Consider the following 72089-nt stretch of genomic DNA (forward strand, 5'->3'; position numbering starts at 1 on the left):
AAAAATTAAAATCATGATCGATGATAAAAACATTTTTAAATATAATGAGACACTTTTATAATTTTTCAATCGAAGGTTTTAAAGTTTAAAATTTTAAGATCTGAATATTTTGACGCTATCAATTGGAATATTGGGCCCTAAAAAGGACGTAAGGTGGAAACTATGTTTTTCTTATTGAAAATTTTGTTTCAAAGGCAGAAGATTATGTTTTCACAAAAAAAAATCAGATTTGAAAAAAGAAGACAAACTTAAGAAAAAAAATTCGTAAAATTAAAATAGTTTTACTAGGTTTTTTATTTTTCAAAATTTCAACAAAATATGAAGAAGAAAAACATTAGTTTTTTTAATTTTTTTCATTGAACTCATCCAATCATTTTAAAAAGACTAAAAAATAATTTAATTTCAATTGAACTGCAAAATGAACTGCATTTTGATGCCTATGATTGAATAATTGATTAGGTAGATTTAAGCGTCCTGAACTCGAATTTTTTGTCAATTTTTGTCTATTGACTTGCGATTTGGTGATATGGAGTTATAAAATATAAAATGTATCAGTGTTAAGCAAAATAAATCATTACCAACTGATGAAGTAATAAATCTACGGTTACAGATGAAAATTCTGAATTTGTTCACTATACCCATTTAATTCAATTAAGTAATAATATTCCAAAGATGATGATGCATGATCTAAGATGTCTCTTCTACAGTTTAAAAAGAATTTGGAATGACATTACAAGTATTTCTGATATTACTGGAAAAAGTTTAAAATAATTAATACATTTAACAAAATTTGTTCCAACCTGTCACAAACTCTGGCCTCTCTGGGCCTCTGACTTTGGCCATGTTGGCCTCTGACTGTGGCCGCTCGGGCCTCCGTAAATGATGCCGTGATCCATCTCCGTTGGTGGTTGGTTGGAAAAAGAGTCCGAGCCTTGGGCTGACTTTGGCTGGACCCTTCGGAAAACCCTCTTCGTGGCCGAGGAAAAGCCGATGATTTTGGCGCGCATCTCAGCCGTTAATGCGCTCAGCATCGCCATGTTGCTACTGGGTCATTTCGTCTTTTAGGGTGGTTCATGGTGAACCGTTCGTCCCAGAACATGCCGCCCGCCTTGAAAAGCGACGGGACGTACGTATTTCAAAATTTCTTGTTGTGCTGACCGCTGATGACGTATTTTGGTCCTCGTGTTGTGCTGAACCATCTGTCGCAGTCATTTGAACTGCCGCCCGCCGTTGACCCACCGTTACCGAATTTTGCAACCTCTCTGGTTGTCCGCCTTCGTCTGCAAGAAGTCTTGGTATGTAGGTGCCTGATAGTTTGGGAAGAGAAGTATCACTTTTCTTGTTTTTTGATGTCATTTTAAATACTTAGCTTTCCTGAGCGTGCGCTGGCCATCGCCACGACAAGCGCTGTGATGCCTCATGCTTTGCCTTGATTCGAATTGTTCTTCTTGCTTTAAAATTCTGAGCTCTCCAAGCTCTCTGACTTTCGATTACTGACATAAGCCGAAAATTCTAGTTCCCAAGCTCTTTCGACACATACCCAGACTTTGAAACACACATACACTCACACAAATCAATCGGAATGAAGCTATCGGAGTCTGAGTCATTAATGATACGGTTTGACTTTTGGTCAGAAGTCACTTGGACATATGTCTGTTTTTGGAGTCTGGTTTTGTCAGAGAATAAATTACAAAAATTACAAAAATTACAAAAATACAAAAATGACAAAAATAACAAAAATTACAAAAATTACAAAAATTACAAAAATTACAAAAATTACAAAAATTACAAAAATTACAAAAATTACAAAAATTACAAAAATTACAAAAATTACAAAAATTACAAAAATTACAAAAATTACAAAAATTACAAAAATTACAAAAATTACAAAAATTACAAAAATTACAAAAATTACAAAAATTACAAAAATTACAAAAATTACAAAAATTACAAAAATTACAAAAATTACAAAAATTACAAAAATTACAAAAATTACAAAAATTACAAAAATTACAAAAATTACAAAAATTACAAAAATTACAAAAATTACAAAAATTACAAAAATTACAAAAATTACAAAAATTACAAAAATTACAAAAATTACAAAAATTACAAAAATTACAAAAATTACAAAAATTACAAAAATTACAAAAATTACAAAAATTATAAAAATTATAAAAATTACAAAAATTACAAAAATTACAAAAATTACAAAAATTACAAAAATTACAAAAATTACAAAAATTACAAAAATTACAAAAATTACAAAAATTACAAAAATTACAAAAATTACAAAAATTACAAAAATTACAAAAATTACAAAAATTACAAAAATTACAAAAATTACAAAAATTACAAAAATTACAAAAATTACAAAAATTACAAAAATTACAAAAATTACAAAAATTACAAAAATTACAAAAATTACAAAAATTACAAAAATTACAAAAATTACAAAAATTACAAAAATTACAAAAATTACAAAAATTACAAAAATTACAAAAATTACAAAAATTACAAAAATTACAAAAATTACAAAAATTACAAAAATTACAAAAATTACAAAAATTACAAAAATTACAAAAATTACAAAAATTACAAAAATTACAAAAATTACAAAAATTACAAAAATTACAAAAATTACAAAAATTACAAAAATTACCAAAATTACAAAAATTACAAAAATTACAAAAATTACAAAAATTACAAAAATTACAAAAATTACAAAAATTACAAAAATTACAAAAATTACAAAAATTACAAAAATTACAAAAATTACAAAAATTACAAAAATTACAAAAATTACAAAAATTACAAAAATTACAAAAATTACAAAAATTACAAAAATTACAAAAATTACAAAAATTACAAAAATTACAAAAATTACAAAAATTACAAAAATTACAAAAATTACAAAAATTACAAAAATTACAAAAATTACAAAAATTACAAAAATTACAAAAATTACAAAAATTACAAAAATTACAAAAATTACAAAAATTACAAAAATTACAAAAATTACAAAAATTACAAAAATTACAAAAATTACAAAAATTACAAAAATTACAAAAATTACAAAAATTACAAAAATTACAAAAATTACAAAAATTACAAAAATTACAAAAATTACAAAAATTACAAAAATTACAAAAATTACAAAAATTACAAAAATTACAAAAATTACAAAAATTACAAAAATTACAAAAATTACAAAAATTACAAAAATTACAAAAATTACAAAAATTACAAAAATTACAAAAATTACAAAAATTACAAAAATTACAAAAATTACAAAAATTACAAAAATTACAAAAATTACAAACATTACAAAAATTACAAAAATTACAAAAATTACAAAAATTACAAAAATTACAAAAATTACAAAAATTACAAAAATTACAAAAATTACAAAAATTACAAAAATTACAAAAATTACAAAAATTACAAAAATTACAAAAATTACAAAAATTACAAAAATTACAAAAATTACAAAAATTACAAAAATTACAAAAATTACAAAAATTACAAAAATTACAAAAATTACAAAAATTACAAAAATTACAAAAATTACAAAAATTACAAAAATTACAAAAATTACAAAAATTACAAAAATTACAAAAATTACAAAAATTACAAAAATTACAAAAATTACAAAAATTACAAAAATTACAAAAATTACAAAAATTACAAAAATTACAAAAATTACAAAAATTACAAAAATTACAAAAATTACAAAAATTACAAAAATTACAAAAATTACAAAAATTACAAAAATTACAAAAATGACAGAAATGGTAAAAATGACTGAAGTGACAATAATGAGAAAAATGGCAAAAGTGACAAAAATGACAAAAATGGCAAATATGCAAAAAATGACTTTTCGACAAAAATGGTAAAATTGGTTTTTCAATAGTTTTCATTTTTCAATACTATTAAAATTTATATTTTTTTAAAATTTTGTATAGGTTTGATATTTGCAAATTCATTTTTTCATGCATTACATTTGGACGAGAACTGCTTTTCCGGGAAGCTGATCAGACTTATCAAGGCGACGATGGATGGAACGCAGTGCTGCGTGCAGATTTCGGGTGAACTGTCGAGTTCATTCGAATCGCACAAGGGGCTTCGACAAGGTGATGATCTATCCAGCATGATGTTCAACGTGACGCTAGAAGGTGTTATTCGACGAGCGGTGGGCGAAATGCGGGGCACGATTTTCAACAGATCCAGTCAACTTATCTGCTTTGCTGATGACATTGATATAGTCGGCAGATCATCTGCGGCGGTGGAGGAGATCTACCGCAAACTGAAACGCGAAGCAGGAAGGATTGGGTTGATGATTAATACGTCCAAGACGAAGTACATGCTGGCCTGCGGATTCGAGACCGACCGAACCCGCTTGTCCAGTAATAACAAGGTCACGATCGACGGCGACGAGCTGGAGATAGTCGAAGACTTTGTCTATCTCGGCTCACTGGTGGCCGCAAACAATGACACCAGCCGTGAGATCCGGAGGCGAATTATTAACGGAAGTCGTGCCTACTATGGACTCCACAAGCAACTGCGGTCGAGAAGACTTAGCCTTCGCACGAAGTGTAACCTGTATATTGCTCGAGGAGGACCTGCGTACACTCCGAGTATTCGAGCGACGAGTGTTAAGAACCATCTTTGGCGGCGTACAGGAGAACGGTTGCTGGACCGAGTGAATTTTAGGAATTATGCTCGTCAAGTTATGTCGTGAGACGGAATACTATGTAAATAAAAATAATGCATTACATGTTTTTAAATACCTGGTAGGTACTGAGTTATGCTAAAAATGTGAAAAAACGTCGAGGACATATGTATGTATTAGGCCCCTTATGCAGTAGATGTTAGAAAATATCGTTCAACTTTAGTAAAAGTTGGCGAAGTTGGAACGTGAATTGATCTTTTGAAACCGGTTCCACCATAAGTAAGTAATGTGGATAAAATTGTAAAGAAATTTATTTGTTTTGCCTATTGTTTCCTTATGCGGTTGTTCCGTAGAGTCTCCTAGTGGCCATCCCGGTCCATGATTGTGTTAAGAAGCTACATTTGAATCCAGGGCCTGGTGATTTATTTTTACCTATGATTTTATGTCTGAAAACAACCGAATAAAAAAAATCAAAACAAATTATGTTTGTAACTATATGATTATTCGTTTTTCAGTACTCATTAATAGTTTTCGTATGAAATTGTAACTTAAGAGAAGACATGAATGCCACAAGGATGGTAAAGTGTCATTAACAAAACCTAAAAAAAAGTAACTTTTGAAAAGTGGTTCTTAGCCTAAAGGGTGAGCTAATTTTTTTTTATGAAACCTCTAGAAATAAAATATGAAATTTCCTTTCATCGATGGTTAAATTTTTTGAATTTGTTTAAAAGTCTAGTAGATCAAAATTATTTGATTTGAGCATAAAAAAAGTTCTTTTTAGGGTAGCCTTCAATTTCTTTAAAAAAATACTTATTCTATACTCAAATCTAACAAGCCCAATCTTCTAAGCTCATTTGCAAGTTCCAAGATTCTAACCTTTGATGAAAATAAATAAAATTAAAAAGAGATAGAAAATTTTCGAATCAAATTAGCTTTATGCAAAATTGAACTAAATTAATGATTTTAGTTTGAAATTTGGCTTAAAAAAAGCTACAATATTAATAATGTTGAACAATACACTGAAAAAAAAAGTGCAGATTTTTAAGGTAAAGATCAGGTCCATGTTTCTTAAACATGCATTTTTTTCATAAAAAATCAATTCCATACTAAAAATCCAGTGGATGATTTTTTAAAAAATATAATTTGGGATATTTTGCATGAATTAAAACATAGAAATTTAACTCAAATTTGTGATTTTCTGCTGAATTGTGTGTACAAACTTATCATGATTAAAAACTTTTAAATCTGGAAATCGAATTGACTAGCAAATTTTGAAGTTTATGTTTTCTTGAATGTTTATGTTTTCTTGAATTTCTCAACAATTTTATGTTGATTGAAAAACTTATTCACAAGCTTTATCTTTTTCTAAATTCTAAATCTTAATTCAAAAATTGAAGTTTGAATCTGTTTCCGAATTTCTATACGATTTCCGAAATATACAAATGAATACGATTTCCGAATCCTGATTCCAGATCAGAATTTCATGAGCCAAATCTTAGAGCTCTCATTCATAAATCTATTATATTATTTAAATTTTGTAGTGCTGGTTAAATCTTAATTTATTATTTCAATTATTTACTTTTAACTAGCTGATCCCGTACGAACTTCGTTTCGCTTTAAATCATTGGTACGTCAAAATGAGTTTAGAAAATGAATTCGAAACATTCTTTCAACAATTTTTGGGAAAAATTCAACAGTGTTTAAAGTCGCTATTATTACTATTACTTGAAATTCAAATTAAACGGTTGATTGGATTTTTATTAAAATTTATGTGAGAGTGTTTTCTTCTCGATCGGTTGCAAAATCTAGACATTATGGCAGAAACATGTCCTATTTGTTTATGTGCACGACTCTTTTGCTTGATCTTCACACTTAAATTGGTATCAATTAACTGCCTCGAACAAAATTATTGCACAAAACACTGAACTTTCAATGAAACCCTCTTTTTCTGTCCCGTGGCTCGAAATTCGATAATTAAAACCAATTTTACGTTCCTCACAACTTCTGTGTGCCATTTTTTTTTTCAAATTATATGTAAAATAACGTCAGGAACTTGCAAACAGTGAACAGTGAATATAGACGCCCTTTGCGCCGACCCTTGACACGGAACATGCTACCTGGAGTCAATTGCTCATAGTTTATAAACCTCATCTGAACATTTTCATCTCAATCCGATGCATGATCACGACAATATCGCTAAAACAGTGAGCAACTAACATGGACGGCATTTTTTTACCACGATTCAAAACTTGACTCCTGAAATCAGTTATCTTTTCTGTTAAACTCCCATGTGTCAATTTTCATTACAATTCTATGCTCAATCAAGAGAATATCGTAAAAACAGTGAACAGACCCCTGAGTCAAGATTTGAAACCTGAAAGCAAAAGAGCGTCCCTCAAAATTCCTATGCGGATATTTTGATCTCAATCCAATGTAGAATAACGTCAAAATCGCAAAAACATTAAAGTTGGGTATGGACGACTCCTTCAGCCGACTTCTGATCCGCAATTCGAAACTTGAAATCGATTGCTCTTCCCTCAAAACACTCATGTGCTAATTTTCATCACAATACGATCTATAAAAACGCCAATATCGCAAAAACATTAATCAGTGGATATGGACGACCCCTTTTGCCGACCCCTGACCCTAAAATCGATTGCTCGTCTCTCAAAACACTCATGTGCAAATTTTCATCACAATCCAATGTAAAATAAAGCCAATATCGCAAAAACATTAATCAGTGGATATGGACGACCCCTTTTGCCGACCCCTAACCCTAAATTTGATAACTGTAATGGATTGCTCGTCTCCCAAAACACTCATGTGCAAATTTTCATCACAATCCGATGTATAATAACGTCAATATCGCAAACACATTAATCAGTGAATATGGACGACCCCTTTGGCCGACCCCTGACCCTAAATTTCATAACTGTAACCGGTTGCTCGTCTCTCAAAACACTCATGTGCAAATTTTCATCACAATCCGATGGAAAATAACGTCAATAACGTGAAAACAATATTTGTCTCGTATGGACGACCCCCTTCAGAAGGGGTCGTCCAAAAATCGAAAAACATTTTTCATCATTCCTGGTCCTAATGAGCATCCATGCCAAATTTCAGATCTCTAGCTCTTAAGGCGGCTGAGCCTATAGAGGACAAACAAACAAACAAACAAACAAACATACAGATAATTGCTTTTTATATATATGGACTTGTTTTGTGAATCTGATTTCAAATGTGAATTTTGAATGATGAATCAGAATCTGGTTTTCAATTTTGTGATCGCCACTTAGAAGCTTTAATGTTTAAATTTTGAGTTAGAATAAAGTTTAAGAACTTCAAATTTGTATATAAATTTCTTCTTTATCCATATTCGGAAAACTATTATTAAAATATTGAAAATGCGTTTGATTTTCGAAAAACATGATTCAAATTTGATATGAAATACAAAACCGAATTTGAACAAGGATTTCAAAGCAGCTTTTCATTCCTGAATTCTTATGATTATTTGAACAGAAAATGAAAAATCCTAAACTTGATACAAAATCAGAAATACGAAAATAGGTAGAAATACAATTTTGGTTATAGGAATATGGAACCAGAACCTCCAAAATTGGTTTGATTTAAAATTTTACATTCAGACCTGAATTTCTATTATAAGGTTACCAAATTGCCCGGTTTAAAACGGATTGGCCCGGATATTTAATATCAAATTTGGGAAAAGTCCGGTCCGACCCGGTTGCCCAGATTTCATTGGAAAAGCTTGGATTTTGCCCGGGTTTTTCTCATTCTCGTTCTTAAATCAAACTTAAAAATATACAAACTGTGTTGTGATTTTTTTTTTATTTATGCGTCCAAAATTTTTGCAGCAAGTTAAAAAAATTATCTTGAAAGGTTTTTCAAGTTTTTTTTTTTAATTTTTGATGCGCAATTCATAGGTTTTGATTAAAATTGACCGGTTTTGCCTGGATTTGGTCGACAATTTTGAAATCAAATACCCGGATTTTGTCAGGCTTTTATATAAAACAGCACAGATTTATCCGGCCCGGATACGTGCTGAAAAAAATGTGACAACCATATTCTATGTACAAGTGATAAAATTTTGAAAAACTGTAGCAGAATTTTGAACTTGAAATAGGTTTTTGAGGTTTTGGTATTAGTTTTTAGTTCGGATAGTTACTCTTGAACATCTTTGCTCTATTATCATAATTTGATTATGAATTTAAAATTTTAAGTGTAGAGTAGAATACCTCGATTGCTTTTTTGGACCCTCATGGGGGGGAGGGGTTTAACCCCCAAACCCCCCCCCCCCCCCCATTTCTACGGCCATGTTTGAATCAATTGAGTAGTCCTGTTGTCTTTTTTGTGATGGTCCCACAGTCCCATTTTATTTTGAGAAAATTCTTTTAAAACAATCGTTTAAAATTAAACCGCATGGAAAAGAACGTTTAAATAGATTTCAGTGAATACAGGGTATGGAAATTTTTATGGTAGTTCAAATTTTTTAGTAACGTTTCTATAAACCAACTTTTCTACTTTTAAAAGCTTAAAAATTTAAATCGGCCAAATTTGGTTTTGATGTACCGTAAACTGGGGCAACATGCAACACTTTTCAACTTCAACGGCTTCTCAAAATCAGATCAAAAGTTTTAAGGTCAATAGATCATCAAATTGACGTAGTCAGATATTTTTTTAGTTTCTTAGGTTATTTTCAACTTTCTAAAAACATGCGATTTTTACAATATTTAAAAAAAGGGGTAGGCAAAAAAAATTATGTTTAATGCAAAACCTAATGAAAACGTATGAAAATTTATATTTTTTAATAAATTTGGGATGTTTTAAAGGCCTGCAAACAACAATTGCATTTTGTTGTATCTTATTCCGGACAGGTAACTGAATTTTAATAATATTTATTTAAAAAAAATTGGTGAATGTCCGAATAATATGTTTACACCAATAGTTTTGGTATAGAATAACAAAAGCAATACAAAGCAATACAATCCGCCATACTGGGTAAAGTTTTTTATGCCATCGAGAAATGTTAAAATTTGTACATTTATTGCTCGATTTATAAAATTTTACATCAAAATCAAAAACTTTAAAAAACTTGCTTAAGATGTTAGGTATTATGTCGTCATCATTTTGTAGTCATTGAAAGAAAACTTGATAAGATTGTATTTAATTAAAAAATAAATCAATTCTGTGGTATGCAAATGTTGCATCTAACCCCGCTGTTGCATGATGCCCCGTTTGACGGTACAGTACCTATCACTTCTTCTTGATCTAGAACTTAAAATTTTAATCTTAGAAAAATTCTGCTAACAAACATATAGTTTTTTGTGATTTTTTTTTATGATGCAATAAATTTATGATTTGTTCCAAAAAAAAGGTAGAATGAACTTAACCCCTGAGCTTATGCATCATCTTCAAGCTTCTTTCGAATATAAGTAAAAGTGACGAAATTTGCGAAATTTGGCTTGCGAGAATAATCCTAACGGGTTAAACTCCTATCAAAAAAGAAAAAAAAGAATTTTGGCTTGGGAAAATCTAAAACTAACAACTGATATGTTATGAGTTTTATGAATTTAAATTTTGTTCTATAAGTTAGAAACTTAGTTATTGGCCCTAAAAGGTTACACGTAAACATCCCATTCACAAATATTTAAAATTGTATGAAAGAAGTGATCACCTACGTATATTGTAGATGGATTAAAAAAAAGCTTTTTTAAATTGAGAAAGTGGTTATATCCCCATTTTTTAATATAGGGAATTTTTAAGTTAGACTACTCTTACGTTTTCTCTTGATCTATATATATAAAAAAATTGAATCCGTTTAACTTTCTTACATTTTTTCAAGTGGTCGGTCTTTTGTTCATCGAAGCATTAATAAAATGATTTGTAGATTCAAGTTGATAATGGATCATCGATTTATTTGCTCACAAATCCCGATACTGGCTAGAATACAAATACAATAATACAAAGGTACAATCGTACGAATTATCGTTTTCCTCATTACACACAAATTGTCTTTCCAATTAGATATTTTTACAAGTCTTTGGCATTGAAATTGGAATTTCATTATCTGAATCAGCACGTTATCTATAGTTTATTGTTTTAACTCGCTTAGTACATCGGATGATCTGTTTTTCGATTTCTTTTGAGCGCCTTTTGAATTTTTCTTTCACTGCGACAGCAATTTTTTTCTTACTGTTCGGGTTATTTATTACAAGTATGATTTATCTTGTCATGCGAGATAATACAATATTAATGTTTTTTACTAATTCTATCATATGGATCAAATTTAAATTATTCATTGTTTTTCCTCACATCATTTAATAAATAAGCTAATGCAGACTTCAGGGTTCCCTAGCTGATCTTCAATAAGTAAAATTTCTCTTTCAATCTGACGTTGAAACTAAAATTAATTCTGTTCATTATTAACTAGCAAATTATGTTGTTCCTAGAAATAAATAGTTCTGCAAGTGTCTTGCAATGAGCAATATTCAATAAATAATTAAATAAATTAAGTTGATGATGTATAACTTAAATGGTACTGGATAAAAATATAATATGTTATGGCGAGGATCCTAAAAGTTCACTTTCGTTAAAAGTTACTATTCTTAGCTCAAATTTGACTATTGCTATGATGATGGCTCGAATAAAATTAGATTCCTTAACAACTAATATAAATACTGTCTCGTACAATTTGTATATTTGGTCTACACTTTAATTATCAGTAAAGTGTTTTTAAAAAACAAAAATCACAAAAAAGCTTTGAGCAATTTTAACAAAGAGAACCTAGTAGTGATCGAGAAAAGCTAAAGCAAAATGAAAGCGATATAAATTTATTTTCGGGCAGTGATTACTTCATACGCTCTTATAAACTGTAAGATATGATCAAGATTAACTAGAAGATCTCCGTAGATGAAACCATCTCGTAATAAACGATGCGACTCGTCCGAATAATCCGATTTAATTTCCAGCATTTCATTCTCTTCCAAAATTTGTTGAACAAAGTCGTGATCAATTTTGAGTATGCATTCATAAATTTCACATAGCACTTGTTTTACATGTCTACGAACTTCCTCGCGGACATTGTCCAATAACGATTGGTCATTATTAGGGTAAGATGCGCGTGTTTGCAACATGTCGAGCTTCATCTGATCGATTGCCTTGGCAATACGAACGTAACGACGGAACGATATCTTCATCAGATCGTAGAATTCCTTATGCACCTCGATCAGCTCCTTGGGATTTAGTTCCACATATATTTTCTCGTAGGTATCGTTCGCGTACTGTTTCGGATCTCCGAGCCCCAGATGCAGCCACTGGACATGTTTCATGCCCATCGTCCACCAATCATCCATAAACCTGCGCACCGATTTGGCTCCAAACAAATGTTCTGTCTGCAATATAAACTGCACAATTAATTTTTTTAAATAAATAAAACAAACATGCAGGAGAACTTTGTGAAATTATGTTTAAGTATTTTATGCTTTCAAAACAAATAACTTAAAACACAGGAAAAATATAAAACCAAAACAACCTAAAATTCATGCAAAATGAATAAAGGGCGAACTCGAAATAATTGCGACACATTCAACAGGGCATAACTTTTTTACCATTGGGTAAAAATCAATCAAATTTTTTCTCATTGGTGTGTATTGTTTACATGCTGTCATACTCGAGGTCGTGTTTTTCGCTTTAACGAAAATGGAGGTGAACCAAAGCAATAGTCGAGAGAACAAATTATTTCCAAACGCCTGAAATTTCTGAGGAATCAGAAGAAATATTGCTAAATTTCTTTATAAATTACGCAACAAAAACATTTAGGTTCATCCTCCGGATTCAAAATTCTGAAAAGTAGACTTGAATACTTCTACAATAGATCTGGGGGAACATTTAAATTTGCCTTTCAAACACAATGGTCATTTTTTCATTTTGTTCTGCTCGTTTCCGCACTGTTACGCAATCAAATATTCACGTATTGTTTCCGCTTGTTAGTCAATTACTCGTAATATATTTAGGCACTTTTTTAGAGAAAAGACGCATTCATTTAAGTTTTAAACAACATTTTTACTGAAATTTCCTTGTCCGCATATAAAAACCTTAAATGTGTGCCCAACAGACCTCTCGTTTATGTATGTAGCAAGAGTTCTACGATATGAAGATAGAGAGCAACAGCCTGGACGTACAGTTTTAAATATGTAGTACTAGCTGACCCGGTGTGCTTTGCTACACCTTCCAAAAAATTTTTAAAATTGTGGTACCTAGTTATTTAACTTGTTATTTATTTACACAAAATTTTAAGTTCAATTTCAAAATCATAAAAATGTTTTTTCAAAATGAATTTGCAACTTTTTTTATTTTGAAATCTTTTTTTTTGTTCGAATCCGTGTTCTAATCCTTTTTATGACTATGGATTTCTTTGCTTCATAAGTTTATAACTTATGCCAAAATATTTTTTTATTTAAATATGAAACTATCTCAAACCAGCATATAAACATTTTAAGTAACAAAATAACATCATGGGACATTTATTTTACCTATTTGTTCTTGAATTATCATACAAATTACCCCCATTCCTATATCCCTAATTGAAGGAAGGTAGGTCTCATAACATCGATCCCACGTCATATATGGCTCCATTCTCGATAAGTTCTCGAGTTATTACTAAACATACCGACACTTTGTATGGGAGGAGCGGGCTATATGCGCCTATTAAGCAGAACACTGATTTACTCAAATATCACATCGAATATGTGTACAAAAACTATATACACGTGTGCAGGCATCTGTTTTCTATACATTGGAGTAATTTTTATGTTAAAATTCACTTCTGTTTCCAAGAAAACGATTTTATTATAAGTGTTGTCTAAAATACCGAACCTCAAACCGTGCGGGCTAATTGCGCCTATTTATGTTTTAAACAAAATTTCTGTTTTTTGAGTAATATTTCCGTATAATTTAATTGAAACTGATAGAAAGTAATAATTTCCGTACGACAAAGCTGAAGTTTTGTAAAAATCAATGCATATTATAATTTTATGGAATAAAACAAACGTTTGTGTTGCCATACTATGGAGGCAGTTCATCCATGAGAAAAACTTTATCAAATCTGTTTTTAGATCTTCAATTCTCTCTTAATATGCTATTCAGAGCTTAGATTTGAAGGTTCAATGATAAAAATCATTTATTTATTCTATTTAACCTGTTATTTTAGGATGGAGTCATTTTACAAACATGATGGTGGCATACAAAAACACTCTATTATTCCACTATATAATCATTATTCAACCTCCAGAAAAGCTGAAATATGTTTAATTTCTTAAGTTCATTTGAGTAAGAAACAAAAACCATCCTAGTTTTTGTTTTAAGCTTCTTTACGAATAATTTTTCAAAAGTCGAAATATTACATCAAAATGTATCAACACCTTGTATGATTTTTTAAATTTTTTTGAGTTTGTAAATTCATAAAAAAATTTCTTGCCTTATGTTCTAAGCGTATCACCCTCAAAATGCATTGGTCAGATAAGCTGTCTAGTCAGCCATTTCATCAAACAGCCGTAGGGTCATTTAACCCGATAGGCTCATTTAGGAAATCTTTCCCCTATATACCTATTCATACCGCGAGCGGTCAAATGACGGTTTACACTGTTTTCGCTAAAACTTTCTTGTTTCTCAACCGATTTCTTTAAAATTTATAGTTTTAAAAAGCTTATAGTGTGACTCAAATATGTTTCTCAGACAGTTTTCAGCTACAATCAATTATTTTATAGTTATTTTAAGTCCAAGAAATTTTTTATGAAAAAACATGCTTCAGGAAAATTGCTATAAAACAGTTATTTAGTGCTCGAAAAAAATTTCACTTAGTGCCTGAGAAAGCTGAAGTTAGAAGCTATATGCTTCATATACGGAAATTTTTATCAAATTTTTTTTAAGTGATGCCCACAAAAAATGTAAAAAAGTTGTGTAAAACCCTTACTTTTCAATCAATCAACCGCCAAAGCTGTTCCTGTTACAGTAGAAAAAATTCAAAAAATGAATTTGAAAGCTGACGTAATTTGTCACATTTTGGCATCTTTAGATTTTGTGAAATACGAAATACATAATTTATGACGAATTTTCAAAGGTAGCTATTTTTAGAAGATTTCATCAATTCGGATTTTTGATACAATGCCTACACCTAAATTCAGCTTTGCACTTGATTTTGAGTATGTAATCGTAAGGTTTAGGCAAAAAATTATATGCAAAAGAAAGAAAATTTCATACCGGTTCTAGTGGTGTAACTGCATTGGCGGTGCAATGCTTGACAAAAATATAATAAATATATTACTGAAAGTACAACTAGAAAATTTGAGCGAATGCTCGTTTGTTTTTTCGTTTCCTTTCACCCGTCTTCGTGTGCAAAATAGCTTTGAGATATTAGGGGAGGAGCGGGCTATATGCGCCTATTAAGCAGAACACTGATTTAATCAAATACCACATCGAATATGTGTACAAAAACTATATACACGTGTGCAGGCATCTGTTTTCTATACATTGGAGTAATTTTTATGTTAAAATTTTCTTCCGTTTCCGAGAAAAAAATTTTATTGTAAGTGTTGTCTAAAATGCTGAACCTCAAACCGTGCGGGCTAAATGCGCCTATTTATGTTTTGTACAAAATCCCTGTTTTTTGAGAAATATTTCCGTATAATTTGATTGAAACTGATAGAAAGTAATAATTTCCGTACGACAAAGTTTAAGTTTTATCAAAATTTATGTGTATTATAATTTGATGGAATAAAACAAAAGTTAGGGTTGCCACACTATGGAGGCAGTTCAACCACTGACCATACTGACTGGACACTCGATTTCGTTTTCTGGATAATTTTCCCAGAAAAAAAAACAAAAAAAAATCATTTTTCCAACAGTACGCAATGTCGATTCCAGAGTGCGCATCGATCGATTTGAAGAAATGCTATCCCAGTTAGGAAATGCCGCCCAACTTTAAAAATAAAACACGCAATTTCTAAGATAAAATCGGGCTAAACAGGACCATTTTTCCTACAGGGCATTTTTTGTCAAATTTTTCAGGTTCGCCACCTGCCTTGCGAACTTGCAAAATCTGACAACAAAAAATTAGACAGAAAATGGTTGAATTTTTGTTCTAAGAGTCAAGTCAGTGTGGTCAGTGGTTCAACCATGAGAAAAACTTTATCAAATCTGTTTTAAGATCTTCAAATCCCTTTTAAAATGTTAATCAGAGCTTAGATTTGAAGGTTCAATGATAAAAATCATTTATTTATTCAATTTAACCTGTTATTTAAGGATGGAGGCAGTTTACAAACATGATGGGGCCACACAAAAACATTCTATTATTCCACTATATAATCATCATTAAACCTCCACAAAAGCTGAAATATGTTTAATTTCTTAAGTTTATTTGAGTAAGAAACAAAAACCATCCTAGGAGAACTAAGTAAGCCTTGGTTGAGTGCGGTCGTGTTTTTCTGCTCGTGCATTTTTGCGTTTAATTTTTTGGGGGAAATGAATAATTATTACCAGAAATTTCTTATCGTAGTAAAATCCGGTTTGTTCGGAGTTTAGGTGGTCTCAAAACCTAGCTGCGGAGAGGGAAAATAAGTGACCAATATTGTTCACAAGTGCGAATGGCATCTTTTGCCCCGTTTGTATCCAAGTTCTGCTGTTGTTTTTCTCCAGCGGAGCATATTTGTAGACTCTGATTTGTGCTGCCTTTAAAGCTTATAATGTTAATAGTGATAGTGAATAATGGAAATTTTTGTGAAATTGACCACTACGAATTATTTTTTCAAGTATTTTACTCCCGTAAGCATCTCAAAAATTGTGTTAAGTATGTATCAACCACGTATAAACGGGAGAGCATATTGGGAAGAGCGGAATAGCTGAGATTCGATTCCCCGGCAGTGAAATGGTTTTTGTGTTAAATGGTTCCCAAAAGTGTGTATTCGGTTCTGATTTAAGAATCAATTCACTATTCCAATTAATTATATCCAATTGATAGGTTCTTGCGTGATGAGTAATGGGCAGAAAAAAATGAAAGAATGGAAAAGAAAGGCAAGATGAAAGGGGTAAAATTTCGTCGACCATTGAGGCGTTGCTTGCTATGATGTGTTTCTGAATGCAATCGGTAGAAAAACACAAACGCTAGAATAAGTGTGAAAGTGATTGCAAAGCTATAGGTCCACGTTCAAGGAGTTGGGCGAAATTGATCATGATACAATGATAAGGATCTGGAGTTCAGGTTGCCTGGTGTATGAGATTCGAAACCCATAACTTGCGGTAGGTTAAAGGCTCAAATTCTGATATCGGCCTATAGGTAAGATGTGTCATCCTCATGTCATTGAAATCTATTAAAAATTCAAAACATTTTTATCCCTTTTTGTTTTATTTGGCCCACAAGTATATTTCCTGGATTTTTTTCTATTTTTTTTGCATTTTTCATGCAGAATAAATGTGAGGGGGAAATAAATTTTATGAAAAAAGCCTTTCGAGATCTAAACAGACCTCGAAAGGTTTCATGATCTACTGATATTTTCCGTTTCTCTTTTTTATTTTCAAGAGCGAGTAAAGGCGCTTTATCCTTGGTCGATGACCAGAAATGATTGTACACTGAAATCCTCAACAATGAGAATAAAAATTTAAACTCAGATATCCTGTTATTTCTATCATTAAATTATTCAAAATGCTTTTAATCTAAGGTTCAGTATTTTTGTGTACAAAATAAATCATTTCAAGCCCTTCTAGAATGGTCCTAGTGATTGGCGGAGTTCCTTCACATTACGCATGGTTACTTCATCAAGGAGCATTTTTCCTAGCATGCTTCCAACGATATTGCCCATTTGAAACGTATGGTACTGGTGGTCCACGTTTCTTCCTGTTCCTGTGTTCCAGATGTCTCTGCGTTCTCTGCTCCATAGTGGGCCCGGCCATTTCACGTTTTCTATTATTTTAATGTATTTATGTTAACATAATAGAAAACATGAGCAAAGACAAAAAGAATAATAAAAATATTTTATTATTCTCCGGGATCGGACACAAGTTCTGGCTGTGGAAGTACGATTAGTGATTAGTGATTAGTAAGAAACAAAAACCATCCTAGTTTTTGTTTTGAGCTTCTTTGCGTATAATTTTTAAAAGTCGAAATATTACATGAAAATTTATCAAAACCTTGTATGAATTTTTAATTTTTTTTTTTGAGTTTGTAAATTCATAAAAAATTTTCTTGCCTTATGTTCAAAGCGTATCACCTTCAAAATGCATTGGTTAGATATGCTGTCTTGTCAGCCATTTCGTCAAACAGCCGTAGGCGCATTTAACCCGATAGGCCCATTTAGAAAACCCTTCCCCTACCACCCACTGCGCCCGTTTACCAAGTAAGAATTTGTGCTGACTTCTCAAAATTCAGAAACTACTTCATTGTTTTGTTTATCATATTTTTGCTAAGCATTGCACCGTCAATGCAGTTACACCACTAGAACCGGTATGAAATTAGCTTTCTTTTGCATATAGTTTTATCGCCTAAACCTTACGATTACATACTCAAAATCCAGTGCAAAGCTGAGCTTAGGTGTAGGAATTGTCTCAGAAAATCCAAATTGATAAAAAGTTCGAAAACAGCTACCTTTGAAAAGTCGTTATAAATTATGTATTTCGTATTTCACAAAATCTAAAGATGCCAAAATGTGACAAATTACGTCCCCTTTCCAATTCACTTTTTAAATTTTCCCTACTGTAACAGGAACAGCTTTGGCGGTTGATTGATTGAAAAGTAAGGGTTTTACACAACTTTTTTACATTTTTTGTGGGCATGATCTTAAAAAAAATTTGATAAAAATTTCCGTATGTGAAGCATATAGCTTTTAACTTCAGCTTTCTCAGGCACTAAGTGAAATTTTTTTCGAGCACTGAATAACTGATTTATAGCAATTTTCTCGAAGCATGTTTTTTCATAAAAAATTTCTTGGACTTAAAATAACTATAAAATAATTGATTGTAGCTGAAAACTGTCTGAGAAACATATTTGAGTCACACTATAAGCTTTTTAAAACTATAAATTTTAAAGAAATCGGTTGAGAAACAAGAAAGTTTTAGCGAAAACAGTGTAAACCGCCATTTGACCGCTCGCGGTATGATTAGGTGAATATATTATACCAAATGCGTTATTCGAAAACCACAACACTTAGAAAAAGTTTAAAAACGTAAAAATACTTGCATTTTGAAAATAAAAATAGTCCTGTCGTTGAATTGGCGAAAAAAAATATATAAGGCGTAATTATCCTTCAAAGTTCAAAAACCGTCATTTGACCGCCTCCGGTACGTTTAGTGTTAAAAAATGAGTTACCCTCTCCCCACTGTATATCTCCCCTCTGGCAAGAGAAGGGGTTCTCAAACCATCGAAGAAACATAGCTACAAATTTGCTCCCATGATTAATTAATTCTATTTTCTTGATAAGTTATCGCAATATTAAACACATTGTATCAATGTCCTCTTCTTCCCCTCTGTATCGTTCCACTGATTTCTGGTAGTGATGCTAAACTACCGGAAAAAACCTATCTTGTGCTCGAATACCCTCTAATGCAAAATTTGGTTTCGTTTGATTTATTAGTTGTCGAGTTATGCTATAAAATTTGTATCGGAGCCGCACTACCTATTATTTTATTATTTATTTATTATTTATTTGACTTTATTCAGTAACGTAAGAATGAAATTCTTTTTAATTGTTACATTTTGTTTTTTGTAGAACTAAGTGTGATTCTGATGTCTTCATGACGTGTGGTAATAATAATTTTTTTAATGAAAAGAAAAAAAAATATGAAAAGTGAAATTTACGAACTTAAATTAAAGTGCTCAATCAATTTATTTTTGAAGGATGTTTTTACCTACCTATCCCCTACCTGGAAGAAGAGGATCAAGATTGAACATTCCGTGTATTCAAAAACACTCCTATGCCAAATTCTTTCCTAGTTGCTAAATTGAATGATTGTTTCCATGTAATACTTGGTTTCATTTGTTGAATAAGTTTTAGGTTTTTTGCCAAACAATTCACATATATGAGCCTCCGTCTTCCCTAACTGCATTCTCAATTGAAGGAAAAAGAAGTCTCAAATAAGCTAATAACCATTTTACGTATCCATCGTATCGTATCGCTTTCCCATGCCAAAGTTGTTTCCATTTGCTTGATTAGTTCTCGAGTAATGCGAAAAATTGTAAAAGAGCCCCTCCCCCCCTCTCCTTCATATCACCCCACTGGAAGGAGGCAGTAGTACCAAATATTCACAGAAACCTTCCTTGTGCTCAAATACCTTCTCAAGCCCAATTTCGTTCCATATGCTTAGTAAGTTCTCGAGGGATGTAAAAATTATATGGGAGGACCCTCCTCCCTTAAGATTTTCCGACTTGAAGGAAGAAGGGTTCTCGAAATATCATAGAAACATTTATCGTAATCAAATACCTTCCCACGCCAAATAAGGCGCCATTTGCTTGATTGTTTTACCAGTTATGCTGAAAATTGTTGAGGAGCACCCTCCTTACTTAGTATATCCACAGAGAAGTATATCCTCACTGGAAAGGGAGGAGGAGTACCACCATTCATAGAACTATTTTTCGTACCCATATACCCTGTTTAGCCAAATTTGGTTTCATTTGCTCGAATAGTTTTCAAGCTATGCAATAAAAAAGTGGTTAAAAAGGCCTCTCCCTTCTTCCTGTATCTCCGCAATGGAAGCAGGGAGGGGTTTGAAATACTCATAGAACCATTTTTCGTATTCCTCTACCCTCCCATGCCAAATTTTATTCCATTAGCTCGATTAGCTTTCCAGTGTGAAAAATTGTAAGGTAGGCCCCCTCTCCCCTTTCTATCAGCCCACTGGAAGGAGGGGTTTCAAATATTCTTAGAAACATTCCTCGTACCCCAGTACCCACCCATGCCAAATTTGTTACCATTTACTTGATTGTCGACAAAATTGAAATTTTTGTATGTTGCGTCTACATACCTCCGGCCTCCGGTTGTGAAAGATATTCTTCCCATACTGCTAGCATAGAAACTTTGTTAAGGACTGTATCACCCGAAAGCAAAGTCATTATAATTGGAGATTTTAATCTGAAGAATACCACTTGGTATCGAGAAAGTGACTCTGAACTACATCTTCTGCCTTCTAACGTCTACCTGAAGAAACGATTCTTGTTGACGACATGACTGCCTGCGAACTGCGGCAAGTTTGCGGAATCGCTAAATAAAACAGTCGATTTCTCGATCTCTTATTTACAAACGATGAAGAAATCTGTCAAGTTGAGGAAATTTCTCCATTGATACAGAACGAGGCGCATCATAAAGCAATGGGGATAAACGTCAGTAGAGAAATACTTCAGTACGCAGATGTCCCACCAGCCCAGGAACACAAAGAAAAAATTGACATGAAGCATTATGACGAGGTTGCTGTTTCTCGAGCATTGTTAGAAGTTGATTGGAATACAATTTTTATATCGGAAGACGCTTACAACTTTGAAATCGCTAACTCAACTGTGCGAAATATGCTGGATTTCTTAAGCAGATTTGGAGTATTCGACAACATTTGCGAAAACGACCGCTCAGTAGACTGCGCTTTGGATTTCAACGTCTTGTCGTTCTACACTGTGGTTTATAGCATATTACTTGACCACTGTAGGAAGCTCAGAGTAAAATCGTCTCGCTTCAAATATCCAGAATGGTTTGACGCTGACACTATCCGACTGCTTAAAGACAAAAGGAAAAAACATAACAGATACCGCAGAAGCAAGTCTGATCAGGACAAATCAGCATACCGAATAGCGGCTAACTTGTTTAATAGGTTGCATAGAGCTCAGCGATGTACGTATTTAAATGATCTTCAGAAAAATATCCAAACTGAACCAAAGTGTTTCTGGAAACATGTGATCCCGAAAAATGTTGCATTCAATTCGAAAAAAGCCTTATCGTTGGATGATGCCTCTGAACTTTTTGCTGAATTCTTCCGCAGTGTGTATACTTCGAATTCTTTAAGAACAAGTCAGGAATTCTTTCTGCCAGCCGAAACTTTTCCTGATCTTACAATTTCAATGACAGATGTGCGACGTAAAATTTCAATGCTAGACGAATCCAAAGGATGCGGCCCAGACGGAATCCCGAACTCACTCCTTAAAAAATGCGTTAATGCGCTCGAAGAGCCCCTACTGTTTCTTTTTACAGCCTCGATTCATGAAGGACGTTTTCCTAAGTTCTGGAAGATTTCACATATAGTGCCCATACACAAGAGCGGTTCTAGGATCTCCGTCGAAAACTACCGTGGTGTAGCAATCCTTTCAGCTATACCCAAGCTTTTCGAAAGCATTGTCTATGACCAGATGTACCCAAAAATTTCAGATGTTCAACATGGCTTCCTTAAAAGGCGGTCAACCGTCACGAATTTAACGGAGTTTGTTACAAGAGTCTCACAATGGATGATGGAAGGTCTACAAGTCGATGCTCTATACACCGACATGTCCAAAGCTTTCGATGTGATCAACATAGACGCATTTCTGTCGGCGCTGTGCAAAAATGGAATAAGCGGCACTTGCCTACAATGGATTCGCTCATACTTAATCGAAAGTACGTAATATGTTAAGCTGGAAAACGTGAGATCCAGGACTTACTCGGTAAACAGTGGTGTACCACAAGGGAGTCACTTGGGACCCCTTTTTTTCACCACTGTTATGAACGAGTTTCTTGGAGTGCTGTCTGATGTGTTCGTGCTTGTGTATGCCGATGATTTAAAGATGTTTCTGCCAATTCGTCACCCAAAGGATTGCAAGACTCTGCAAAATGCTCTATACAGGTTTACGGAATGCTGCAGCAGATTTGGATTAAAAGTCAACGACTCTAAATGCAATGTGATTACTTTTTCTCGGAAAATGAGCAACATCATGTACGAATACCGCCTGGGAAATGATTTGATTGTTGCACGGCAAGCTTCAATAAAAGATTTGGGAGTTGAGTTGGACTCAGAGCTAAACTTTTCGAAGCACATAGAAAAAGTTGTAACAAAGGCTAATTCAATGTTCGGAATGGTTAGCAGAATTAGCCAAGAGTTGAGTGATCCCTATACAATTGTGTCAATTTACGTCGGATTGGTTCGGACCGCAATGGAGTACGCGAGTATTGTTTGGTAAATCCTTACGAATATCACTTCAGTTCAATTTTCATATTCTCTGAAAAAAGTAATATTTTCAAAAAAAAAAAAAATTAGTTATGTTGAAAAAAAGAAATATCGTAGTATACATTTATCCCATTTAATGGGGCAAGTGAAAACACATAGGTCTTTTTCAGATGCGTCAGTGAAAAGACTTTAAAATGAATTTAATATTTGTTCTTGTTTGTCTGTTTTATCAACTTTCATTGCTATATCTTAAGTTTTTCTCCGGAATAAATAAATGCGTGGTACTTCAATTTCCCTGAATGCTGTTCAACCAAAAGACCTTGATTTACAAAGACCTTTATAATAATTTTGAATATCCGCTTCAGATTCAACACTCGGGATATCCATTCTGGCCATTTAGGAGGTAAAATTCTTAAATTGTAGATGTTTCATTGCTAAATGGCGCGTGTTCACTTATTCCACCTAAGAAATTACAGGAATTAATATTATTTTTAACACTTTCGGGTCATATTAAAAGTTCATCATAGAAAATCTTCTGCCCCTGGAATATCAATCACAAAAAAACTTATCAACAAAAAAGCGTATCAAAAGTCTCTTCTATATAGCCAAAATATGTAAAACAAAAACACACTTTCCATGTTAAGTTTGTACTTCAATTGTGTGTAAACAAACAGTAAACGTGTAAACATTTTTTTGTGAATGATTTTAAAAAAAGAGTTAAGTTTATTTAATCATTTTTTTTTGAGCCCAACAATTTTTAGATGAAGAAATAATGTATACATTTTTTGTAAAAGTTGATAGTTTGCACTTGCGTTTGCAAAAAATCAAAAAGTTCATTCGGCCTTTTAAAACTTCAATCCTATCTAATCTATATTAAAGAACAGACAAGAAATTGGCGTTGAGAGGACGAATGACCAAGTTGGTTAAAATCCTCTATAAATAAACAAAATAGCGTTCTAGGCGTATTGGATTATACGAAATTGAATGTAAAGCTTCCCAATTTCTTATTTTCAAACGTCCGCAAAGTGTCATGACATTATTTCATATTGATCTTTACCAAATTCATATTTTTTGGACAACAATTTACTACTTAAATTAAAACCATATAATCGATTTCAAATATTAAAACCATTTTTAAGTTTTAATATTTGAAATCGATTATAGGGTTTTGATTCAAACGATAAAATATCAATCCGTGTCACATCTAGCCTTCATTTATTACTATATGCTGTGTACAAATAAGCAAGAAAAAAACACATCTTGGTTGCATATCGCTCCCACGTGCATAAGAAATATAGGTACTTGGTTGAGAAATAGGCGCCTAATTTTTAAATTTTTCCAGCGATCAATGAACAGTATGCTTTGGTTACTATTGTCTTGCAACGACGTTTGCTAGCGACGCCTCGCCCATGAAGACGAAAAACAAACCCCTCGAAAAAAAGAAAATCTCTAAAAATGGATGCCTGACTTTTCAATTTCAGATTTTGGCAAAACAAATATTATACCTATGTTTTATTCGATCAGCAAAATGTCAACCTGAGTCACATCTAGGCGTCATTCATAACCATGTAGAAATGAGCTAGGAATTAAGAAGAACAAAAATCACATTAAGGCTTCATATCGCCACCACTTGCATTGAAAATATGCTTGGTTGTGAAATACGCGCCAAAATATTCTAACTGATCAGTATGCTATGCCATGGTTACTATCTTCTAACGACGTCTGCTCGCGACGCCTCGACCTTGGAGACGAAAAACAAACCGCTCAAAGAAAAAAAAATCTCGAGAAAATGGAAGCCATGACTTTTATTTCATTCAAAAAACTACAAATTCAAATATTACAGACAATTGATGCGACTTTTTGTTATTTTTATTCGATATAACCGATTCGTATGCCTACAGAATATTCTAAAAATAATTTCAATTGAATCGTTTGGGCCATTTCGGAGGAGTAGTGCTACAAACACCGTTACAAGAGAATTTTATATAATAGATGTAGCTTTATCGTCCTTCTTGTTGTGTGAAACTACAGAAGAAATCCTTGTTTCGTATTATTTACTGAAGATTTCAGATTTTAAACTTCAAATTCAAGATTTTAGTATTCCCATAGTTATTTACCAAAGCAAAACCTGGTAAAGCATTTTTAAAGTTTTTTCTCTGACTATGCACCTGGTAGTGCGCAAACAGTTTACTATAAAATGGTTCATCTCCCATTCATTATTCTTATTATTTTTTCAAATGGATGAAAAAATTGTTTGTTTTACATTATTCTTAATCCACGTGAATTAGACGCTAACTCAACCATGCTCCCCACTTTTGTCCGCCTTTTTCCAATGACGAAAAAACGCAAAGCAACTAGTTTTCTGGTCGTCGTTGAAGTGCTCCGTGCTCGTAAGAATTTATTTGAGTAATGTGGTGCAATGTGACCATTTAAAGTCGTCTGCAAACATTCTACCAAATATGTATTAAAGTTTTCCAATTTTCCCGTCATAATGTTTTTTTTTTTAATTTTTTAGGTACATGATAAAGCTTTGCGCCCTCAAGTACCCGAAATGTATATTGCTGTACTTCCTTCCGGAAGCAAAACAGACATCCGACGGATTTGCGCAAAGGTATGTCACCACATAGTTGAGCTCGCCGTCCACGATTTATTTTATTTCGTAACGCATTGAAATTCACTGTTGGGCATTCGGCATTTTTCTGGAATTTCAATCAACCATTCAAATTTATGAGGGTACATAGAACCAGCACAGTTTGTTTTGATGTGCAATTTCTCTGCCGGCCTTTGCAACCCTTTGCTGGATTTGGATTTGATGATGAATCAAGAATCTATCAACTTTGGCTGTCCGGTGGAACAACATTGTAAAATAAATACCAAAAAAGTAAGTTCAGTTGGTATTCAAGTAAGCAGACAAGACGAAATTCGAAAGTGTCAAGTTATCTACATAAACACAAAAATTTCTAAGCAAATTCTCAGCTAAACGAATCACCAGCTCAACGTTAATTCAAACGTAAGTCACTGCAATAGTAATCTATCTCAAATAATGAATCTGATCTTAATCGTCTTATCAAGAACTCGGAACGATTGATTCTAACGTATGTTCATTCAACCGCCATCAGGAACCGGTTTCCTAGTGAATGTTGTTAGAATGTATGAATGAATGTTTAATTTCGTAGTAAAATTCAGCGTTGTACTGCTTATCGCGTTGGGGGCAATCGCACATTGTACTGGAGCATCCTCAGCACTTCACACTGGTTTCAGTTTATGTGTTTTGCATTTTAACTTATCCATTTCGTATTGCATTATTCTGAATATGTTTATTCATCCCAGCTACCTTCATTTTTTCTAACACTTTCAGGGGGTAAATAAACTTGCTAATTTTATCTCGACTGTGTTTGAAGTTGCCAGAAAAATATCCAAGATAAAGCAATAATAAAATAAAAATATTTATGCTTTTAGGTAGGGGAGAGTGGGGTATCGTGGGCCATGAGGAAACGTGGGCCACTTTTAATATCTCAGATGTGTGTTGAGATAAAAATCTCAAACCAACTGTCATCGTCGTCGTTTTGCGTGAGCATATATTCCTATATGTTGTTGACTTAAATACGCATCACAAGCTTCTTTTATTTATTAAGCTAAAAAAAGTTACAAAAATTAACTTACATAATCAAAAAAACATCCGCTAATTTAATCGATGGGGAACCTAAAGTGTATTACAAAAATATGCTCATACGCTTATGATCTTAGTTTTGTCATGATCTTTCACGTGGAAAAAGAATTTTTGATGAAACATCAATAAGTCACACAAACGCAACCAATTTGCAAATCATAGCTTGTGGGGAATCGTGGGCCACACATCTTAAATCACCTATATTTTTATGTTTTTATACACATTCAGAACTTAAAATGCGTTTTTCCTATCTGTAAAGTTTTCTTATGCCAAATGAAGAGTTATGAAAAATATTTTGTCCATCCTATATAAGGAATTTTGCCAAAACGTTCGCGAGTTAGGTTTTGGAATCTATTCGATCATATACAGCTCTAGTTTTTATTTCATCATCTGAAATTGCTTTAAAATAACGAAATGCATTATGAAATCACAGTTTTGGGTCAACTCATAAGGTTTGCATGTTATTTGGTCAATTTGGATTTAGTGGCCCACGATTCTCCACCATTTTTCAAAATCTAAAAAATATTGCTTTTTTTAAAACAGTCAGAATTTGGGAAAAATAACTTATTAAAAAATTAAAAAATACCTTATGATACCTTGAAAATGTAGAAAACCATGCCATTTTTTTATTTTCATTTTATCTTTTATAATAAAGAAGTTATGGAACAACGAAAAAAAGTGGCCCACGATTCCCCACTCTCCCATACTATTTTAATAATTTAGCTTAGCTTAGCTTAGCATGATTGACTACTCACATCCACCTTAAATCATTGAACTTGAAATGCAACATGAAAAAAAATTCTTAATCAATAGTTCCTTATAAGCTTCGTCAACATTTAAATGTATTTGTATCGGTATTAAAACAAACGCATTTAAAATTCCATGATCGCAGGCGTGGCTCAGTAGAACGAATTCCACATCGCCAATGGTTGGTACTCCGTGATTGACCGAGGCCATCAATTTTGTCCAATGGTCAAAATAATGGTATCTGGGATTGACAGCACATTCACAATGAACAAAACTGATGCTCTCTCTTTACACATCAATAACGGCGCCGACCATGTCCTAGTAGTCAATGGATAGAAGGAAAATAGAGAAAAGGGATTGAAAGAATAATAATTCATGCTTTAGGACCGAGGTCACCTCTGCATCCTAGCAAAATAAAAAATTTTTGTGTGGATTGGGTAAAAAGGATATGATCAGGAAACACTTTTTACTAGTGTTATTTAATATGGGTTAAACTCATATTCTACTAAGCTCCTGTGATTTTTAAATTAACTGGTTCACCTATTCTTGCAATAAACTCATTTGCATTTTGAAAACTTTTAGGTACTATTTTAATAATTTGTCTCTATACTAAGAAAAAAAAAACCAATTGCAATCCTAAATAAACTAAGACAGATTCAATAAAATTACTGATACAAGGTACAAGATCTTACAAAGTTTTTCACCGATTCTCCAACTGTCAAATAGGATGTGTTGAGTTGATCTTTCATCCGGCTCATGTCTTGATTTGTGAAATTGTATCCGCTATACGAAGGCAGCTGGTTGTTGACATTGTGATGGCATGGGTTGTACCAGTACGCCGAACTAGGAGCGGGTCGACTTTGCACCACGGAAAACACGCATAGTAAAACTGCAACCGAATCGTACAGTACTGTGGAAGAAAGGTCAATGAGAGATACAAATTGTTAACATATCCAAATAAACATAAAATGATGATCGATTGGCAACTCTGTACGCAAAAAATGTCTAAAATCCCACTGGATCATCACTAGACTTTCTAGACATCACAAAATGATTCCGATTCAAGAGACCCACCCGCCAAATTATAGCTTCTATAAAAAAATTTGGCTCTAAGCACTGCAATCCAAGCAATTACGATAATATATGTTTAAAATATTGCGGAAATTGCACCTATTTAGATTCCTGTGCAAATAATTTCCACGCAGAAATATTTTCGCACTGACTCACACATAGACAACCAGTGTCAGTTTTTCAAATCAGCCGTTGCTCGCTTCTGATTTTCGAATCACATTTCCAAACGGCACAATCGTTATTGTTTTGGCGAAAATTATTATGAAATGCGAACCAAAAGTTTAATAACGAAAATTGACCGATCAACAAATGAAAAGAAACGAACAGAATACAGAATGCATTCTGTACATTAGGGTACAAGAATGTAAGTGGAACAAATAAATCATGCATTTCGGGCGTTTTTCGAAATACTGAAATTAGCCAAAAAATTATGGATTCACTGACAATTTTTACTGACACACCAGTCGCAATTGTTTTTAATACAATTTATCCAAAGATGTAAAGAATATCGATATTTGTCATTGTCTATGTATAGGTCTGTGAGCAAATTTTACTGCGCGCAAATTATTTGCACGGGGGTCTAAATAGGTGCAGTCTGCGCAGTTTGTTAAAGACGGCAACGGTGCGTATGAAAGTTGATTTTTTGGTAGAAATAATTTGAAGTAACTGAACTCTGATGTTGGTCTTTTTTTCATATAGTCCCTTTTCAACTTTTAGCACATGATATAGTTTATATAAACAATATGATGGTGTTAGTGAGTACGGAATTGTTATCTGTCAAATCAGATTCTCTCAGTAGTCTAAAAATTCATGAAATTGACAATATGTAGTAATTTTAGATTATGGTACACTGGGGTAAGTGGGGACGCGGGATAAGTGGGGACGATGGCTATTAAAACAGTACTTTGAACCATTTTTTCAAACTTTCAATGCAGAATGTTAAATTTACTTGTAATCTATCCAATAATAGTAAAAGAGATACGATTCCAACATAAGCGGATTTTTTCGATGACATTTCGTTAATTTTCTATTTTAACTACGATGTGGAGGTGATTTGTATCTTTTTCAAACGCAAACGCAACTTCCTACCCACATAAAATCCATTATATCGAAATCGGAATTCAAGAAAGTATCACTCTCAAGATTTGCATTTATACGGTAACAATTAATGATTTTAGTTAGATATGAAAGTGCATCAGAAACATTGAGATTGAAATTATATAAAATTAACTCAGCTGTAACACTTAAATGTTATCGGCGCCGTGTCGAATCCCTCGATCAGAAACGTCCGATCGTAACCACCAACACAATTGTACGATGGAAAACGTCATTGGACTTGTCAAGTGATAGGCGAAAAACGAGGGTGATTTTTCTAAGCTGGCGTCTTAAATGATAGCGTGGTTTTTGCGAAAGTTCCGAGTTGAATACTCATTGATTATATAGTTAATTCGAAAGTGTAAAGTCATAAAAAGAGGGCAGATTATCGAAGGTTTTCTTGTGAAGGTTAGGAGTTGCATTTGGTTGCACTCGGTTCAGCAACAAACGGAACCGATTATATTTCAAACCGACGAGAATAGTACAGGGAAAAAGGATTTAAATGTACACTAAACGTAAGTTCTTTCTTATAATTCGCGATTTATTTGCTAACCCTAAACAACTATTGCAGGAGAATTTGATTCGTTCCTGAAATACACGATTAAAAATTCCGGAAAAAAGCATTTCATTAATCCGAAGTTGGCACTATCAACACTTAAAAAAGATTGTATCTTATGTTACACGAAAAAAAAAGAATTATTATTTTTATTATTATTATTATTATTATTATTATTATTATTATTATTAAATTTCTCGTAAACAAGTTGACTCTTGATGAAAAACTCTACATTGAAACAATCCTTACATTCGAAACAACCAGTTAAGAAAAGAAACGATGATTAAAAATTAAGAAAAAAGAGTTTGTTTTGAAAAATCTAAATTTTTGTCTTCAAACCCTATCTGGGGTAAGTGGGGATGGCTTTGTACATACTTGATGTTTACACATTTTTTCAATTTTTTCTCCTTCATCCAATACAATTTAGCTTAATTAAGCATTCGGATCATGAAAAGTTGGGAAAATAATTGTTTGTTCTGGAATAAGTATATATTTTCGATAAAATCGGATCTCGTGTGTTGCAACATAAATTACACACAATAATCATTGGAAGATGGCTTTTTCAAAATTTTGGACGGTTTTATCAAAATTGATCCACTGCTGTTTTTTAAATGGTTTTTTAAAGTTGAACTATACGAAAAATTGTCCCCACTTACCCCGGTGTACCTTAACTATTTATTTAGGCAGCAAGTTGAACAAAGTGGATGTTTTTAGCACGATTCATAGATTTATCCAACGAGGCTTGACGAATAGAAAAAATCGAGTTTTGCAACGAGTTGCATACACTATTTTATACAAATTCGAAACTCGTGCTGAAAGATATCCCTTGAATGTCCATTGTTCATTAATAACCCACAAAAAGCGTATTTTAACAATCAACCGCATTCGGACGACCATGCCAATGTTTCGAAAATTTCTGATCAAGTAGATCGTAGACTGTACTTCTGCAAGGAAAAAACAGCATCAAAAAAACACTTTTCGACACTATTTCCATTGTCAAAAATTCATTTCAAGGCACTGCATTGCATAACTAAACTTGTAGAAAAACATAGAAAAATATCTGACGAAAAATTTCTAGCGGATATAAATCTGCCTTCAGGAGGTTGATAAAATTCAAATAAATTGTTTTTCATCAAAAGTTTATTCACCTTTATGCAATGCAGAAATGTGCTATCGTAAACTGGGGGAACTTTGATCAGCGGGCTAACTTTCATCAACATGAAATTTTTGCAGATAATCATCATTAACTAAGTATAAAGTTAAAATATCAGAAAACTGTTTACTACGTTTGAAAGCCTATAAATTAAGTTACAAATAAGCTAAATTTGGTTTTTTATTAGGAGATTTTTTAAGGTACTTAAAATGTAATTTTGAAATCTTAGTATATCTGGTTTTTTGAAGGTTCACAAACAAACATCTCTCCCGATCAAATTTAAGCATTTAGGAGCAAATGGGATGCTTATTGTGAAAGTTCAAATTTTTTCTTGGTTTAGATTAAGTTGTGTTATTGATCATTATTTCGGCTCTCGGCTTGGCTCTCTGCCCAAATCACCACCCACCGTACCTACTCGGAGAGCAAACAAACACGTTCTGCTGGACGCGGTGCTTGTTGTTCTAGAAATTCAGGAATGATTTTACGTTTATAATTTTCATTATTTTGTGAAATCTCACAGCGCGAATTGTTGCACCTCACTAGAATGTAGATTTAATTTGCTTTCCAATGAATATACTTTTGATCGATCCAAACAAAGTAAAAGCACTGAAAATCTGGGTATAACCTTGCGGTGGACCACAAAAACAGATGAAATTTCAATTTGTAAAAAATTCGCGCAAAGTAGTGAACTTTAAAAAATTCCAGTAAACTCAATTTTTGTTGCATCAAAAATCTAAAGACAACAAAGTGTTAGAATACGAATAAATTTTGTAGTCATATTTTTTCAAAAACTCTACCATCGCTCAAACAGTATTTACTAGCAATCGAATGAAAAGTAGGTTTTTCAGACCACTTTTTTGAACTTTTTGTGACCCTTTCATTAAAAAAACATTTAAAAAAATATATTTTTCGGCTTCATGTTGTAGACATTAACTTCAGCTTTCATATGCATAAGGCGAATATTTTTTTGGACGTGTAATATATGAACTACAGCAGTTTTCCTGAGGCATGTTTTTTTCGGATTTTTTTTTTCTTTCATGCTGAATAACGAGAAAACTAGTAGCTTTAGCTAAACATAATGTTCTAAACATATTTTACTGACATTACAAGGTTTCTATTGATATAAATGATAATATGAAATTAATTAGAATTCAAACGACTTAGATAGATTTTAATATTGGAGTGTCAAATTGACACTCTAAGTCGGAAAAGGAAGTTTTTTTGTCCAGGCTTCCAGGGTTCGTCCATAAAAAAGTAAAGATACAATATTCAAGAACTTTTGAAATCATTTGGGGTCCCAGAAGAAATTTTTGTTTTTTAAAGCTTCTGAAAAAAGTTAGAAGCCTGCAAACTTGCAATAGCAACCTCTTCCAAAATATTCAAAAATGAATGGAAAAAAAGTGATCAAAGTTCCTCCAGTTTACGGTACTTTTCGAATAAAAATTCTGCTAGCAGTTGCAAAGCCTACTTTATCAGAAATTTCCAGTCACGACGGCCATGCCGTCCACTTGCGGTTGTTTGTTAAGATGTGCAACAAGTAGCATGCAAAATTTCACGCAAATTTTAAAATTTCCTTTTTAATCCATTGAATACACCTATAAGAAGTTAAACACTGGATTTCAGAGGAAATTTTAAGAATTTATGAATGCAATTGGTGGAAAGTAGAGTTTCCAGCATACACGACTTAGGCGTAAAACTAGATTCCGGTTTAACCTTCAGGGATCACATCAATAGCCTCGCTTCGGATGGTCTCGCGATGTTTGGAGTAGTAAGGCGCTTTGCTGGTGAATTAGAAGATCCATACACAATTAAATGCCTATATATTAGCTTGGTTAGATCGAAGTTTGATTTTGCAAGCATAGTTTGGAGGCCCATGTACCAAGTACATATAAATCGATTAGAAGCTGTCCAGAAACGGTTTGTGAAATTTGCGGTAAGGAATCTTGGTTGGAGAGAGCAAATGCCAGAGTATGAGAGTTTATGTCATCTATTGGACTTGGATCTACTAGAGAATCGGCACCGCATAAACGACTTAAAATTCTTCCTGAAAATAGATCGAGGCATCATAGATTCGTCCTTTCTACGGTCCCGAATAACAACCAATTCCAGCAGTTTGGTCTTAAGAAGACGCAGGCGCTACACCGTTGAGAATCGAACAACAAATTACAGCCGTAACGAGCCAGCGCACCGATACATGAGGGAAGCGAACCGCATAAATAACATAATTGACTTCAATTCAAGTGTACAGACAATTTTAAACATTTACATTATGTATTTAAGACGACAATTATATTTAAGATAGTCTTAAGTTTGCGGGATGACGGGCTCAGCTCACATATCCATCAATAAACTAACTGGAAGTTCGATTTTTTTCAGCATTCGAAGTAATTATCTAACGAAACTTGCCGAAAATTCACAATTCGTGTGAAAAAAATCCAATTTAGCAACTTGCTACATGAATAACTAGGATAAATTATCTTGAGTGGAACTAGTCGAAAGCCGATCTTGGGTGGACCTATTTACCTTTTTCTGAGATTAAAGCAACGGTTATTAAACCTCAGTGAAATGCTGATAATAACTTTTTCTGAATTCGCTCATACATAGCTCATGATATAGCTCAGTTGGCAAGTCTGATATCTCCTGATCCGATGTCCGCGAGAACGAGCACAAGAGTAAACATCGAACACAGTTGTACCGAATAAGTTTTTCAATAACGATCCGCCAACTGCAACGTTGATAAAGTCGCAAATGCCATAAAGATGGCAAAACGACTATAATCGAAAAAATAAATAAAAGAAAATAATATATGTAACTTGCAAAGGGGATAATTCATATTCTGATTCTGAATTCTGAATTCTGATTATGAATTCATGAGCTCTGATTCTGAATTCTGATTCTAAATTCTAATTCTGAATTCTGATTCTGAATTCTGATTCTGAATTCTGATTCTGCATTCTGATTCTGAATTCTGATTCTGAATTCTGATTCTGAATTCTGATTCTGAATTCTGATTCTGAATTCTGATTCTGAATTCTGATTCTGAATTCTGATTCTGAATTCTGATTCTGAATTCTGATTCTGAATTCTGATTCTGAATTCTGATTCTGAATTCTGATTCTGAATTCTGATTCTGAATTCTGATTCTGATTTCTGATTCTGAATTCTGATTCTGAATTCTGATTCTGAATTCTGATTCTGAATTCTGATTCTGAATTCTGATTCTGAATTCTGATTCTGAATTCTGATTCTGAATTCTGATTCTGAATTCTGATTCTGAATTCTGATTCTAAATTCTGATTCTTAATTCTGATTCTGAATTCTGATTCTGAATTCTGATTCTGAATTCTGATTCTGAATTCTGATTCTGAATTCTGATTCTGAATTCTGATTCTGAATTCTGATTCTGAATTCTGATTCTGAATTCTGATTCTGAATTCTGATTCTGAATTCTAATTCTGAATTCTGATTCTGAATTCTGAATTCTGATTCTGAATTCTGATTCTGAATTCTGATTCTGAATTCTGATTCCGAATTCTGATTCTGAATTCTGATTCTGAATTCTGATTCTGAATTCTGATTCTGAATTCTGATTCTGAATTCTGATTCTGAATTCTGATTCTGAATTCTGATTCTGAATTCTGATTCTGAATTCTGATTCTGAATTCTGATTCTGAATTCTGATTCTGAATTCTGATTCTGAATTCTGATTCTGAATTCTGATTCTGAATTCTGATTCTGAATTCTGATTCTAAATTCTGATTCTGAATTCTGATTCTGAATTCTGATTCTGAATTCTGATTCTGAATTCTGATTCTGAATTCTGATTCTGAATTCTGATTCTGAATTCTGATTCTGAATTCTGATTCTGAATTCTGATTCTGAATTCTGATTCTGAATTCTGATTCTGAATTCTGATTCTGAATTCTGATTCTGAATTCTGATTCTGAATTCTGATTCTGAATTCTGATTCTGAATTCTGATTCTGAATTCTGATTCTGAATTCTGATTCTGAATTCTGATTCTGAATTCTGATTCTGAATTCTGATTCTGAATTCTGATTCTGAATTCTGATTCTGAATTCTGATTCTGAATTCTGATTCTGAATTCTGATTCTGAATTCTGATTCTGAATTCTGATTCTGAATTCTGATTCTGAATTCTGATTCTGAATTCTGATTCTGAATTCTGATTCTGAATTCTGATTCTGAATTCTGATTCTGAATTCTGATTCTGAATTCTGATTCTGAATTCTGATTCTGAATTCTGATTCTGAATTCTGAATTCTGATTCTGAATTCTGATTCTGAATTCTGATTCTGATTCTGAATTCTGATTCTGATTCTGAATTCTGATTCTGAATTCTGATTCTGATTCTGAATTCTGATTCTGAATTCTGATTCTGAATTCTGATTCTGAATTCTGATTTTGAATTCTGATTCTGAATTCTGATTCTGAATTCTGATTCTGAATGCTCATTCTGAATTCTGAATTCTGGAGATCTGCAGCCGAATTCCGGGCACAAAATGTCGTGAAAGAAAAGAAATTATTGAAGACATTTTTAAAATTTTCTTATCTTGGAATTCCGGTGAATTTAAAGAAGACATTTTTTTACGTTTAAGAAAGAAAACATGATTTTCAATCTCTTTGGATTTTTTTCGTTGTGAAATTGTCTTAGATTGATATTCCGGTCAATTCAAAGAAGACATTTTTTGACGTTTGAAATAGAAAACGAGGTTTTTTATTTCTTCGGCATTTTTGCTTCGGAAATTATAAAAGACATTTCTTTTCAGTGAGGTTTTTTATAAAAATTAAACGTTAATACCTATTAAAACTTGAAAATAATGGAGCAAATGATTGTACGATATTACTATCCAAAAAAAAGGTGGTATAAACGCCAAGAAAAAATCGAACTACTTGGGCATCGTCGTTCTTTGAAAGATATTAGTAATCCATTTGATATTTCGGATGGAAATTTCGAAAAACTCTTTCGATTGCCAAAATGTTTGGCTGAGAAGTTTATTAACTTATTGGATCAACCATTGAACGTTATCCCATTGTAGGATGAAAGAACCACAACAATTCCGGTACATTTACAAGTTCCAACAACATTGCAATATCTTGGCTCAGGTAATCGATTAAACCTAATTAATTGTACTTCGTCAAATTCTGTGGTAAAATTATTAACATCGTCGCCGTTCAACACATCCGATTGTTTACAAACACGTAACTTTCTAGCTTCATTTTTCAAAATGTCCAATTATGCCTTCAACACTCAACGATATGTTTTTTTCATATTTAATTGCATGCACGATTGTCAGCAAGATTTGAAGTATTTTAGCAATATTGAACATTGCTGTTATAAATAGTTTTCAGTATTTCAATTATAATTTAAATCTAATTACCATGCTCAATATCGAGAAACAAACTAATATGGGAGAAAGACGGTGCCAACATTAAGTCGTTTTGAAAAGTCTCACCAACAACAAACGTCAAAGACGTCTAGCGGTGAATAGGTGAACTATACTTTTTTCTTCTCTCACATTCGTTTTTTTTTTCTTTCTCTTTACTTTTTCGGAATCAGCCAAAAAGAAAAGACATTTTTATGAAGAGAACGACTATTTTAGAATTTCTTTTCTAGAAGTGATTTTTGGTGATTTTCTTCAAGTACCGGAATTCGGCTGCTGATTCGCATTCTTATTCTAAATTCTGATTTTGTATACTGATTCCGGATTCTGACATTGAATTTTGGTTCTGAACTCTTTTACTATCAATTTCAACTTACTTGTACACCTTTCTATGGCTCGGTCCAGAATCTTTAAAAATATTAAAAAACCAAAGGCAGCTGCTGCCTCAAACTTCAAGTTTTTCAAGCAAGTTCTGGTGCCAACAAAGGCTGGCTCTAGCTTACCTCAGATCCATAAATAAACTGTCATGTCGCAGCCAGCTTCTTGTTCCTTATTGATTTAATTGAAAAAGTGACACCAGAAAATTATCACTAAATAATTTTTCCTCCCTAATGACATTTCTTTGTCAGCAGAGGGAAGTAAAGTATTTTGTTCACACTTATTACCACGAGCTATGATGATTGCTTCACCTCTCATTATAACAAGATAATTTGTCTCGTTTTGTTTTATATCCATCGTTTGCTCTTTATAAGCAATTATGGAAGATAAACAAGGGGAAGAAATTTCGCTCCCTCGTATCGTAACTAGTCTGAAGCATTCTTCGTCCCTTTGCTAGGAGACAAGCGACGCACACTGGAGTACGTAGAAGAAAAAGTTGGCCAAAAATATTTTTTAGGTTTGAAGTCAATAAAAGCGTTTATTTTGACTCATCAAACGTTTTTTGGATCATTTAATATATTTTTTATCGTTTTCGTAATTTTTCATAATTTTCGTTCAGAAATTTTTTAACATTTATATGACCAGATAGAAAATCCAGGTTAAAAAAGTTATAAAATTAAGAAAAACTTAGAATTTTTTTATTTGTTTTTAAAAGTGAAATATCAATTGATAATATTCGAAAAAGAACATGAATTTCACTGGGCTTTAATTTAGAATAAACAAAGCCCAAGGTGACTTTTTAGGGAGTAAAAACTATCAATATTTCAAAACTTCAAACTCAAAAATATCTAAATTGCGCGATTTTTTTCAATTGCACATGACTTTTGAAGATATCAATTTTCAAATGATATCAAACATTTTGCCGGGACTTGCTGGGAACATAAACAAAAACATTAATTTGTAAAAAAAAATCAACGTTTAAAACAAAAAAATAAATAAAAGAATTTTCAAAGCACTGTATACTGTCTCTAAAATCAGATGTCAAAAAAAAAATGACCGGTACATGGTGCTAAATATATTCAAGAATCAAATAAACATTAACATAAAAGTTGAAAATGAAATATAAATTTTGAGTTTTGGTCAGGTTTTTGGGTCAAATACTCCTGTGTGCGACGTCTCGACGTTCCGACAACGGCGAAATTTTTTTTTTCTTGATCTTCTGTTATATAAATGTCTATAATAGGTACGGACTCTGAGGCGGTTGATATTTAACTTATTTAACTTTAACTGTTTTAATTTAAAATTTTCTCGCGTAACTCCGGTTTAAGAAAATCAATTATGTATAATTAATATCACTCGTATTCTACTTATCTATAAGGGGTTCGGGGCGGCTACCTGCTAATTGATAAATCGTGGCAAGATGCGAGTTTGGATGTTTCGCGAGTTTGCTCGTGCTGATCCTCGTCGGCGCAGATATCTTGAAGTTAGAGGTGTTTTTGGTACAACAGAAACTTGAAAAAAAAGGAGGTAAAAAAATGAAGCACACACAAAGAGAAGCAGCGAAACGATCGCGTACAACCCGAAATCCAACGAGTTTGAAGATAACGAAAAAAAGCTCCAACAACTTGTACCGATAAAGCGCGAAACCAACGATCAAAGATTGGAAGATATGTAAAACTTTACCACCATACGGTACTGCTTCTGGGGGGAAATCGCGGTTTTTGAACGGAGACAGACAGACAGATTAGGAAGCTTCTCCCGGCTTGCTAGAAATTAACGACTGCCATGTTTTTTTCTTCGCTCCCGACCATTATGCGGCTTTCTTGTTGTTGTTGTTGTTTTGTGTGTTCTGTTTTCGGGAACGATCGCGCGCGGTAGGCAAGGCCGGAACTTGATCCGGCTGTTTGGAGAAGAGCGTGCGAAAACAGTCAATGAAGCGCCCGGTTTCAAATGACGCTTCCCATGTCTTCATCACAGAGCGGTCGGCCGGCGCTCCGTTCCACCCCATTCCTGTGCCGGGGCCAACCACCCAGCTGAGAATGAATCAACGTCTTCGCATGATGACAAAATTTTACAAGACAAGTAATGTATGTAGGAATATTGACAGAATCTCTATCTTACTTATGAGTATTTCACTATTGAAGAATTAATTTCAATTTGTAATAGAGGAAACTCAAGAAATACTGGAGAACACTTAGGAGAAGATACTTCTGTGAAGAAAGTTCCTTAAATTTGTTTTCATTAACTGGCAAAAAACCGACCTGTTCTCAATCAGTCTTATGAATTTCCATCGAAAATTAACGAGTAAATTAGGAAAACATTGTCAAGAGGACCCTCTTGAGAACACTGTTACCAAATTGGAACAACACACCTTGGTGTAAATTTGAAAATAAAACAAAACAATAATGGTTTGTCTAAGGTATTTGCATCACAATTGAGCAAAATTACACGTTGGCGAAAATATGTGGTGTTGTCAGAGCTTAGCTAGCTTAGCTTAGTTGACTACTCATATCCACCTTAAATCATTGAACTTGAAGTGCTTGGATATGATCATCTCTTTTAAACTTCATATAACATATTTTATTAGACTTTGTTAAACTTACGCACTTCAAGTTTCATAATCGCTGGCGTGGCTAAGCAAAACAAGTTCTACCTCGCCACTGGTTGCTACTCCGTGATTGATCGAAGCCATCAGCTTTGTGCAAGGGCCAAAAGAATGGTGCTTGGGACTAGCAGTTTATTCACAATGCACAAAACTCATGCTCTCCCTTTGAAAATGATCAATAACGGCGCAGGCCACGTCCTAGTAGTCAATGAGGAATAAAGAAAATATGTAGTGTTGTCAGAGATACAAAAAAGCGTATATGCGTAGATTAAGAAAAATTATTGGTAACTTTTTACTCTGTTGGTATTATTTATTCAAATCCTCTACCAAAGATAGCGATCAATTATCGCACTTCTATCTGAGATAATTTGACATTTCTAAAATATTTGTGACAGCATCTCAAGATGTTGTTCTAAGTAATTATCCTGCGTTATCCTGCGCAACTTCTGATGCCGAAATTGTACAGCGTGGTTCTTGATAACTAAAGTTGAACGTTGCACCGCAAATTCATACAACAATCAGTCAATCACATCCTGCTCAAAATAATAAGAACCTAGGTCAGGTAAATAGAAATACGCTGCAGCATTTTTGCAGCATTTTTTCACTTATCGACAGAAGAAGAAAGTTTTAATAATGACTAACAACTAATGAAACAAAACTTGATACCTGCTCACTGGTCGGTGATTTAATCGGACCAATTTGACATTTAAGGGTCTTTTTTCTGTTTTCTAGCCCTGGATAAGAAACAATGATTTGTGTTTCAAAGTACGAAACTTAGGACATTTAATTTTTGTCAGCAACTATTGAATAATGGATAGATGGCTAAAAAATATAATAGTTGTATACAAAGATTCGTTCACATTTCTATATAAATCGGATTTTTTTGTTTCAAGTTTATGCAATTGTACTTGCGTAACATTTGGAACAAAAACTTTAAAACTTGGTACATGTAAGTTTTACTTCTCAGGAACAATATTTGAAATTTTTGCAAAAGGCTTTGGTCATTGACTTCTTTAATCGAGTCAGGGGAGTGGGCACAAGAGAGATGCCTGTGTATTCTCGCGTGTCATGATGGTTAGCCGTCCCGACGGATTGTAAGGCGTCCCGACGGATTGTAAGGCGTCCCGATGGATTGTGAGGCTGAACAATAACTGTTGTGTGGGGCTACAGTCTGAACTTTGGGAGCATTTCTCAAACCCTGGGTTCGTAAAAGCTTTGTATTGGTTCAAAACTCATCCATGGTTTTTTGCAGAATTTTAAAGTTACGTTTACATGAGTAAATTTGAGCTTTTACTGAACCCTGAACAATTTGAACAATATTGTAAGTTCGACGGTGCACGAAATGTGCGAAATGTTCGATACCGTCGCGACGACATCATTGCCACGGGCGTCTCTCTTGTCCTCACCCCCCTGTGTGGGGCAGATTTAAAAACTTATCAATTTTATGTTTTCCATACAATGCTCACAGTTAAATTTTGAGGAACAGTAAACGGCACTGTATGTCAGTACCACGAATTTTGCATTGTTGATAAAAGAAAGTCTCCAGTTCGACCATTTCATGGTAGCCTTATTTATCCTTATTTTTATTTTTAAAATTTCCTGAATTTTGAAAAAAAATGGCAACCCTGATAGTAAACATAGTGACCCGCAGTTCGAGCCGGCGCAGCGTTGACTTGCAAAGACATAAACAATTTTAGCTCTGTGATAAGAAATCGTTTTTTCAGAAGAAAGAAAATTGTTTACTTAAATGATTAATCAATATCAAATCCATTTGATAATAACTAAGAATCTGAGCTAAATTGTAACTTCACAATTTATTTTTCATTTCTTGCACACTTGTGCAGCCAAAAATGATAAAATATCCACACGATGATGTAGATTAAGAACTGGATGAACGAGGTAAGAGGCAAACTACGACTGCAATGAATGAATTTGATATCGAAACTACCTACTTAAGATGAACGGATCCAAATCAGTTAAAAATGCAAGCCGTTGATGACAACCAATTTGGTGAGTTCAAGGTAAGTCCACACTAGGAGACAATTTGTCTTGAGACGGTCTCAGCGTCTCCCATTTTATTCGGAAGACACTGGGACTGTCTCAGGTTTCCAACAACAACAGACAACTAAGTTCGTCTCATAACAAAAATCGCAGTTCAGGTAGGCTAGTGTGGGCTAGGCTTGACCTTTTAACGGTTTTAGACCTTTACATTATATTATTTTGATACAGCTATTCACCTAAATGAAACGATAAGGGAACTCAAAGGTTTTTTCTCCTTCTCTTGCATTGTAAAATGTAATAGATGTTGAATAGACGAATGAAGTACGTAAGTTTTTCACTTTCCAGGATGCTTTCACCACCTTACACATTCTGGTTATATTCCTATAAGAAGAAAATAAAAAAAAAATTATTGAATACAACTGGCCCAAGTATACCACCCGTAGAAATAGCTCTCAAAATCTTATAGATTTTTTGCAACTTCCTTCAATTGCAAAATATGCATCAAGAGAATATTTTTCAGTAGTCCTTAGAACTTTCTTGAAGACAATCTTTCTAGTCGACAAAGGCCGAGCTTCGAATCACTTCAGGAAAGGCAAGGTTAGATAGTAAGCCCGGAGACTTCAACGAACGAGTAAGCTGGAAATCCCAAATTGGAATCAAAATATAACAACTGTGCCAACCCGCGCAAACCTACACTTCAAGGGGTTTCGATCAACACCCATCGATTTTATAGTCGAATATTTTTTTTACGATTATTACTTAATTTTTTTTATAATATAATCTTGAATGCATAACTAACATTATGATGCAGGAAAAAGAGAACTTTCGTTCAAATCATGGGTGGCCAAACCATGTGGCCCGCGTCTGTCTTTTTGTGGCCCGCGAAGCATTTTTCAGAACTGGATGTTTTCCTTCTACATCATTTAAAAAAAACCGACTATATCAAGCAAAAGAGAGACATTTTCATATTCTTTAATTTTTACAACATTTTACATATTGTTTGTACTTTGCAATCACGTATTATGCAATAAATATTTGCTATTTAGTTGCATCATACAAATGGTATTGAAAGTGGCCTCCACTATTCTGGGAGCGTTGAGAGTATTAAAGCGGAAACTAGTCTATTTTTGAAGAATTTGGAAGGTGTCAGGGAGATATGCTCGTAAATTAGGAAAAGAACTCGAATAACCCAATACCGTAAAACGGGTTAACTTTGATCACCGGGGTATCTGTGACCAAAAATTATTTTTTGCACATTATCATCAATAACTTAGTCTTTAGTTTGAATTTTTGAAAACTGTTTTCTACGTTTAAAAGCCTATGATTTGAGTATGAAATAGACAAAATTTGGTCTGTATTTGATTTTTTTTCTGTTAGTAAAAATGTAATTTGATAATCTCAAAATATCTACTTTTTCCAAGGGTGGCAAACAAACAGCTCTCCTGATGAAACCAAAAATCATTTAGGAGCAAACGGCTTGTTGAATGTGGAAGAACTTCTTTTTTTATAGTCACATTTTATAGTCTTTTTGTGAAAAAATTGTGATATTTAAAAAATAAGAACATTTTCCAAGAGTAAGCCCGTATTGGACAAATGGATAGAAGAAACCCTATCTAATGATTAACTTTGAAGAAATAATGAAAATGAAAATAGTGGGAGGGAGTAGAGGAATGTGTTAAGGTAAAATTTCATTTGTATTTTTTTTTAGCTCAAACTATTTAGCAACTGTTTTAATTTTTGCCCCTAAATGTATGCAACATAATAGTATTTTGTTTTTTAATTTTAAATGTTTTTGAAAGAAAACATTGAAAAGCAAGATGAAATTGTTAAACTAGCATTTATGACTATTATGAAGGTGTTTTGTATCCTTTGTGATCGAGAAAACTCGTTAAAACCGTCAAGATAGAGACTGATCAATGTAACCCCAAAGCATCAAATTCAAAACAGAGACGAAATCGATTTTTTTTCTGAAATTTAAAGTGGTCTAATAAATTTCTGCAACCATGTTTTATATTCATTGGAGTTGAGTACTGATTTTAAACATATGAAACATGCCACATTCCTCTTTACAGAAAAAATAATCGAAAAATATTGAAGTGATCAATATTACCCTGGATTACGGTACATTAAAATCATAATGAGAAAGAAAAAAAAAATATTTATGTTTATTTTGAGCTGAAAATTCTGCTTATTTGAAGTCACTCACAAGATTTTTGCAAAACATAAATTTGGTATCTTTTGATTTTATTGTCCAAAATTTTATTTGTCAGCTTCGATTGAAACAAATTAAACAGGAAAACAGAAGCTCAAAATAAACGAAATCTAGTTTGCAAAACTATCATATTATATTGTAATCACAGCGATCAGAGTTATATTGATACAAATCACAGCGATCAGAGTTATATTGATACAAAACTTCTACTATTTGTCATTCGAATTCTATTTTCGCAACTTTGTTTACCAACAAAAATTATTTAGCATGTTAAAATTGATAAAAAAAATATAAAAACTCACACACTTTATTTGTACTTAATTTCAACAAAAAAAGGTCAAGGTATTTTTGATATACGTGCAATGGTATATAAACTAATAGACAGAGTTGGGCATTAAACGCTGATCGCTAAATATTGTGCTTTGTTTTTGTTAGAAAATTCGTTTTCTCTCCAAATTTAGCCAGACTCTGCCATTAAAATATTCAGCTAGATAAAAATCATCTAAATTTCAATTTGAACTAATTTGGTACTTACATATTACGGAGAAAGGGGACTTTTTAAAAAATATATTTTTAATCGTGATTTGCTTTTTCTTGATTTCTATATCAAAAAGGTAAAATGACTATGATAATTATATAATTATAAAATATTTTTATTCATTTTATGAACGGCTTTCCCACTTATCGAATTTAAATTTGATCATATGGAAAATTTTAAAAGAACGATCATTAAAATTTTAAACATTCAGATTAGGTATGTCCAAATTTTGAAAGTTTATTAAAGAACAACACGAGAACATAACAAGGAAGAACTCTTTTCATACTATTTTTGATTATTATCATTAGAAACCGTAAGAAAATTTCATCTGAAATGCGAAAAGCTTAGGAAGAGTATTTTGTTTTGAAAATCCCGTCCTGCAGAGTGATCTTTATGGGATGAATAAGCCCAAAAAATTTAAAATTGTTAAAAACGTTATGTGTGTGAAGTGTTTTCAAGGAAATTAAATATAATTCAAACCCATGTATTGAATCAGAATTGGAAGGCATAATATTGTCAGTTAGTTGTCAGCTTGATCAAATAAAGAAGAACTGAAAAAAATCTAAACTGAATCTCGAAAATCTTTTTTTTAAACATGTAAAAAATATGTTTGGTTAAATTTATACTTTAAGTAACCCACTGCAATTCGTTTTCACTTAATACTAAAGAAAAATTTGTTGTGTGGCCCGCAAGCAAGTCTCAGTACTAAAATTTGGCCCGCCTGTTGAAAATTCTGGCCACCCCTGGTTTAAATCCTACAATCAATTTGAAAGGAGTTCACACATTGCTAATATACGCACGACAAACCCAAGACACTGATGAGTGACGGAGATCGATATCTACATGATCTGCACCTAGGCTATCCGACAATGATGACTGGCTTTTTACACTCTACACACTCTTTTTTTCTGCTCAATCGAATGTTTGTTTTACTCGGCCGGCAGGCAGGAGTTGCTCGAGTGAATGACTCAGACAGAAACTAAACGCGACTCGTGCTCGTCACGAGACCGGAATCTCTCCGAATTCCACTTTAGTAGTGCATCGATGACGACACATCATTACATCATATTAGTGGTTCATATTAGTAGTTCGTCATCACTAGGTGAAAAAATGGTCAAATTTCTATTCAGGTTGAAATTCTTTCTTTTATATAGTGCAAAGATACATGAACGAATGTCCGAGAAAAAGGAAATAAAAGGTCGATGCAAAATATTTTATTGAAAAGGGTGACGTCGAAGCATTGAGCAAAAGCAATTCACTTGTGTAGAAGAGTGGATAGGAGGTTGTTTGTTTATTTGATAAAACACTCATCTCGGTAGAGGAGTTGCTTGCGAGATGAATTGGAGGAAGGTTAATTTTCCTTTTTTTTTTGTAGCTAGAAAATATTGAGGAATGTTTGAAATTATTAAATAAAAATTTATGCCGCATCATTGTTCGTCGTATGATAGTAAGAGATACAATAGGTGTGTTCAATGAAACTCAATCGAAATCAATTGAAATGGATTGACAGTTGATCAGCTGTTTTTCCAACTGACTTCAATCGATTGCTATTAGGTTGCTGATTGAACAGCAACCCACTAATACTAACGCGCTGTGTTTATTGTCATTTTCTTATTCAGCTGTACACTATGAGGTTTCGGGATTAATTTTCTTATAAAAAAAGTAAAATCGTAATGGTCTTTAGATACTTTTATTTTTAATAAATTTTTCGATTCCCGATGCGTCTCCGCTAGAATTAAAAAAAAAAAACAAAAAAATAAACTGAGTTTATGTTTCGTCCCGAGCAAAAGGAAAAAAAAAAGACGTTTAAAGTATTTTTTAATAAAGCTCGCGTTTTAATTAATATTTTATTACTTAAAAAATTTGTATTTCTTTTCCGGTTAGCTTTCAAAAAAACCTTATACACTGAGGTTTTTTTTTACGCGGTATTTGGTCCCGCGTAAAAAAAAACCGCGTTAATTCGAAAATCCGCGTAAAAAAAAACCGCGTTAATTCGAAAATCCGCGTAAAAAAAAACCGCGTTAATTCGAAAATCCGCGTAAAAAAAACCTCGTAAATTCGAAAATCCACGTAAAAAATCAATTTTAATTAAAAAATTCAAACAAAACAGCACGTTACTAAAAAAACGCGTAAGAACCATGATTATTTAAAAATTTGCGTACAATGATAGTTTATTTTTAAGATAAAAAACAAAATCAATTAGATTAATAGAATAGTAGAATATAGTGAGGCTTATTTGACAGTGTGGAATTCAGATCGTCTCATGTCTCATGTCTCATGTCTCATGTCTCAGGTCTCATGTTCCATGTCTCAGGTCTTAGGTTTCATGTCTCAGGTCTCATGTTCCATGTCTCAGGTCTCAGGTCTCAGGTCTCATGTCTCATGTCTCATGTCTCATGTCTCATGTCTCATGTCTCATGTCTCATGTCTCAGGTCTCAGGTCTCATGTCTCAGGTCACATGTCTCATGTCTCAGGTTTCAGGTCTCAGGTCTCATGTCTCAGGTCTCATGTCTCATGTCTCATGTCTCATGGCTCATGTCTCATGTCTCAGGTCTCATGTCTCATGTCTCAGGTCACGTGTCTCATGTCTCAGGTTTCAGGTCTCAGGTCTCATGTCTCATGTCTCATGTCTCATGTCTCATGTCTCATGTCTCATGTCTCATGTCTCATGTCTCAGGTCTCAGGTCTTATGTCTCATGGCTCATGGCTCATGTCTCATGTCTCAGGTCTCATGTCTCATGTCTCAGGTTTCAGGTCTCAGGTCTCATGTATCACGTTCTTAGTCTCCGAGCTAAGATTTTCCCAACTAGGGGCCGTTCAGATACCACGTGGTACAGAAAAATGTGATTTTTTACTCCCTCCTCCCCCTCCGTGGACAAGCGTGGACATTTGGCAAACCCCTACCCCCCTCCCCGGATGTCCACGTGGACAAATTGGAAAAAGTTTTTATTTTAAATACCTATATAATTTGACAGTTAGTGAATACCACACTTTTTGCCTTTTTGTTATAGAAATGGCTGATTTTGTAAAACCGTATATAAATTTCCTGATAAAAAAAAAAAATTTAAATTTTAAATTTATTAATTAACATATTTATCACTTGCTTTCAAGTAGCTACTTATTTTTTAAACTAAAACTGGAAAGATTTTAAGAATTTTAAGATTTTGATTAAAACGTCTTAATATTTATTCACCTTTAGAAAATATTTTGAAAGTAAGTATGTCCACGTGGACATAACCCAAACCCCTACCCCCCTCTCCGTGGACAAGCGTGGACATTTCCATACCCCCCTCCCCCCCCCCTAAGTTGTCCACGTGGTATGTGAACGGCCCCCTACAAAAAGATTCTAAGTGTTTTCCTTTGAAAAAGTCTTAGAATATTTTCTCTGAAAAACCGCGTTAATTCGAAAATCCGCGTAAAAAAAACCGCGTTAATTCGAAAATCCGCGTAAAAAAAGCCGCGTTAAAAAAAACCGTGTAAAAAAAAACCGCGTAAAAAAAAACCTCAGTGTATACTAACGTCGTTTTTTTCACTCCCCGGGTGGGAGCACCGTATGTTTGATGACGATTAACATTTAGTCCGCTTGAATCGACATTTGCTTCTGGGCAGCAACTACACTGAAAGATGCTATTGAATACTGCATCTCTGACACAACACCGCCGACACCACATCGACTGGCATCACTTTCACTGGCACAGCACAACGGACTCAGAATACCTGGCAGAGCACGACTGGCACAGCAACACCGACCCAGCATGATTGGCACAGCACCACCGACACAGCATGGCTGACTCAGCAGCACCGACCAGCACCATCGACACCGACTTAGCACGACTAAAGCTTAGTTCTTTTAGAAATGGGACACTTTCTTTTGCTTATAGCTCATTTACTATTTATCGGACATTCAAAATTTTGACAGCATTTTGTTGCCTGTGAAAAGTACTTTCAAACCTATTTTTTCCAAAATTTAAAGTCCATGTGTTTTTGAGATATTAATGATGCAAAGAAAAAGAAAAAAATAATTTTGCACAGTTTCCTTCAAAATCCATCATTTTCAAATTGACAGCTGACAATACGATTGATTATTCAAAGAACTACTGTGTGTGAGTTATGAAAAAGTATGCAAAAACTGTCAAAAATGCCCCCAAAGTTCAAATCAAGCATTGGAGTTAAGCACATGATCGGCAACTAAGGTTAAGGGTCATCAGGAAAGTCAAGTCTCATACTAAAATTTTTAATTTTGGATAAGCAAAAAACTATGGGTAGATCGCTGAAATGTCCAAAAACAATTTCTCCGATAAGCTGAAAGCGTTTCCTAGTAATGAGTCATTCAATTCTAACCTCAAACAACTTTTTTTTTGCTAGTTCCGGAGCTCGTAAGCTGTATAGCCGGTACTGAGGCTATGGTACAGATGATTTCTGATGAACGACAAAACTTATGAAATACCCTATTTCAAACAAATTCCAGCGTTTGAATCCTCTATCATTTCTACTCGTAGCAAGGCTCCCTGTACATTAAAGTATGTATTTGCTGGTTGTTTTGTATAAAATATAATGATTTGCCAAGATTCTGCTCCTGTGGAAAAAAACATCAATTTTCAAAACGAAAACTTTGGTTTTCGCTGTTTTTCAAAGCCTAAAAAGAGCAATCTTGTATTACCCTGTATGTACGCGATCTATACTAACCCATTATACTTTAGTTTCAATCTCATAATGGTTTTACTTCGTTATTGTCAGAGTTTGCCAACAGAAATTCCATTAAAAAAGCTTTAAAGTAGCTCAAAAATAATCAAGTTTTGTTAACTTCGAAACAGCTATATCCATTAAATTGCTCTCAGCTTCATTTGGAAGAGAAATATTGGACCGTAAAATAGCAGAAATTGAAGGAGGAGGATGCAGCTACCTAAAATACAGATTTGACGAAGTATAAATTTGAAAAACTGATCAAACCATGACTGAAAAAAGTGTGTGGCGGCCAATGGGAGGTTTCAAGAATAAAGTATAATTTTTTATTACAATAAACAAAAAATATTTTTTCAAATTTTTTCATAAATTAATTTAAGATTACCTTCATTTCATTCATAGAAAGTATTTAGATCAAACGAATGGTTTTTGAGATACATGCATTCGTAACTGTCCCATTTCTAAAAGAACTAAGCTTTAGCACAGCACCACCGACTCAGTACACGACAGAGAACACCGCACCGAATGACATCACTTTCAAACTTGAAAAATAAAAAACAAACCGAATAAGCTGTTTTTTGACAGTAAACAACTGCATTTGTGTTAGTGCGATAGAAACCGATAGAAACGAATCCTGCTCTCGGGCTTGATCGATTTCGATTGTTTTCGATCGATTACGATTGGCTTCATTGAACGATTGCCAGATTTTTTCTGTTCGTAAGTATCCGGGCCGAACAATATTTAACATCCATGTAGAAGACTGCAAAACGTTTCAAAAGATTTTTTTCAAATTCCTGTAATAACGTTAAACCACGTTAAACTGTAAAAAAAAGAGCAAAAGAAAACTTATGTAACTTTTTCTCGGAATTCAAAATTACTCGCTCTCATCGAAAATGTTGATCATTCAATCAATATTATAACAAAAATATTTATTCCAATACATCAATCTTTCGAATGTAAAATGAACTTCAAAAACAATATTTCCAAAGCGATGAAAAACTCCCAACTTTTTTCAGAAAAAGTTTTCTAAAATGTTGATTTTGGGTACAATTGATCCCTAATATATGGGTACAAATGATCCCGGTATATTCTTTTTCTCAATGGATCGTGGTCATTGCTGATTACGAGATTACTAATATTTATCCAATAGCTAATATTCATCCATCAATAATCTGAAGAAAAGGGCTTAAATAATTGATTTTCTCTAGTTTATAAAAAATTGCGCCCGTAAGTATGCAATGTCATAAGGGTTGAGAATAAGCTATAGATTTTTTTTCTGACAATTATAGATTGTGAAATGAGAACAAACATGACCAAAATAGTCAATTAACATTCTATCTTGGGGAATGTTTGATTTTTTCCATGGATTAGGGCTTCCTGAATAAAGGATCAAGTCTCCCCTAACTTCAAAAATATCGCAATTTTTTTACTCCCTCGAAAATGCTTCTAGTTCACCTACGGGTTCAAGTATCGTTCTAATTTTAGGAGCATAGAAACTTGAAGTTACACCACTGACCTTACTGACTGGACACTCGATTTCGTTTTCTGGATAATTTTTCCAACAGTACGCAATGTCGATTCCAGAGTGCGCATCGATCGATTTGAAGAAATGCTATCCCAGTTAGGAAATGCCATCCAACTTTCAAAATAAAACACGCAATTTCTACGATAAAATCGGGCTAAACAGGACCATTTTTCCTACAGGGCATTTTTGTAAAATTTTTCAGGTTCGCCACCTGCCGTCGGTATTGCGAACCTGCAAAATCTAACAACAATAAATTAGACAGAAAATGGTTGAATTTTTGTTCTAAGTGTCATGTCAGTATGGTCAGTGGTTACACGCTGTCAGAAAATGTAAAAGAGTGCGAGTTGCTAAATTTTTCCAAAAAGATATGGTGAAAATAAGAAAAAGGGATCAAGTATCCCCACTCTCCCCTTATCTGTTCGCTGAGAAATTTTCGCAAGCGGGTCATTTCTGCAGAACAACTGACATGGTCTGTGAGTAATGTCTCACCTCTAGACTCTTCTCTAAATGGTACATGTACTCGTCGTCCGTCGATGATGCAGCTATCTTAAAAGCAACCGCCAAACTCCAAAACTCTACTTCTAGGGGCCCGGATGAAATACTAGCTATTTTTGTTAACGGTTTATGCCTCATATGCTAACACCTATCAGGCATATCTTTCAAGCATCGCTGTACGGCGCAATCTTCCCGGCTTTGTGGAAAGAAGCATATATGTTTCCTGTTTACAAAAAGGGAGATAAGAAAGATATTAATAATTACCGTGGTATCTCAGCTCTGTGTGCTGTCGCAAAACTGTTTGAGCTGGTTGTGTTGGATTCCATTTTTACATTCTGCAAGCACCAATTTTCAAACGATCAGCACGGTTTCATGCCTAAACGATCAACTACCACAAATTTACTGACGTTCACATATTTTGTACAAGAAAGCTATGCCAGGAAGATAAAAACCGATGCTATTTATACAGATTAGGAGAAAGGTTTCCTAAATGGGCCTATCGGGTTAAATGCGCCTACGGCCGTTTGACGAAATGGCTGACAAGACAACGTATCTAATAAATGCATTTTGAGGGTGATACGCTTTGAACATAAGGCAAAAAAAGAATTTCATGAATAAACCAACTCAAAAAATTTAAAAATTCATTCAAGATTTTGATATCTTTTGATGTAATATTTTGACTTTTAAAAATTATACGTAAAGAAGCTCAAAACAAAAAGTTGGGTGGTTTTTGTTTCTTATTCAAGTGAACCTTAGAAGTAAAACAAATTTAAGCTTTAATGATGGTTTCATAATGATGGGAAAGTGGAATAAGAGAGTGTTTTTGTTTGCCCCCATCATGTTTGTAAAATGCCGCTACTTTATAATAACAGGCAGTGTTCAAAACTGTTGACATGCTAGCATGAATGTGAAATAATTTTTCAATCACAGTACACATTTTACTCCGAACCTAATTTCCTCTGACCATCCACAAAGCAATCTCTGACTGATTGTCGATCAAAAGTCACTTCATTTTAAACTCCGTGACCGTGATCTTGTAAAAATCTCAGTCATGAAAATGCTGAAATCAGTGAAGTTAGTTAGCTAGCTGTTGCGAGAAGCATTGGCTGGAAAAAATTGTTTTGCTGTTTATATTTATATTTGGAACAAAAGTTGCTCCAGGCAAAAAAAGATTTCGAACTGAGAAATGCACGGAGTTGTTTATATTATGTTTTTCTGATGGGATTATTCAGAAATCTGAGAGCATGTAGAAAGATAAGGACATTCAAAAACGTCTAATAGCTTTTTATGAAAGTTGAAACGAAATTTAAAGAATTTTCAAGTGTTTGTGTTCTATTTTTAATTCTTCATATTGGTGATCTATTTAAAAATTTTACTTTAAAAACTTAACAATTAAAATCCATTCACATTTTTCATAATGTCATGACTTTGTGAAATGACTGACTATGGAGCGAATGAAGGAACAAGACATAAATATTCACAATCATCATGAAGTTGGTCTAGGCCAACCTGATATTTTTTCACTGTCTGTCTAAATAGATGAGCAAAAAAGCAATTTTTTCTCATTCAGTTTTTTTTGTGATAAATGAATTTGACTTTTTTGAGCACTGATAACAGGTTAAATAGAATAAATATATGATTTTAAGAGCAAATCGAAGATCTCAAAACAGATTCGATAAAATTTATCTTAGGAATGAAATTTCCTCCATATTATGGCACCCTAAACTTTATTTATTCCATAAAGTTATAAAAGATATAGATTTTTATAAAACTTCAGCTTTGTCGTATGAAAGTTATCAGTTTCTAGCATTTCCAATGAAATTATACGGAAATATTGCCAAAATTAACTGAAATTTTACCTAAAACATAAATAGGCGCGTTTAGCCCGCACGTTTTGAGGTTCGGCAATTTTGACAACAGTTATAATAAAAACAACTTCTCAAAAATGGATGGAGATTTAAACAAAAAAATTACTCCAATGTATAGAAAACAGATGTCTGCTCATTTGTATATAGTTTTTGTATGTATGTATGTTGGTAATCCATCATGGGTGCACGGATTCACCGCAGTTTCTGCCAAAGTATGTGCTCACACGCATTCTTTAGATTATTAAGTTCGACAAATCTCCAATGCACCGCGTCACCATCCCCATGGCTTTGTATGAACTGTTATGGAGTGAATGTATTGCGTGTGATGATGTAGGTATATTTTAGAAGAACGAATCAATCAGGTAGGCTAGTTTACTTACAGGTATTCCGGCATCCGTGTATATACCTGACCAGCTGGCAACTGATTGAACATTCCTATTATATAGTCAGTTATAGAATGAAAGACATCTTACCTGTTGGCCATTAATGGGATTCGAACCCAAAAGTTTTTCTTGCCGATACCGAGAATCGAACCCAGTACGCCTGGCATACCAATACCAGACTCGCGCCAGCCTATCCGCTAGACCACATCGGCGCTTTGCTCATGTGTATATAGTTTTTGTACACATATTCGACGTAATATTAGATTAAATCAGTATTCTGCTTAATAGGCGCATATAGCCCGCTCCTTCTCTAGTCTGCTGCATTTGATAAAGTGAACCACAAGATTGCCCTCGCAAAGCTAGCTTACTTGGGCTTCTGTGAATCTTTACTGGAGTGGTTTCGAAGTTACTTAACCGGACGAAAGTTGTCCGTTCATAATGGAGAATCCTTCTCGAGACAGTTTCTTGGCTCTTCCGGAGTGCCTAAGGAAGCCATTTTAGACCAATAATAGTTGTCATCTATTTAATGATGTTCTCGACATCGATTTCCTGCAACGGCAGATCAACATTTTTGCTGACTGGTGCGACAACAACTGCCTGCCGCTAAATCGCAGTAAATGCTTGATTATATCTTTTTCTTGCAACCGGCAACCTCTTTATGTTGAGTACATTAGACTGGCTCATAACCAAAAAAATCCTTATATTCCACGCGGCACCCCTTAGATTGGTGCCTTTAGGTGAAAAAATGACTTTCTGAAAGTTTCAGGTCATTTTGCCGAAGCACGAGTTGGCGCAAAGGACTTAAAAATTGTATGGAGATTTTCGGCAAAATGTATGAAAAATCGACATACTTTCACTCTTTGTGTTCTAAAATATGTTTCCAGTATGCTAGAAAGCTCAGAATTTCAGAAATTGTTGTTCAAACAATGACAAACAAGTTTGTAGAAGATTCTGACGCGATGCGAGTTGACTGAGATGAGTTATCCGCAATTGAATGTGTGATATTTTTTTCGCATTTCTTTGATATATCGTGAACGGTGTATGGGCTAATATTCGCACACACTTGATCGAATCGTCACACAATGCAGCAGTTCATAGTTTTTCAAACCTTTCTTTCAACTTTTTGCAAAGATATTTGTTATAAAATAAGCTACAACTTTGACGAGGACAAAAACTTTCTATCTGTTATTCTTATTGTGTGACAATGCGATCAAGCTAGTATGTACACTAATAATCCACCTATACACCGTTCACGATATATCGATGAAATGCGAAAAAGATCACACATTCAACTTATCACAGTCAACTCGTATCGCGTCACAATCTTTTATAAACTTGTTTGTCATTGTTTGAACCACAATTTCTGAAATTCTGAGCTTTCTAGCATACTGGGAAAACATTTTAGAATACAAAGAGTGAAAGTATGTCGATTTTTCATACATTTTGCCGAAAATCTTCATACAAATTTCAAGTCTTTTGCGCCACCGTACTTCAGCCAAATGACCTGAAACTTTCAGAAAGTCATTTTTTCAACTAATGGCACCAATTCAGGGGGTGCCGCGTTGAAAAAAAATGTTGTGAAAATCATCCCATACAAATTTGGGCCAGTCTAGAGTACATACATTCTCGGGGATGAAATAATCTCCCAGGTTGACTAAATCAATGATCTGGGTATTATTCTCGATCAAAGGCTTGAGTTTAAGACTCACACGAACTACGTTGTAGACAAAGCCTCTAGAAATCTTGGTTTTTTGTTTCGCGTGGCTAAAAATTCAAAGATGTGTACTGCTTAAAAAGCTTATATTGTAGCATAGTCCGTTCCGTTCTTGAGTGCCCTTTCTGCCAGAATGGAGTTGAACGAATCGAGGCTATCCAGCGGCGCTTCATGTAATATGCCCTTCGACACCTGCACTTACAAGCTCCTTTTCGTTTGCCTAGTTCTGAGAAGCGTTGACGTGCGACCGCGAGGATTGAGAAAACAGAATGTGCAACTCTAGGTTCCCGTTCGGCTGAATAACTATGGGGCTAACAGCGCTCTTATAGGCATTCTAAAAACCTTCAACCGTTTTTCGGAGTACTTTGACTTTGGCGTTCCCAGAAATGTTTTCCGTAGAAACATATTGAACAAGTCTAGAGAACCGTAGAATTCTGTTAATTTTTATAGGTAACCTATAATTAAGCTATCATTAGGATCTAAATTTGGTCCGTTGATTTTTATACAATAAACAACAATAAACAAAATCTTTATTTTAAATGGCTTGGTAACATTTTACATTTTTAAAAAAGAGCACACATTTCCAACAATCTCAAATCAGTCAAACTTAGCTCTTAAAATTTTTGCACCGATGTGATTTTCGTTGCCTTAGCCTTCAGAAATTGATCTTCCATTTCATGATTTTGAAATTATTTCTCAAAAATGGTTCAAGAAAATTTTTATTATTGTGCCCTTCAAGGAATAAAAAACAAACGCGTCGTCACCACATATGTGCACGAAGTTTCGCACCCGTACAGCAATACGGATTTGACGGTTTCGGTACAGGTAATGTGAATTCCTGGGCTCCGTACCAAACCCGGGTCACTGGGTATCAAAGGAGTTAGGGCAAAAAGGTTTTGAATAGAAGTCAGTAAAAGCAGGTTCAAGTGGGTACCAAATCGCCGGTAAAGATCATCAACGGCAGAGGATCAATCAAGAAAAAAGATGGCAAGTATGCCGAAGTGATTTTCAAAAACTATTAGCCGGTTAAATCGTAAAGAAACTCAACTATACCCATTTTTTTTTTTTTATTTCGATGGATTTTAACCTCAACTATACCCAAGCTGGAAATGACACTAGTGAATCTCAAGTGTTTTCGAAGTGTCCCTCCTAGGAACTTCTTCTCCCCAGGCCTCCCAAACGATTTTCAACCGTCAAGTACCCCTGGACATCAATCGTTCGAAATCATCGGAGGACAACCGCAACTGTTTAAACAGATTTTCGAAACCACCATTCCGATCGTTCAAGCCCAAGCTCAGGAACAAAATCAATGACGCCAGCAACAGCAACCGCTATAGAGAGTTTGCAACAATTCTAGTCCAAATGAAGTTCCCAGTTCTAAACTAACGATCAACATAGCTGTATAAATCGGATGACATCAATCCGCTTGGCAGTCCGCTTGGCTAGCCTTCGTTTCACCATTCAACATACCATGGTGGAATACCAAAGAAAACAAGACAATCACTGATTGATCTCGAAGAAACATAGTTTACGAAAATTGGCAAAAGCTTCATGTTTTACATTAAGGTCATGAATTCAAAACAAAAAGTATAAATATACAAGTATCCAGGAATCTAAATTAAGAATCAGATTTGCAGATCACAAAATCATTGAAAAAATATGACATAAATAGGAATGATTGAGGAATAATTAACAGCATGAATAAATATCTCAATCGAAATAAAATTATTTGATTTAATTTTTCATTTAATTCATTTCCATTTAATTTTAATATTCAGATAATAATCCTCTGAATATCAAAAAAGACAATTAGAAACCAGCCTGAGTATTTATTTCATATTCAAATTCGAAGTTCTTAAACTTATTCTTATGCAGAATTCAAACATAACATTACTCTAAAATGACGATCCAGAATTCTGAAAAATATGAATCTGATTCATCATTCGAATTTCATATGTTAATTGAAATGCACAAGTCGGATTTAACATAAACAAATAATATGATGAATTCTGATTGGAGCCCATAACATCAGAGCTCAAATTAAAGATTCATGATTGAGGGTTCCGAAACAATCTTCACTTGTAGGCTTATATTAAAAATTCTGATTGTATTATTCAGAAATCGTTTGGAAGTTTGGAATTCAAATCACGAATTCAAGTTCAGAATTCAGATTCAGAATTTAATATTTGAAATTCAGATTCAGAATCATTTCTTTAATGAATTTTACAACCAAGATTAAAAAATACTAAGCTGACCATTTCGTTGAAGAATTTGAAACTCAAAAGATCGCAGACTTTAAATTCTTATTGTTAACTCAAATTCATAATTTAAAATTTTTAATCTAATAAGTTTGTATACACAACTAGCTGATCTCGTACGAACTTCGTTTCGCTATTAACTTTAAAGCTGATGATTTTGTTTTTGGTTGGTAATTGGGACGCATATTCACGAAAAAAATGCTTAAAATACTAAACAGAATTTGCAAGCGACCGTTTTGCTTGTCTACCAAACGGAAATTTAAGAAATTGATTGACCGTCGAAAAGAACACCCGTGTGCGAATTTTTATCTTTTCAAGATGCATAACAACGAAATGATGTCTAAATAATTTTGAAGATAATTTGAACGACCCCTTTTCTGTCGTCTGGTTCAAAATTTGAATTCATAAATCAATTGTCCGTTTTGTAAAACACCCGTGAATGAGTTTTTGTCTGGATTTCATGCATAATTAAACAATTATTGAAAAACTTTAAACAGTAAATGTGGACGACCCCTTTTTCTGTCGTCTCATAGAAAGATTGTTATCAGGAATCGATTCCTCGTCCTGCAAAACTCTCGTATTTGAATTTTTGCCTCGATATGATGCCTAAAAACGTAGTTATTGCAAAAAAAAATCGAAAATATTATGGACGATACCTTTTACTGATTCCTTGTCGAAATTTGACACGGGAAATCAATTACATGTGCTGTAAAACTCCCATGTGCAAATTTTCATTATAATCCGATGTATAATTAAGACAATGGAGCTTATTCTGATAGTCACGTGACTTGATGTGCAAAATTTCATATCGTTGTGCCGACTCCAGAAAACACTCTAGGCTAGAAGTTTTAACTCAAATGTCCTGTGATCGATTTTTGGAGCTCATTCATACTTACGTTTCTTCCCAAAAACATTTCCTGGGTCAGGATAAAGAAGTGAAATTTTGTGAGTCACATCACTCGACTTGCAGAATAACCCCCAATATAGAAGAAACAGTGAACGGACGACCATTTTTGCCGACCCCTGACTCGAGATTTGAAACTTGAAACAATTGAGCGTGCCTCAAAACTTCTATGTGGAAATTTTCAACCTCTGAATAAAAATTTGACTATTGAAATCAATTACTCGTTCCTTGAAACTCCCACGTACCAAGTTTCCATCTTAATCCAATCTATTTAAGCTTTAATATCGCAAAAATAGTTTTAGTATGAACGACCCCTTTGGCCGACCCTTGACCCTGAATTTGAAACCTGGAATCGATTCATCATCCCTCAAAATTCTTTTGTGCAAATTTTCATCAAAATCATATCTATAATATCGCCAATATCCCAAAAACATTGAACAGTTGATATGGACGACTCCTTTTGCCGACCCCTTCTACAAAATTTGATAACTGGAATCGATTGTCCGTTCTTTAAAATAAACGTCGTCAAATTTTAATCTCAATCCAATGCATAATAACGCTAATATCGTAAAACCATTAAAAAGTTGATATGGACGACCCCTTTTGCCGACCCCTGACCCTGAATTTAATAGCTGGAATCAATTGCTCGTCCCTCAAAACACTCATGTGCAATTTTTTACATCAATCCAATGTATAATAACGTCAATAAAGTAAAAACACTGAACAGCTCATATGGACGACCCCTTTTGCCGACCCTTGACACAAAATTCAATACCTGGAATCAATTCCCCATGTCTCTAAACCTCTATGTGCAATTTTTTATCATAATCCGACAAAAAATAACGTCAATATCGCGAAAACAAAATTTGTCTTGTATGGACGACCCCCTTTAGAAAGGGTCATCGAAAATTCTGAAAACATTTTTCATCATTTCTGTCCCTAATGAGTATCCATGCCAAATTTCAGCTCGCTAGCTCTTAAGATGGCTGAGCCTATAGAGGACAAACAAACAAACAAACAAACAAACCCACAGAAATTGCTTTTATATATATAGATTAAAAGCATTTTTTTTGCTGCGTAGATACTCAATTTCTTCTGTCCGGTATCATCGATAAAACATAATATGAAGAATGCACGGTACAATTCTGTTCGAATGATGCGTAAAGAAAATTTCACTTACAAAAGAAAATTGAAGCCATCCGTCGAGTTTCCACTCGCTTATGCGTTTTTTTCAATCGCCTCATGATTGCCTTTGTCAGGTACAGGTTATTATTGTGTTGCTGAATGCAGTGATGTTGACGCCGTTTTTGGCAGAACTGATCCGTGCCATGATTGTGATGTACCGGGACCGAGCGCTGCTGGAGTTCCATTTCCGTCGTAAGTTCACTGCTATCTTCCAGGTGGCAAGACGATAAACCCGAAATCTTTTTGAGATATTCAACCATTATGACTTAGTACTATTTTATATTGATCGATGTTGACACTTGAACTGAAGTGTGAATTTAGGAGTAGGTATTCTATGTATCACAGCACTAGGCAATCGAAACTTTCGCACTCTTGAACTTCGCCGATGTTACTATCCCCCACACAAGAATTATATTTTTAAGCAGAGATCTTCCGGTTAATCCGCGCGCTGTGACAAACTGTTTGGAACTAAAGCCCTTCTCACCATCAGCCGCTAATATGTTGCTTCCAGTACAAGCACCTAAACGGGGTGTAATCCACACTTGTATGTCTGGCATCTGCAGTTCTACACCAATCATTCATTCATACAATGACTCAATACTCGATTCTCCACACCACCAGTAGCTCCAAAGCTTTCGCCAGTCAATTCACTTTATTTACTATAGGCTATGTTTCTTCGCACATTTTTTTTACTGTTGTATGATTTGATTGTTGTGTGTTTCGTTTTCTTCCTTAACAGTTAATGGCTGTTAGAATATCGGTTGCATGTTCTTTTATTGACTCCCAACCCAACACATGTCGGTGCGGAATGGAGTCGTTCATTGGGGGCCAATGCCGTACCGGTAAGGCGCGTTGGGAAAATCCGCCGCATATCTTCCAGTCAACCAGTCAGCCAACAACCAGCGAGCATCAGTCGTGCAAATACTCCTATCATGTGTATGCGCGCGCGATCATCAGAGAGAAAGAGCGCGAGAAGCGAGGATAAGCTCACTCACCCGATATATTTACCAGAAGCCGTATTTTCTCTGCGCCGGTCGTTTCCGCCGAACTGTCGTCATCGTTTTGTCTCGCAGGACACGTTATCAATACCGGCAGGCGACCATCGAGCAGCGAAGGTAAAACGGGGCAAATGTATCCGTCCGGTGCTCATTATGCAGTGTGATTGTTTACGTGCCGTTTAGGCGATCGTTTACCTGTGAAGTTTCATTCCAATAAAATAAAAATTCAAACTCGGAACTCGCATTCAAAACCGTCCATTTGCGAAAACAAAGACATGTAGGTACAAGTCTTTGTAAGTATCTATGACCCCTCAACTGGAGAACCGATTATTATTTTTCATTAATCAAAAATTAATTGCACAGCATTAGAAAGGTTATTTCTTGAGATAATAAAGCTCAATTTTACCCTTTAATGCATGATTTTTTTTAAAAGAGAATTGCAGTTAACGATTCAGCTAAATAATAACATTTTAATTCGAATAACAAAACTCAACATGTTTGAAGTCGTTATTTTGAGTATTATAAAAGTTATGGCCTATCATAGTTAAAGAATAATTTTTGAATTTCTTCAAACCTAGTCAATTGAGTGCAGGAAGGTGTTTGTGATTGATTGAGATTAAAGTGTTAAAGAGGTTGTACATAAGCCACGACCGCAAGGTTAACGTAGAATTACGACAGCCGGTCCTGTGTCAATAGGATATGTTTCATAATAAATTTTCATTCTCGGAAAATGTTGATCGTTTTGACATGAATTATATATTCATTCATCAACTATCACGGCCAATTGAGACAGATTGTAGCTCTAGAAAATTGCATAGCAAAAGGCGAGAAAATATTTGTAGCTGCTTCAAAATCCAATGCAACTGAGCCAATGCGCCTGCAATTATGCAACTACAAACCTCAAGCGTTTTATCAAACGCTTCGGAGAAAAGCTTTTAAGATTCAGTATCATGCGTTCAATTCGAATCAGTAGGGGAAATGCGCTCTATATGCGGGGTCGTCCATACAAAATAAAAACTGTTTAGTGATATTGACGATATTATTCGTTGGATTGAGATGAAAATTTTCACTCTGGAGTTTTGCGAGACGGACAATCGATTTCAGACATCGAATTTTGTGTAAGGGGCCTACAAAAGGGGTCGTCATTGTACATTGAATGGAGATGAAAATTCAACAACAAATTTAACTTCAATGAAAAGCACACTTAATAAAAAATTATTTAGAGAGTGAAATTGTTTTCAGGTTTTTCCAATGGAATTTTTTGCTTGAAAAAAAATTTATTTATCAATGAATGGTGTCATACTCAAACTTCTGCACATTTTAATTTCGTGAAATTTTTCTGTTCAGAAATCGGGACCGCGGATTACTTTTCAATTTTTCATCAATGTTCTGGTTTAAGATTTGAACCGTGGATTTATCTTTGCCATGCACAATAAAAAATTTATTTCAAATTTCATCTCTATAGAAAAACGTTATTGAAAAGAAACGAAAGGTTTATAAAATTTTAATCAAATGTTTTTTAATTTTTTAATATTCAAAAAATTACAGGTGGCCATACAAAAAAAAAATTTAATGATTTTTTTTTATCAAAAGACTCATGCCTTTGTAAAGTATCCTGAAGCATTTAGTTGGCTGACCCCGCAGATGTGGAAAATTGCTGAATCTGGACGATGCTGCTGATGTGGTTTGGTGGGCTTTTGGCCGAGTTTGATTTTCTCAAAGGAACCGAATGTTTTCAAGGTTATGTTTATGTTCTGGCAACCCTATGCCAGGCCACTGCTACACCAGTTCAACATTATGGTGGTGAAGCATAATGAACGTTCCGGGTTTCAGTGAAAATGATTTACTCAGCCGAGCATAGTTGTCCTCGTCGTCCTGATGAAGAACTTCAAACAGCACAATCCTAGCAAGCAGCCTTCTCGCAACAGCATTGCACACATATTTGGTCGCAACAACCGACCGACCGAGAGAAAGACCAAAAACCAAATGAAACCGGGTCGGGGCAATCCTTGCCCTTTTATAACTTCGCATCTAGTGCAGTTTGGGTCGACGATCGGGGTTTTTTTCGCTCGGGTGTTTTGCTCACCAATTTGTATTTACGCGTTATTAGTATTGGTGTACCAACACATAGCCGATCCAAAATGTTATTCGGAAAAGATGTCCGTGAAAGACGCGTTTTTCGTGACGCGAGATCCGTTCGCGAATTTCAATTTGCCCCCATATAGTTTTGCCGTAAGACGTAATTCTACGTCAAAAGTTTGTTATGTTAGAATATAAAAATCTTGAGAAATAACAACGATGCTCAAAATACCACTTTGAAGAAAAAAGTAATAAATTTGATTTTTGAAATTTTTTTGCATACTTTGTTCGATGTCTCACACATATATTAAAATGTCGTAATAAAAATATCATGGGCTAAACTTTCTTAATGTCTAGAATATTTTTTGTGAATTGATCACTCAAAATATCCACGTGCATTGAGATATTCGGATTTTGATTAGTGTTGTTTTAAAACAACACTATGATGGAAAATAATTCCATCATAAAATTTTCAATTACCTTTCTTGGGATTGAGTATGTTATCTTTGAAATTTGAAATAAATTGATTTTTACAATTATTCTTATTTGAAACATAATTTTGTCAAAAATCTAGCTATGTCAAAAAAATAATTGCGAAATTATGGTAAAAAAGCCATCTTTTAAGTTTGATACTATAGAAAGAATAAAAAAGGCAAGTTTACGCTCTAGAATCGGTGATAAAGCTGTGTTTCTATTTTTAAGCGTTGTGACGTCACGAAAACTCTACTGCTTTTCAATTCATGATTCGTTTAAAAGTTACATTTTGTCTAAAATTGAGGGATCTCTTTAATCTTTTTGAGAGGAATTCAATGCAATTTTTAGAATTAAAATTGGTTGATTTCCTTTTTTTTCGGAAACGTTCAAGACTTTTTACTTCAACACTATTTCAGTATTTTCCAGTAGAAGTTTTACATAACAATGCGCTTCATGTAACGAATTCAATTATCAAATTTTAAACGAAACAAAAAAAATTGTGTTTCGCGTCAACGCATTTGTTTTAAAACGTTTCTAATAAAAACATAAAAAATCACGCTTGTTGAATATTAGTTCGAGAATAAACAAACTATCATAAAAATGAAATCTTCAACGATTTTTAAATGAATATTTGTGAATCGTAAAGCAGGTGTGATTTGAATAAAAATCTTGAAAAAAAGATCAAGTTCTTCATATATCTATATACGCTAATAGTTGCTATTACTTGCTGGCATTATGTTAAAACAATATAAGTTCCATGAAATAAATGTAACGAGATTCAAAAAATCTGTGAACATGGTTTATTTTATAGATTAAAACTTAGAAACTTTTGGAAATGGGACAGTTACGAATGCGTGTATACTTTCTATGAAGGGAATAAAGGAAATTCTTCATGAAACAAAAATAATTTATCGTTTTTTGGAAGAAATATATCTACTTTATTCTTGGTATCTCCCATTGATTAGTTTTTCCCACTTATACCACAGAGAATAGAGGTACAAGCTAGCCCACGAAACTTGTGTAAAATTTCTAACGATCACTTTGAACCAATTTTTGTTTTTTGGCTGGGCCACCGGATGTCTCCAAACACACCAAAGAGAACTGTCAAAACCAAACTGAGAAAAAAATAATAAAATTTTGGTCAGTTTTGAACTGTGTATGAACTGTTTGGCATGTTCTAAGTTTCGTAACACTTTCGTCTGGTTGCATAATGGAAAATATCTTAAATGCGAATCACGATACTTTTTATAAAGTTTTTACTTATTGACCTTTTTCGGTGAGTGAAACAACTTTTTTTTCAAATTTACGTATTGTTTTGGGTTACTCTTGGGTACCACTGATTGTGGGTGAAGAAAAGTAATTCGAAACGTTACGTAATGTTTATTTACTCACCGAAAAAAGTTAATAAGTAAACACCGTATAAAATAAAAGAAGTGAAATACTGTCTAGTCGAAACTAACACTTATTGGATTTATCTAGCAATATATTGAACCCGGCTATTTTATAGCGGCATTAGTTTAATTATTAATGAGTTCATATATGATAACGCCTTTTCGAAAACTGGGCTCTTGAAAATTTGATTTTCAACTTTTGAACGGTGCAATAGATGGTACTGTTTCAAGCCAATTTTTAACGCATTTTTTGGAGTCAGCGTTTGAAATTTCACCCACTTTTTGAAATTTTTTTTTAATATGTCTTTATTCGTACCAATTCATCATTACATTCATATTACACTAGCTGACTCGGTGTGCGTTGCTACACCTTCCAAAATCAAATGATATTTTAAGATATTATTCAAATTTTTATTGTTTTGTTAGCATAATTTTAAATCAAATTATAACATCATTCATAAGCAATCGCTATAAATAAGAGCTGCAGCTGGAGTTTCGAATTGCAAGACAATGATAACTTAAAATTATATTCTAAATCTTGATCTATAAATTTGTGTTAAAGATCTGATAATTTTAATCCGCTCTAAAAAAAGGAGGGTCTAAAATTAATTGTATGCAATGAATCTAACTTATAAAATATGGTTGATTTCGCTTGATATGTTGTAGATTCAGGCAAAAAAAAAACTGATAAAAGAGCCCTCATGTACTCCCTTCACCCCCTGCTGAATGGAGGTCGTGATCTTTAATAATCATACCCATTTTTTTTATCGTTCCAAGAAATCCTCTTATATCAAATAGTTCCATTGATTGATAAGTTTTTAAGCTTTAAAGCAAATTTTATATGGAGCCAGCTCCTTTCTTTCCCTCTCTACACTGTAAAGCATAAGGGTCTATAACAATCACAGAAATATATCTCGTAACCAAATACCATTCCAAGCCATATTTGTTTCCATTTGTTGGCTTCGTTAGCATAAATTGAGAACTTATACTAACAAAATTGTATTGGGCTCACCTCCCTCCTCCTATGTACCTACTCACAGAAAGAAGGATGGTGTGTCAGATAATCATAGAATCATACCAAAATGATTTTCCATGTTAATTTTTGTCTTTTTCTCGGATTTTGTAAAAAAAAAGTTAAATGTAAGCTTTCCTCTTACCTTCCTATATTTTCAATTCTATCATCCTACTGCAAGAAAGGAATTGTTTCATATAGAAAAATTTCTCGTATTGATATACCATCCCATACCAAATTTGGTTTTATTTGCGTAGTAAATTCTTGAGTTATGCATAAACATGAAAGGAAGTATCATCCCTTCTTCCGTTCTCCCCATTGAATGGAGGGGAGAGCTTATTATTCATGAAGTATTTTTCGTACTCATAAACTTTTTGAGGCCAAATTTATCTTTCCGCTGAAAAACAGTGAAACCCCAACCCCAACCCCAATTTATAATAGAAACATTTTTCGTATCTAAATACCCTCAAATGTCAAAAATGTTTCAATTGGCTCAATCAGCTCTCCAGTTATACTGAAAATTGTGGAGGAGAACTTTCCTTCCCTTTCCATCCACCTCTTTGAAGGAGTGAGGGATACCAAATATTCATAGAAGCATTTCTCGTACCCAAATATCGTTCCATGCCAAATTTGGTTACATTTGCTGTTGTAGTTCTTGAGTTATGCAGTAAAAATTGTTTGAAACTCCTCCCTCCCTTCTTCCCTCTCCCCGCTGGAAGATGGAAGGGGTCTCAAACAATCATTAGAAAATGTCACGTTCCCAAATACCCACCCATGCCAAATTTGGTTCCATTTGCTTAATTAGTTTCTGAGTTATGTGAAAAATTATAAAAGAGGTCCCTCACCCCTTCACATCTCCCTACAGAAAAGAGGGAGGGGTCTCAAATAATCATAGAAATAGTTTTTGAATCCAAATACCCTCCCATGCCAAATTTGGTTCTATTTGCTTATGTTAGTGAGTTATTTAAAAAATTATAAAAGAGGCCCCCTCCCCCTTTCTACTGGAAATAGGGATGGGTCTCAAATAATCATCGAAATATTTTACGTATCCAAAAACCTTCCATGCCAAATTTGGTTTCAATATCTTGATTAGTTTTTGAGATATATGAAAAATTGTAAGGTAGCCCCCCCCCCTTCCTATCAGCCCACTGAGAGGAGATAGTGGTACCTAATATTCATAGAAATATTCCTCTTTTCCAAATACCACCCCATGCCAAATTGGATACCATTGGCTTGATTAGTTTTCGAGTTATGCAAAAAATTGTCTTTTGTTTGGGAGACCCCTCCCCCCCTTCATGAGAGAGGGAGGGGCCCAAACCATAATAGGAACCTTCCCCTGCCTCCAATACCCCTACCTGCCAAGTTTCACGCAAATCGGTTCAGTAGTTTCCGAGTCTTTAAGGAACAGACATACAGACAGACAGAAATTAATTTTTATATATATATATATATATTATTATATATATATATATATATATATATATATATATATATATATATATATATATATATATATATATATATATATATATATATATATATATATATATATATATATATATATATATATATATATATATATATATATATATATATACAGGGCCGTAGGAAGAACCGACTCATGGGGGGGGTTTTGGTGACTAATTTTTATCTATGAATTTTTGCCCAACAACACACGGAAAAAAATATGTTTGTTACTATATGATTATTCATTTTTAAGTACTCATTAATAGTTTTCGTATGAAAGAACAAAACAAACTCTAGAAACAAAATATAAAATTTGCTTCTATCGATGGTCAAAATTTTTGAGCTTGTTTAAAACTCTGGTAGATAAAAGTTATTTGATTTGAGCATAAAATAAGCTCTTACCTTGAATTTCTTAAATTAATTTCTCAAATCAAACAAGCCTTTTCTTCTAAACTCTTTCACAAATTCCAAGATTCTAACTTTTGATGAAAATAAATAAAATTTTCCACCAAAAAAAACAGTTAGAGATAAAAAAATTTTGGATCAAATTTGTTTGATACAAACTTGAACTAAACTTATGATTTTCTTTTGAAATTTGGCTTTAAAAAAAATGCAATTTTAATAATGTTAAATCAAACACTGAGAAAATAAAGACTTGTGTGCAGATTTTTAGGCGAAGATCAGATACATGTTTTTTTAACAGGGAACATTTTCATGAAAAATCAATAACATAATAAAAATCCTGCGGATGTTTTTTTTTAAATATAATTTGGGATATTAGGCATGAATCAAAACCTAGAAAATTTACTCAAATTCTACTTTATATTTGTGATTTTCAGCTGAATTGTATGTACAAATTAATTCTGATTTAAAAAAATGAAATCTGGAAAATGAGTTGACAAGCAAATTTTAAAGTTTATGTTCTTTTGAATTTTTCAACAATTTTATGTTGACTGAAAAACTCATCCACAAGCAAAATCCTTTTCTGAATTTAAATCTGAATTCTAAACCTGAGCTCAAAAATTGAACTTTGAGTTTGTTCCGATTTTTTATAAAATTGCTGAAATGTACAAAAATACGATTTGAGAATCTTAATTCCAGATTAGAATTTTAGGAGGCAAGTCTTTGAGCCCTCATTCATGAATCTATTACATAAATTTTGTATTGCTGGTTTAAGCTTAATTCATAATTTTAATTATTTGACTTTAATCAGTTTTTTGAATCTGATAAAATGTGAATTTCAAATGATGAATCTGAATCTGAGTTTTCATTTTTTGGATCGCCATTTAGAAGTTTAAAATGCTAAAATTTTGTGTTGCAATAAAATTTGGGAACTTCGAATTTGAATATTAAACAAACTTCTTGTTTTTTTTACATTTTGAAAACTATTGAAAATGCATGTGATTTTCGAAAAACATTATTCAATGTTAATATGAAATGCAGAACCGAATTTGAACAAGGATTTCAAATCAGCTTTTCATTCCTAATTTTTTATGATTATTCGAACTGAAAATCAAGAATCCTAAACTGGACAAAATCAGAAATACGAAAATATGTTGAAATTCAATTTTGGTTATGAGAATATGGAACCAGAACCTTCAAAATGGGTTTAATTTAAAATTTAATTTTCAGAACGGAATTTTTATGATAAGGTTGCAAGATTGCTTGGTTTTAACCGCATTGATCCGGATATTCAATAGAAAATTTGGGAAAAGTCCGATCCTACCCGGTTGCCCGGATTTCATTGGAAAAGTCTGGATTTTACCCGGGTTTGTTTTAATGTTCATTCTTAAATCAAACTTAAAAATACATATTGAGTTGAATTTTTTTTTCCTTGGTTTTGACCAAAATTGCCCAGTATTAACTGGATTTTGGTCGACAATTTTGATATCAATATCCGGATCTTGCCAGGTTTTTATTAAAACAGCCCGAATTTGTCCGACCCGGATACGTGCTGAAAAAATCTGACAACTTTATTCTATGAAGAAGTGAGAAAATTTGAAAAACTATAGCAGAATTTTCAACTTAGGATGGGTTTTTGAAAATTTTTGCATTAGTTTTAAAATTTTGAGTCTAGTGTAGAATATTTCGCTTGCTTTTCTGGACCCTCATGGGGGGGGTTTAACCCCCAAAACCCCCCCCGTTCCTACGGCCATATATATATATATATATATATATATATATATATATATATATATATATATATATATATATATATATATATATATATATATATATATATATATATATATATATATATATATATATATATATATATATATATATATATATATATATATATATATATATATATATATATATATATATATATATATATATATATATATATATATATATATATTATATATATATATATATATATATATATATATATATATATATATATATATATATAATATTTTTATATATATAGATATATATATTATATATATAGACTAGCTGATTTACCCGGCCTTGCTCGGGTTTGCATAAAATATAAATCAAAATGAGTCGTTTGACTTTACAAAATTTTGGTAGCATTGTATTCAATATGTTTTATATATTTATTATGAGAAAATTTTACCCATGTTGTGCCATGTATGTAAGCTTTGAAAGTTTTGTCAGTGTTTTTCAAGTTTTGAATGAGAATATTTACTGTGTTTCCCTTTTTCATATTTTTTAAATACTTATAGTTATGAGATTCGTATTCATAGAAATTAAAAATAATTTACCATGAATGCTTTTTTAATTCATCACGAAAAACATTTTATACCCACCCTTTCTTGAAGGAAACTTGGAATAGCTTTGGCGTTCTTATTTTTCTTCTTCAAATGATTTAACTATATTTTTATCTTTCCCACCCCCCATCTAATAAAATCTCTTTTGGAGATGATCTCTTCGGATGCTATATGCCAAATGCTCCCCCGTATGCTATATTCAAGTTTAGTTTGTCCAAAAAATTCTTAGAAGGCTTCCGAAACTTGCCGCAGCTCGTGGCCTTCAAGTCTTCCAAGCCAACGGCCATGAGTTCGAATCCCAGTCACGGCATACACAGTAAACTTTTGTGGTTTAGTGGTTTAAGCATTTGTGAGATGCTAGCCATCATATACTCGAAAGATGTACGCTTAGAATTAAGTAAAAGGAATCTCTTTCTAGTTTTTTGAAGTGATCTAAAAGCAATTATCTCGGAACCCAAATCGCCCATTTTATGATGTTATAACAAAATATTTATTTTTTTAAATTTTTACATTCTTGAAAAAAAAAATCTCATTAATTATTGTGAAGAGTGATAAAGTAAAAATTCTTGAAAATAATTTGATTGAATTCGCAGTACTTAACGGTTTAAGTTTTCGCAAAATTGGATGGTAAAATTGAACACATTGATGATCAACATTTTTACAAAAGTCATAGATTGACCGATAAAATCGATTTGTATAAAACTTAAAACCTCATACTTAATTTCAAATAAAGTTTCTTGGGTTGGATTTGGTTTTTCCAGATAATGTACGTTAAAATTTTGAGACGGCTTTCAAAGCGTTGACATCACAGCTCTCAACGTATAACTTTGAATTTAATTATTTTATCTTTCTCTATGAGGAATTCTAAAAATACAAAAATTGGTTGGTTCTAAAAAGCTTGATTTTAAGAAAATTACTTAATATGTTTTCAGCACTCAATCCAAATTCATAATGAAGATGACACACTGTATATTCTTATAGACTCCAAAGCCCTGCAGCAGTGGTAGGGAGTACTTTGAAAACCACTACAATTCAAGTCAATACATACTTTACAGGTTAGTTGTATTTTTCAATCCGAAATGTTAGCTCATTATTGCATCCAAAATTCTCGTATCTACCGGTACCACGTGCTTTCAGCAGTAGAAGGTACAAAAAACACCCGCCAAAATTTCCCCTTTCAAATCTTGATTACTCAGCAAGCTTTGATTTGCTTTCCAGTACACGTGAACTCTGGATAGTCGTTTCTTACGCCCGGCCCATGGTGATGGTGAAAACAACCCGCCAAAAGAAACGAAAATCGGCTGCCAAATGGGTGCCATGACTTTTGATTTGTGGAAATAAAAACGAAAGTTGTATGGGAGGGTCCCTTTTCTTAGGCGGGAGGGGCTCAGAACTTTCACTAAAACCTTACCCTGGTCCAAATACATCTCTGTACCAAATTTCAGGCTTATCGGTTAAGCGGTGTCGATTTGTATAAGGTGCATACAAACATATATAGTCCAACTCATCTTTATATATTAGATTACTAGCTGACCCGGTCTGCTTTGCTACACCTTTCAAAATTGAGTGATATTTTCAGAATTAATTCAAATTTTTATTTTTTTGTAGGCATTATTTTAAATCAAATTATAACATAATTCATAAGCGACCGCTAAAAATTGAGAGCTGCAGCTGGAGTTTCGGATTACAACACAAAAATAACTTAAACTAATATTCTGAATCTTGATCTTTAAATTTGTGTTAAAGCTTTGGTAATTTTAATCTGTTTCTTTAAGCTTCGCCGTAAAAAAGGAGGGTCTCAAATTAATCGCCCCCCCCCCCGGTTCTTCCCTTCCCCCCTGCTGAATGGAGATCGTGATCTTTAATAATCATACCCATTTTTTTCGTTCCCAAAATCTTCTTGTATCAAATATTGTTCAATTGGTTGATAAGTTTTTAAGCTTTACAACAAAATTTATATGGAACCCCTTCCTTTCTTCCCCTCTCTACACTGTAAAGTGTAATGGTCTATAACAATCGTAGAAACATATCTCTCAACCAAATACCTTTCCATGCCATATTTGTTTCCATTTGTTAGCTTCGTTAGCATAAATTGAGAACTTATGCTAACAAAATTGTTTTGGGCTCACCTCCCTCCTCCCATATAACTACTCAATGAAAGGAGGATGGTGTGTCAGATAATCATAGAATCATACAAAAGTGATTTTCCATGTTAAGTTTTGTCCATTTCTCGGATTTTGTAAAAAAAAAAGTTAAATGTGAGCTTTCCTCTTTCCTACCTTTATTCGAAATTCCCACTGCAAGAAATTTGTTTGAAATAAAAAATTCTCGTATTGAAATACCATCTTATGCCAAATTTGGTTTTATTAACGTTGTAAATTCTTGAATTATGCATAAACTTAAAAGGAAGTACCATCCCCCTTCCGTTCTCCCCATTGAATGCAGGGGTGAGAACTTAATATTCATAAAAGTATTTTTTGTACTCAAATACTTACCAAATTTTATTTCATTTGCTCTATTAATTCTCGAGCTATGCAAAAAAATGTATAGAAGCCTCCCTTTTTCCCTTTATTTCTTTCTACTGAAAAATGTGGGGCTTTAGTTTATAATAGAAACATTTCTCGTACTCTTAT

The 72089-nt window shown here is 33.4% G+C and overlaps 1 protein-coding gene across 2 annotated transcripts; it reads right to left on the reverse strand.

Annotated features, from left to right (window-relative positions):
• Positions 1-10626: 10626 nt before the first annotated feature.
• Positions 10627-59915, reverse strand: LOC129739354 (uncharacterized). Of its 2 annotated transcripts, none has more exons than XM_055730762.1 (3): positions 59293-59915; positions 27962-28179; positions 10627-12081 (listed from the first exon to the last, which is right to left on the reverse strand). In XM_055730762.1, the coding sequence occupies exons 1-3, from the start codon at positions 59555-59557 to the stop codon at positions 11521-11523; spliced, it is 1044 nt and encodes a 347-aa protein (XP_055586737.1). In that variant the 5' UTR covers positions 59558-59915; the 3' UTR covers positions 10627-11520. The 2 variants fall into 2 exon arrangements, with proteins under 2 accessions (XP_055586737.1, XP_055586736.1); XM_055730761.1 differs by having other exon boundaries at positions 10627-12093.
• Between the last annotated feature and the right edge of the window lie 12174 nt (positions 59916-72089).

The sequence above is a fragment of the Uranotaenia lowii genome, chromosome 1 (genome assembly GCF_029784155.1).
Source record: "Uranotaenia lowii strain MFRU-FL chromosome 1, ASM2978415v1, whole genome shotgun sequence".
In the NCBI taxonomy this organism is placed as follows: domain Eukaryota; kingdom Metazoa; phylum Arthropoda; class Insecta; order Diptera; family Culicidae; genus Uranotaenia; species Uranotaenia lowii.

Coding starts and splice junctions, on each gene's coding strand:
- LOC129739354 (XM_055730761.1), bottom strand. CDS start 59,557: ATGGTTGAATATCTCAAAAAGATTTCGGGTTTATCGTCTTGCCACCTG. Junction 28,180..59,292: donor GATGGCTTCAATTTTCTTTT/GTAAGTGAAATT, acceptor TTTCTTCCACAG/TACTGTACGATTCGGTTGCA. Junction 12,094..27,961: donor GAGAATCGGTGAAAAACTTT/GTAAGATCTTGT, acceptor TTAATTGTGCAG/TTTATATTGCAGACAGAACA.